General features: G+C 37.8%; 1 protein-coding gene across 1 annotated transcript; it reads left to right on the top strand.

Annotated features, from left to right (window-relative positions):
* The first annotated feature begins 37580 nt into the window (after nt 1-37580).
* LOC132636085 (uncharacterized mitochondrial protein AtMg00820-like) lies at nt 37581-38868 on the top strand. Its single transcript, XM_060352759.1, has one exon. It carries the CDS (start codon nt 38368-38370, stop codon nt 38797-38799), a length of 432 nt encoding a protein of 143 aa, XP_060208742.1. The 5' UTR covers nt 37581-38367; the 3' UTR covers nt 38800-38868.
* The last annotated feature ends 33221 nt before the right edge of the window (nt 38869-72089 follow it).

The raw sequence follows: 72089 nt of genomic DNA, 5'->3' as shown, positions 1-72089 counted from the left end.
CTACAGCAGCGGAGAAGTGAACGTGAACAGAATAGGGGACATAGCAAGAGGGCCAGATCTTCGGGCCCAATAAGTGAGTCCAGAGGCGGAAACAGGCAACGGTTCCCTAGGCACTCGGGCTATTCTATGACCAGTGCACCTCCACGGTTTTCAGGCCAGAGCCTTGATAGATTTACTCATCCCGGGCTGAGTCAGAGTTATTCGGGGTCCCAGTTTAGTGGTGATTCAGGCCAGTCAAGGCCACCTATACCACGATGTTCCCAGTGTGGGAAGTCGCATTGGGGTCAATGCCGATTGGGTTCAGATGTTTGCTATTCATGTGGTCGACCAGGCCATATTATGCGTGATTGCCCCTCAGTACATGGTAGAGGTAGGACCCAACCATCAGGGTCGGTAGCCGGATCTTCGGCATCTGTACATCCTACGGGGCTAGGTTCACATACGCCAGTTGGCCATGGTAGAGGTAGAGGCAGAGCTCCCAGTACTAGCGGCCCTCAGCACCGTATTTATGCCTTGGCTGGATGCCAAGATCTATTGTCTTCTCCTGACGTGGTCACAAGTATATTATCGGTATTCTCTCATGATGTGTATGCTTTGATTGATCCGGGCTCCACGTTATCATATGTTACTCCTTATATTGCGGGTCAATTTATAGTTGAGCCGAAGTCGATCAAACCTTTTGAGGTGTCCACACTCGTGGGTGAATCGGTAATAGCTAGCCAAGTATATAGGGATTGTATAGTCACGATTTGTGACCGTCGTACCATTATTGATTTGCATGAGCTAGAAATGGTAGATTTTGATGTTATTATGGGCATGGATTGGTTGGCTTCTTGTTATGCCAATGTTGATTGCCGAATGAAGATGGTTCGTTTCCAGTTTCCGGGAGAACCAGTCATAGAATGGTAAGGGAATGCGGCATCACCGAAAGGTAGATTTATTTCCTATCTAAAGGCAAGGAAGATGATCACGAAAGGATGTATTTATCATCTAGTGCGAGTTCAAGATGTAGAAGCTGAATCGCCGACTCTTCAGTCAGTTCCCATAGTGAACGAATTTCCGGATGTGTTCCCGGAAGAGCTTCCAGGCCTTCCTCTCGAACGGGAGATTGATTTTACCATTGATGTGTTGCCAGGCACCACACCTATATCTATTCCTCCATATAGAATGACACCCGCAGAATTGAAAGAGTTGAAGGAGCAATTGAAGGACTTGCTTGATAAAGGCTTCATTAGGCCTAGTTCATCCCCGTGGGGAGCGCCCGTATTGTTCGTCCGAAAGAAAGATGGCTCCCTGAGAATGTGCATTGATTATAGGCAATTGAATAAAGTAACGATTAAGAATAAATATCCTCTCCCAAGGATTGATGACTTGTTTGATCAATTGCAAGGCGCCAAATGGTTTTCAAAGATTGATTTGAGGTCCGGGTATCATCAAGTGAGAGTTAGGGAGAAAGATATCCCTAAGACAGCCTTCAGAATGAGATATGGTCATTTTGAATTTCGGGTGATGTCATTTGGGCTAACTAATGCGCCAGCGGTATTTATGGATTTGATGAATAATGTGTTCAGGTCCTTTCTGGACTTATTTGTAATCGTATTCATTGATGATATTTTGGTGTATTCTAGATCCGAAGCAGAACATGCAGATCATTTGCGTATTGTCCATGGAGTTCTTCGAACTCGAGAATTGTTTGCAAAGTTTTCCAAATGTGAGTTCTGGTTAAACTCAGTGGCATTTTTAGGGCATATTGTGGCAGCCGATGGTATTTGAGTGGATGGTCAAAAGATTGAGGCCGTGAAGACTTGGCCAAGACCCACAACTCCTACAGAGGTTCGTAGCTTTCTGGGCTTAGCAGGTTATTACAGGAGATTCGTTGAAGGTTTTTCCTCTATTTCTGCACCACTCACAAAGTTGACACAGAAATTAGCCAAGTTTCAATGGACAGATGCTTGTGAACGTAGTTTCCAAGAGTTAAAGGGTCGGTTGACTTCTTCCCCAGTTCTGACACTTCCAGAGGGATTGGAAGGATACGATGTGTATTGCGACGCTTCAGGTATTGGGCTAGGCTGTGTGTTGATGCAACATGGCAAAGTGATTGCGTATGCTTCAAGGCAATTGCGGAAACATGAGCAGAATTATCCTACCCATGACTTAGAATTGGCCGCGGTGGTCCATGCATTAAAGATATGGAGACATTACTTATATGGCGTCCACGTGGATATTTACACAGATCATAAGAGTCTTCAATACATCTTCAAGCAGAAAGAGTTGAATTTGCGGCAAAGACGATGGCTAGAGTTGCTAAAAGACTATGATGTTGAGATCCTGTACCACCCCGGAAAGGCAAATGTGGTGGCTGATGCTCTTAGCCGTAGGTCGATAGGAATTCTAAGTGATGTACGACCAGAAAAGAAAGAGATGGCCCGTGAGCTTCAACAGTTAGCTAGCCTAGGAGTCCGAGTAGTGGACTCATGTAGCAGCGGAGCTACTATCCAGAATACAGCAGTCTCGTCGCTAGTAGCAGAAGTGAAAGAGTGACAATATGAGGATCCCATGCTAATGCAGTACAGAAATACACTCCCTCAGAAAAAGAAGTCATCATTTGACATTTCAGGAGACGGAGTTCTCCGATGTAGAGGAAGATTATGTGTTCCCGATGTGGCAAGTTTACGCCACCAGATTTTGAGAGAAGCTCATAGTTCCCGTTATTCTATTCACCCCGGAGCGACGAAGATGTATCATGATCTTAAGTCTATATATTGGTGGAATGGGATGAAGAAAGATATAGCGGAATTCGTAGCTCAGTGTCCTAATTGCCAACAAGTGAAGATTGAACACCAAAGGCCGGGTGGATTGTTGCAAGCTATAGAAATCCCAACTTGGAAGTGGGAAGTGATTAACATGGACTTCATTTCAGGCTTACCCCGTTCTTGACGTAAGTATGATTCCATATGGGTAATTGTGGATAGACTCACCAAGTCAGCTCATTTCTTACCGGTCAGGACGACCTATGAGGCAGAAGATTATGCGAAGCTTTATCTTAAAGAGATAGTAAAACGCCATGGCGTCCCGGTATCTATTATCTCCGACAGAGGGACTCAGTTTACAACTAAGTTTTGGAGGTCTTTCCAAGAGGGTTTAGGGACCCGAGTTAGCCTTAGCACGGCATTTCATCCCAGACCGATGGACAAGCTGAACGTACTATTCAGACTCTTGAGGATATGTTACGAGCATGTATGATAGATTTTGGAGGGAATTGGGATGATTATTTGCCACTCATTGAATTTGCTTACAATAATAGTTATCATTCCAGCATTCAAATGGTACCATATGAAGCTTTATATGGGCGAAAGTGTAGATCCCCAATTGGGTGGTTTGAAATCGGAGAAACTAAATTGATAGGGCCAGACTTGGTCCAGCAAGCTATAGAGAAAGTCAAGCTTATACAAGATCGGTTGTTAGCAGCCCAAAGTCGTCAGAAGTCCTATGCGGATAATCGTCGAAGAGACTTGGAGTTCAAAGTGAAGGATTGGGTATTCTTGAAAGTGTCGCCAATGAAAGGCGTTATGAGATTTGGCAAAAAGGGGAAGCTTAGTCCCCGGTATATTGGACCATATGAGATTGTGCGCAAAATAGGCAAAGTGGCCTATGAGTTAGATCTACCTCCGGAATTGGAGTCAGTCCATCCAGTATTTCATGTCTCGATACTTCGAAAATGTGTTGGAGATCCCACTAGGATCGTCCCAGTAAATGATGTGCAAGTGACAGAGAAATTGACTTATGAAGAGGTACCCATTGCCATATTAGACAGGCAAGTACGGAGGCTTAGAAACAAAGAGGTGGCCTCGGTTAAGGTTCTATGGAGAAGCAGTAAACGAGAGGAGATGACATGGGAAGCAGAAGAAAGTATGCGATCCAAATACCCACATTTATTTCAGCCCATGGAAGAAGCCCAAGATGAGACGTCAAGATCATAAGGTATGTATATTTTCCTTTTATGCTTTTGGGTCATGTGTGGCCAAACTTTTATGGTGTTATGTTGTGGCCCTGTGTGGCATCGATATTATGGGTTGTGGTGGCAGGATGGTAGCACCGTATTATAAGGGGAAACTCTGGCGAAATTTTTGTAGAATTCCCGAGCACTTTAACATTCGGGGACGAATGTTCTTAAAGGGGGGAAGAAAGTTACACCTCGGGAAAAAACAATTTCCTTGGTACGTAAGTGAACGAACTAGTGATAAGTATGAGTGCATGATGTCCATGAGCAAGAAACGACGTTTGATGTCCTTAGGCGAGATTTCGAAGGTATCCGATGTGAGATGAGAAAGTTGGCTAAATTAAGATGAGATATAAGGTGAGCAATGCATGTGCATGGACGTGGGTGATTAAAATGAGAAGTCTAAGAAATATGGGAAGTTACAGAATTGCAACTGCCCAGTGGTCGTAAAGTGCTAGGACGGACCGTAAACTGGTATACGGTCTGTAAACTAGCAGGTCGTAAACTGCCATGCAAGGCTTCAACTTTCTGCCAACCGAGAAATGGTAAAATACGACCTGGAGGATGGACCGTAAAGTGATTTACGGCCCGTAAACCATGGTCGTAAATCACCATGCAAGCAGCCAAAGCTTCTGGTTCTGGAAATGGTTAAAGGCGATCGCGAGGGACGGTCCGTAAACTGCAATTCGGGCCGTAAACCACGATGGACGACCACTGTTCACCTCAGCACAGATTTTGCAAGTCATTAAATAAAGGGACCAACACTTGTTTTATTTCATTACAACATTACACAACTTCTCTCTAAAACCTCTCTCTACATTTAATATACAAGTTTTAAAGGATATTTGAGGATCAACTACATAAAACAAGGTGAATCAAGAGTAAGAACATCATCAAAGATCATCTAGGTCAAGAAATCCAAATGGAGAAAAACTAGGGTTTTGCTCAAAGTGAGTATTATTAACCAAAGCTTGTTCCTACAACTTCTAAGGTAAGATTCACGATTTTTACATGATGTTTAAGGTATTGAAGAGTTGAAATACATGGATGGTAGAAAATATGGTCAAGTAGGTCATGAATGATGAATAATGACATTTTGAGGAATAGTTTGAATTGAATCATGAAGGTTGTTGCATTGTGATATGAATGCATTATAAATGGTACTAAGATCATGAACTAGACACTTTAGACGAATGGACGAAGTTGGATGTTATGACCATGAATATGGGTGAATTAGAGGCAAATTAAGGAATCTAGATAATGTGGATAATGTGAATGACTAATGGCTATTGTTATGATATTAATGAAGGTATAGACGCTAGCATTGGAAGGAAGCGTGCAAGTGTAGAATAGTCCGACGAAAAGGTATGTAAGGCTAACCCTTCTTTCATAAGGCATGGTTCCTTGGCCAAACTCTTAAATCCTCTATATGAGTATGTTGTATTCAAATGATTGACACTCCGAGCTCATAAGCTCACGATCCTCGATATGTGCTACGATTGTACTACGTACCCCATATGACGAGTAAGCATAAGATATAGATGTAGCGAAAATGATGATGATAGTGATGACGATGATAATAATAATGATGCTAAAGGTGCCTACGGGCTATTATACTTACATGTGCCTATGAAGGGCTATAATGACACCCCGAGCTTATAACGCCGGGTAGGTATTATATCCCGTATTTCGTACATTCGGATGATTCGAGAAAGTCGTGGCAAGTTAAGGACAAGATCATTTTCAAGAGTTGTTTGATGTACGAGTCGTTAAGAATATTATTTGTGTACGTCGGTAGTATGGAAATATTGGGAAAGGCCACAGGTAAAAAGAGAAATTCGCAAAATGACCTATGGTAATATCATGGAAGTCTAAGGGTAAAATGGTAATTTCACAAGTATTCAAGAAAAATGGAGGAATTCTCTAGGAAATAAAGAAAGGAGCAAGTGGCCATTTCATAAGTGATGGGGGGAAAAGTGTAAATATGGATGGACTAAAGTGTAAAAAGGAAGACATTTGGTCTTCTTTGACCAAATGAGAAAAATCAAGAAAAGAGGAGAATCCTCTAGAAAGAAAGCATGTGCTCTTCACATCCTCATAATATATATATATATATATATAAGTTCCTCTCTTAATTCAAGACAAAAGAGAGGCTTGGAAAAAAAAAAAGAGCAAGAAAGAGAGAGTATATTCGGCCAACATGGCCAAATTTTAGGCCATGGGAATTGATGAAGAAAAATTATTCTCTCCTAGCAATCCTACTAATTTTAAGGTCCTCTACATCATGGAGTGATTGTTGAAGCAAGTAGAAGGCTTTTTGGTGTCATATACCAACCCTAAACCAAGTGGGAAGTTGAAGAGAAAGGTAAGGTTTTCATCCTTTTTATGTGTCATGGATGGTTTGTGAGTATTGTAATGTGTGAAAATGGATGGAATTCATGAAAGTATGTGTGTTTGATGTGTGGCCGTGAAATACATACATATATATATATATATATATATATATATATATATATATATATATATATATATATAGTGTATGGCTGTGTATATTGTGTATTATGATTGGAATGATGAACTAATTTTATTTAATGTTATGGTTGTTATGGTATGTGGAGATGAATAAAAGCCATGAAAATATGGATGTTGTAAGTGGCCGTGTATGGTATGTGTAATGTTGTGAGGAAAGATTGAACTAATGTAGCATGTTGTTGTGGTTGTAATGTGTAGAGATGGATGAAATTGTATAAAAATATGTAAGAAGTTGTTGTGGCCGAAAATGGTATTGTTTGGTAAGTTATGGTAAATTGATGTAATTTGATATTGTGGTTGTCATCGTTATGGATTATGCGATATAGAATGAATGGTGTGGTTGAAGTTAACGTATATGAACGATAATGGAATGTATGATTGGGGTTGGAGTTAAAGGTTTCGGATGAAATAGTGTGTCGAATAAGTCGTTGGAACATTATGTGAATTGAATTGAATGTTGAAATGTTGCTAGAATATTCGTTGGTATTGTTGTTGATAGTTTGGCCGGGTTGAATTCCCGGATTGTTGTTGATTAGAATTGGCCAAGTTGAACTTGGTGGGATGGAGTATTTACAGGGGAAATGCTGCCGAAATTTCAGCAGACAAAGTGTTACTTTAAGAATTCAATTCTAAAGGCTCTAATCAAGTTTTGGTAAACATGACCAATTTGTAGATTTTGGCGAATTTGGAACGTGAATTTGGAGTCGCATAAGAAGCAGAAAAGGTATGTAAGGCTTCACCCTTCTTTCTATGGCATGTCTTAGACGTAATATGTTGGTTAAGAACCTCGGGGACCCGTCTACCCTCCAGAATCCGCACCTAAAGTTTTCCTGTTTTCCTTCAGTAGAATTGAATTAAAAAGTGTGCAAAATATTGGAAGAATGTCCTAAACCTCTAGAACTCGCATAAATAGGACCCGATGACCCTAAACCCTCACAAGTAACGCCATGATATGTAATATATGTAAACTGGGTACGCCGCCTCATTTGATCCGAGGTGGGCCCACTATTTCCCGGATTTACCTTATTACTCCACTTGACCTACTTTGATGCTGAATCCAAAAGAAACCTTCGATCCTTATTCCATTACCAAATGACAAGTACCGTACCTATCCCAACGAGAATACTTCCATGATGATAATGATAACGATGATGTCAGAAAAAAGAATATGCCTAAGATAAGTACGACAAGAATGATCTCACGACTAAGAGTCTTGAGCTAAGAATCCAATGTGAATATGGAAGTGTTATACTAGTTTCTAAAAGTTTTCAAATGCTTATGAATTGACGGTTATAATGCCTATGATCTTATTCTATGTCTCCTCTTAAAGCTATCTTTCGTTGATAGTCTCGCCTTATAATTATCGTTCCTTCAAGGTGAGACAAGTGACCCGAGTATTCCATAACGTAATCAGAGGATTTCGACCTTACGTCACTCCGATGGACACATGATTTTATTTGGGCTCTCATGCATGCCAATTGTATGACATATGTGTATGAATGTGAATATGTATATGTATATGTATATGGGGAAAAGGGGAAGGGCCACTGTTATATCACCACCTGATTCAGCTGGATTCCATCCCGGACGCGGGATTATGGGAGAGCCGGGTACGGCGTCTGTATTTGTGATATTTATATATAATATGTTGGGACACTGTTGGGGAGGGGGGTGGGAGAGCCGATGTACTCGGCGTCTGTGAATGTAAATGAATGACACCGTTCTCTGAAATGTTCTGTTTTCTGTATATGTAAATAAGAGACACCGTTTTCCTGAAAAAGAAACTAAGCATGCATGATATCTGCAGAAAGGCATTCATATGCACATGTTACATCTGTCCCAGTATAAGCTCCTTAAGTCTATTCTGTTATTGTTAATACTGTATATTCCTTTACTATGGTACTATTCATGCTTTACCTACTCAGTACATTACTCGTACTGACCCCTCTTCTTCGGGGGTTGCGTTCATGCCGCGCAGGTACTCCCAGATGATTAGAAGACCTTACTGAAGGTGTTCCAGCGGAGATGGCGAACTCCACTTGTCCCGGAGGATTGCCAAGTCCAAGTATATGCTATGATGTTCTGTTCTATGTTAGAGACTTTGCAGACAGAGTCATGGGTATAGAGTGTCAGCATTGGTAGACGGCTTCACCAGCCGATATGTTATTATGTTTTATGTCACGAGTCTTATATGGTGTCAGATTTTACTTATGAAAAAAAAAAATTGAGAACTTACTATGTAATTATTCCTTAACTGATACAAGAGTTTGTCTATGTAATAAGAATCAGCGGGTTCGCTCGACTCCAGATATGGGGTCGGGTGCCCATCACACCCTAGTAAAGTCGGGGTGTGACAGTAGGATATATGTATATGAATATGTATAAAGTATGTATACGATTACGAAACGCGCGCACACCTCTGCAGATGGTACGGATAACCCTGAAGCCTTGGTAGGGCCAGGTATGAGTAACCTTGAGCCTTGGTTGGCCAAGTATGTATGAAACACCGATCCTATGAAGTCGGGTATGCTATGTAAATGCTATGTATATGAAATGACTATGTATATAATATGAATATGAATGTGATAAGACTATGTATAAGAATACGAATAAGGATATGTATACGAATATGAGCACAAGTATGGTACGAGTACTATTATGGAATACGGATGATGACGTAGGTGTACAAATACGTATGAAAAATGGAAAGTCCTACGAAAGGCAGGTAATTGCTATGACGATGATATTATTGTCTCCCCCTCCTATGCTATTTCATATGTTTTTCATGATGCTTATTTATTGATGTTGCTCATGCTTCACATACTCCGTACATTCTTCGTACTGACGTCCTTTTGTTTGTGGACGCTGCGTCATGCCCGCAGGTGTACAGGGAGACAGACTTGATCCATAGCTGCCTATCCGGAGATTACATAGAGAGCTCCATTTCCTTCGGAGCCATATCTTTTGGGTACTCATTCTTTTGTGTATATAATTAAGGGCATAGCGGGGTCCTGTCCCGCTAATGTGATATGCTATACTCTTAGAGGCTCGTAGACATGTGTGTGTATGGGTAGATGTGTTTGGCCTTGTTGGCCTATGTTTTGTATATCATTTGGTCGGCCACGTTGGCCCATGTACATTGATGTGGCATAGATGCCTATGATGATATAAATGTGTTGTTGTCCAAATGGGACTAGTTGACGAATGAATGGAAATGTATGTATAATTATGTGGCTCACCTAGATGTAAGCATAAGAGTAAGCTAAGAGGGTGCCCGGGTGGGCTAGCACCGGGCGCTCGTCGCGGCCCCGGGTCGGGTCGTGACAAGAGTTCTCCTACTTCCTCACCTCCGGAGGAGCTCAGAGGGGCATCTGATCCAGCCCCAGCTCCAGCACCAGTACCAGTACCTCCAGTCCCTCAGCCGGATGTTCAGGGTCAGGAGATGAAAGAGATGAGAGATGCTATACGTTTGTTGACTCAGATACTTGCTACCCAGGCTGGACGACAGGATAGGGGTCATGAGTATCCAGATAGGGCTGCTAGTGCCAGGGCCCGAGATTTTCTTACATTAGGTCCCCCAGAGTTTAAGGGAACGGACCCTAAGGCTGATCCTCAGGAGTTCATAGATGGTATGCAGCGTACCTTAAATGTGATGAAGGCGTCAACTACAGAATCTGTTGAGTTAGCTGCTTATAGATTGCAGGGTATAGCAATTAATTGGTTTGAGTCATGAAGATTATCGAGGGGTAGGGATGCTCTTCCGCCGACTTGGCAGGAATTCTCAGATGCCTTCTTGCGCCATTATATGCCACCCGAGTTGAGGCGGGCAAGGGTTGATAGGTTCCATAACTTGCAGCAGGGTAGCATGTCTGTTAGAGAGTATAGTGTGGAGTTTGATTCTTTAGCCAGATATGCCCCTTCTATTATGCAGGAAATGGAAGATAGAGTTCACCGACATGTGATGGGATTAGAGCCAGGGTTGCAGGAGGCTTGTATGGCAGTAGCAATGCAGCCAGGTATGGATATAGCTCGTATTCAGGCTTATGCTCAAGGGTCAGAGGATCGTAGACGCCAGCGAAAGGCTATCTCAGAGCAGAGTAGTAGTCAGCATAAAAGGGCCAGGTCAGAGGGTCAGTATAAAGGTTCCACTAGCGAGAGCATACCCCAGTTTAGTGCACCTCTGCAGTTTTGAGGATCTCAGCGGGGTAGGGAAACTCCCCTTAGGCAGAGATATAGTTCTTCTTATGCATCGGGTTCTCAGCAGCAGGTGGGGTCATAGTAGGAGGTGATGCCCCCTCCTCGATGTGCGACTTGCGGGAAAAGTCATGTAGGACGGTGTCGTCAGGGTGCATGCTATACTTGTCGTGATCCGGCGCACTATGCTAGAGATTGCCCACAAAGAGTGGGTAGTATTGTTCCTGAGAATTCGGTAGCAGCGTCGTCACCCTCAGTGAGGGCCCCAGAGATAGGACTCCAGACTTCTTCCGGCCAAGGTAGGGGCGGAGGAGGTAGGGGCGGAGGTAGAGCATCTAGCTCCAGTACTGGGCCGCATCGTATCTACGCTCTAGGTGGGAGACCGGGTCTAGAGACACCGCAGGATGCACCATCAGGTATACCCTTCTTCAGATGATTTATTGATGGATTTAAGCTATATACGAAATGTCCCTTATCACTAGTCAGATACTATTAATTTGACCTTAAATAGTACCGTCATGTTTTACTCTATTGTTTAGCTATCCATAAAACTTCTATAAGTTACAAATTTTTCAACATTCGGGGACGAATGTTCTAAAGGGGGGGAGGAATGTTAGACCCCGTATTTTATACGTCGAATTATTCGCGAAGGAATCGACGCGAGTTAAAGACGGAACCCTTCCCGGACCCGAAATAGGAACCCTTAATCCTATATTTCGAAATTAGGACTAGGTGTTTATATATTTTTTTCTTAGTACAAAAATATTAGTGGAAGACTTATTACACATTTTAATAATGGCAAAGCATGCTAGTGGTATACATTTTAATATTGGCAACTCATTATTATAAGAAGGCATGTTATTACATGTTGGAAGACTCATTACACACACTTAAATATTAATTCATCTAATGCACATGCAATTGTAAAATAGACAATTAAAATTTGAGAAGTGAGGAAGTGAGTCTCGGCCATGTAGCCGAGACTAGTGGGGAGTATTTCTTGAAATTTTACTCAAGACCATGTGATTGAATCAAAGCCATGAGGGGGACATGTGGCCAACACATGTGCATCATATTTAAACCCATTTGTTGACCAAAAATCAGATTTACCCTCACTCCATCTTCAACACAACAAAGTAGAGAGAGAGAGAAAGCACAAGCCATGGCATTCGGCCATGGCTAAGGAAAAATAGAAGCTTGAGTTGTTGATCCAAAAATCAGATTTTCAAGGTAATTCAACCCTTTAGAAGTCCCTAACAACGTGAAGGTGATCATTAGATAGCAAGAGCAAGAATTAAGTTCAAGACTCAAACCCTAGCCAAGTTGAGAAGTCAAAGTGCCAAGGTAAGGTTTAGCTTCTTTTGCATGTGTTGAGGGTGGTGTAAAACGTGTGTTTGAGGTGTAAATATAAGTTGCATGCATGAAACTATGTGTGTTGATATTGAAGTATGGTTGTAACTTGGTAAACATGAATTGCATGCATGAGATTTCGAATGTTGGTGTTGGAATGTTGTTGAACCGTGTGGACTGTTTTAGGATGAATTTTGAGGTGTTATGAATATGTAAATGTACATTGCATGTATGAAATTATGAATGTTGGTGTTGAAATATGGTTATAGCCGAAGGGGCTGTTTTAGAGGTGATTTGGATATGTTGTGCATTAGTAAATGTGAATTGCATTTATGAAATTGTGTGTGTGTTGATGTTGAGGCCTTGTAGAAGCCGTAGGGGACTGTTTGGTGTGGGATAATGGACTGATTTTATTTAGTAATTATGGTTGTGGCTATCCTAGATTGCATGGCAAAAAGAATGAAAAGAATTGGAAGGTTAAAGGTGAAGTTGTGTTGATATGAACATGTTGTTGTTTTGTTGAATTATGGCCGTGTAGTGGACTGTTTTTGTGGAAGATAGTGAACTGATTTTAATTTGTATTTTGATGGTTGTTGTCATGAATTTTATGATGCGAATGAAGGTATTTAATGGTTAGAGTTCGAACTAAAATTGTTTATAGGTTGTTGTAAGGTTATAGTGTCGACAATGTAGCTATTTGCGTACGAATTTGGTGATATATTTATCGTGTGACTGCTGGTCGTATTTTACTGAAATTATATGAAAAGAAGACATGAAATAATGTGTAAGAATCATATGTGGTTTTCTTGGTATGTTCGTAAACGTTTGCAAGAATTCCGGGCACCTTTATGTTGTTGGTTAGGGACTGTTTTGGACGTGTTGTGGTTAGGAACTGTTTTGGACATGTTGTCTTCTTTAAATTGGAAAGACTAATGATAGTTAAGAATATATATTGTATTTACGTTGTTTGGGTTGTTGTAAAGTTGTTACACGAAAACGTTAAGGCTACGGATTATTAGGAGTAACTTGAGAATGTAGTAGTCGTATGTGAATCGTTATGGAATGTTGTGAATGTGGGCTATTTGGAATGTTATTTGGGCTGTCCGGGTTGGTATTGAACATATGATTATTGATGTTGGATTGGTTGTATGTAGTTGGTTTGCATATAAAGAAAACGTCGTCTAAACATCTAGAAAGGAGTTACTAACGTTAGAATACATTTTAAACCCCCCGTAGCTTAACCATAATTCTTGACGTCTTAATATAGGTTGAAACATTGGGCAGCGTATACGTGTTGTGTTACGAATAAACGCCAAAGGTATGTAAAGCTAACTCTTCTTTCTTTTGGCATGTCTTAGATCTAAGTGATGAATGACATGAATTTTGGGGTAATCCTATTCATAAGTTTCGAGTGTGATTTATGATTCTTATTCACTTCTTGATGTTAGAACTCTCCAGTGATTGAGCCTCCCCTTTCAGTCTTGTGTACGTTGGATAATAGTCGATATATATCAGCTTCTATTTTTACGAACTCTATGATGACTCATGTCTTGACTTCTATAAAATGTTTCATACTATATTGACAAGCAACGTTTTGTGACTTCACGACATATTCATACTGTATATCATATGTATTGTTATTGTTCCACCTGATCAGCTGGATTATGATATTCTTAAGTCGGAAGCGGCTGCCCGAAGGGGCCATTATTATTAAGCCGGAAGCGGCTGCCCGAAGGGGCCATTATTATTAAGCCGGAAGCGGCTGCCCGAAGGGGCCATCATTATTATGCCGGAAGCGGCCATCCGAAGGGACTATTGTTTTATTAGCCGGAAGCGGCCGTCGGAAGGGACTATTGTATTATTAGCCGAAAGCGGCTACGAGTAGGATATTCTATATTTATATTGTGTATGCTAGAATTTGTGTAAGGGACCATATGGCATGGCTCAAAATACTGTTCCAGGTTACTCCCGGGTTGCTTTCTAAACTTGTTTACTGTTACGCTTTTCCTTGTTTATGATTCAGTAATGCTTTACATATTCAGTACATATGTCGTACTGACCCCCTCTCTTCGGGGGCTGCGTTTCATGCCCGCAAGTTCAGGGACGCGGTTCGACAATCCAGCCACCTAGGAGGAGTCAGCACTGAGAGTCAGACAGCTCCACTTGCTTCGGAGACTGTTCCTGTCTTGGTATAATTTTGTGTATATATTGCGGGCACGACGGGGCCTTGTCCCGTCACTTATGCATGGTCATACTCTTCTAGTAGTCTGCGAACAGCGTGGGTGTCATGGTTACTATTTGGCCTTGTCGGCCATTGTTTTGTTGTACAGAAGTATTGGTAGCCTCGTTGGTTTGCCTTGTCATACGTTACGTATATGTATCGATATGTTTTGGGATATTTTAAGTTACAGGTCGACTTTGTTATTCTATTTACAGCTTTCAAACTTAGTTAAATAAACCCTATTGAATGCCATGAGTGAGTACAGGTAACATAAGTTGGGTTATCGGGCAGGTTAAGCTCGGTCACTCATCATGGCCCTAGGTTGGGTCGTGACAATGGGCTTTGGAGAAAGACTAATTGACATGGTATTCAGGATCATATCTAACAACTGGTACTCCATTCTGATAAATAGACAGCCACATGGTTTTTTCAGGTCTACAAGAAGGGTGAAACAAGGAGATCCTTTATCTCCCACTTTGTTCATACTTGATGCGGAATGTCTAACTAGAGCTTTGAATGCTTTACATACTGATGAAAAATTCAAAGCATATGGGATGCCAAAATGGAGTCCATATGTCAATCATTTGGCATATGCTGATGATACAATTATTTTTACTTTTGTAGATGACCAATCTATGAGACTGGTCATGGATACTTTGACAAAGTATGAAGAGGTTAGTGGACAGAAGATCAACAAGGGAAAAAGTGCAGTCTATATGCATCACTCTGTTCCATAGACCATTAGTGACTTGGTGTGCAATGTTACCCAAATTTCAAGAAAGGAATTTCCATTTACATACCTAGGGGTTCCAATTTACTATGGCAGAAGACAGTATATCCATAACAGGAACTTATTGAAAAAGTTCAGAACAGGCTTAGTTCCTGGACTGGAAAGCTATTATCTGTTGGAGGAAGTACCACGTTGATAAAACATGTACTGCAAAGTATGCCCATACATCTTTTATCTGCTTGTGATCCACCGGCTGGAGTCTTAGCCCAAATTCACAGGCTTTTTGCTAAGTTCTTTTGGAGTAATTCTGTTGGGAATTCTAACAAACATTGGGCTACCTGGACAACTCTATGCCACCCATAGGAAGAAGGAGGGATGGGTTTCAAAAGTCTACAGGATGTCTCCAAAGCCCTATTTGCAAAGCTACGGTGGAACATTAGAACTAAGCAGTCACCATGGAGGACTTTCATAAGCAACAAGTACTTAAAGAAGTTTCATGCAGTGATAGCATCACAGAAGAATATTGGTAACTATGTTTGGAAAAAAATGCTCAAAGTTAGGTGTTATATCCCGTATTTTTGTACGTTGGATTATTCGTAAGCTAATCGACATAAGTTCAAGGACAAGATTATTTTTAAGATATGAGACAAGGAATTTTTAATCTCGATTTTAATAATACACGGTTTGCTTATTAATTACAATTGGTGGAAATATTAGTGAAGATTAGGGATTAATTAACCATGATCAGATTATTAAGTGGGGGTTAATGATTAATTAAGCTAATTAGACCACTAAGTGGGCCTCACAAAACGTGGCTGAATTTGATTGGAGCATGGATGATGACATGCTAATGGGACACATGTCAAGTGGGCTGCCACGTGTCCACATGGTAGGCAGCATATAAGTTATAATTGATGACTAACCTATTAGTCATACATTTCATTTCCACTTTCTATTCAATTCAAAGAATGAAGCACACAGCCATGGCAACTCACGGCCATGGCAGTTCACTACCTTAAAAAAAAAATCTAAGTCCCATGGGTGCTTTACACGTTCAAGAGGCAGCAACATAAGGAGGTTGAATTAAGGAAGAAGAAGTGGTGCAATTGGTGCAAGTGAGTGTAGGATCTGCCCTAAATAATTTAAGGTAAGGTTTCTTCTTCTTGTAATGTAATTGGAGTTAATGATGTTGTAATGGAAAGATTAGTTTGTATTAGGCGAGATTGGAAGTAAGAAAATTGAATGAATTCGTTGGTATTGTAAGTCGGGTAGAATCGGAGTTGTTCCAATTAGATTGGGTTTGATTGTTGTCGCGGTTATTTTTGTTATGGAATGTGTTAAAAGTGAAGGAATTGTACACGTTAATGTTAAGGTTCTGTTTGGACCGTGTTGGGGTTGTTCTAAACTAATAATGGTTGATTAAGTTTGATTAGTGTTGTCATTGTTATGGTATTGTATTTGAAGGTAATTTGTTTATGTTGAAGGGCAGGAAATATAGTTATAGATATGTATGGGTGTTGTTGTTCATGGTAATATTATACTCTTTTCCGTGTGTTTATGATTTTGCGAAGTAAAGGTCGGAGATTGTATTTCGATGTTGTAGTTTCGATGGACTGTTTTGAGCTTGCTATTGAAACGACATTGAAGTAATTTCTTGTACATGGATGGTAGTTGATGTTGTTGTCGTGTTGTTATTGATATGGTTCATAAATTTGGAAGAAAACAAGTGTATAACGTATCATATATGAAGCGTATATTGGTCTGTTTGGTGTATAGTATTAGATGTTAATGATTTGGATTGAAAAAGGATTAAGAGAGGTTATTGGGTTGTTTGAGTTGTTTATGGGTTGGATTTTAAGGATTTGATATGATTACTTCTGTTATCGTTGTTGTTGGTATTGTTGTGCTAATCGGAGATTAATTGGAAGTTCGGGTTAGGCGAGTTATATAGAGGAAATGTTGCCCGATTTCCGTTAAGTTCTTGACTAATCAAAATACTAATCAGGAAGTATGAACTAAGAAGAGATTTCCATGAGTAATTGGTCGTAAATTTATAAGTTTGGAAAGTCATAGTTATTAACAATAGTGTTACTTTCATATTAAATAGGCTAAAGGGACGATGAAGCAAGCTTGGTTACGGTTGATCTATAACAGGTATGCAAAGCTAACCCTTCTTTCTTTTTGGCATGATCTTTATGAAACAAATAGACGACGAGCATATAACTCCAAAGAAACTTCTATTCTTAGAGACACTAGGATGGCTAATGTTCTTGATATCCAGAACCTACTTCACATTATTTTGATACGTGTCTATGATTCTTGTAGTTCTATTTGATATAATCCATAGTGACATTCGAGGGGTACCTGACATGACTGTTGTCCTTGATACTTAAGTGTTAGTTCATTCTACTTATTCTATTGAGTCTCAGATGATGATTTAGTTTGCATATGGTTGCTCACTACTCTGCTCGTGCATGCTGTTAATATATCTTTCACCGAGTCCCGGGTCGGGTATGTTTTCGTGCACAGTTTCACTGCATTGTTCACCGAGTCCCTCACTAGAGGGCCGGGTACGATATATATATATATATATATATATATATATATATATATATATATATATGTATATGATGATGATGATGATGATGTGATTATGGCGCCGAGTATGGTATATGATGACTTATTGACCGAGTCCCATAATGGGCCGGATATGGTATATGATATAGACATGCATGATTTTCATATCGTAAGGCACATGTGCATTGGTATCTTTGATTATCATACTTGCCTCCTGTAATCGTTTATGTAGTTGAGATTTTCCTTATTGCATTACATGCTTTATATACTCAGTACATATCTCGTACTGACCCCCTTTCTTCGGGGGGCTGCGTTTCATGCCCGCAGGTAAAGATACTCGATTTGGTGATCCTCCAGCTTAGGACTTCTGCTCAGCTGTTTGGAGAGCTCCATTGTTTCGGAGCCTAGATATTTTGGTACAGATCTTCTATATGGACTTATATATATCCAGGGGTACGGCGGGGCCCTGTCCCGTCATATTTCACTCTTGTACTCTTAGAGGTCTGTAGACATGTGTGGGTTGTATATAAGTTTTGGTTAGCTGTGTCTATATGGTTTGCTTTGGATATCCCCGTGTATAGTTGCAGCCTTGCCGGCTTGCGTATTGTGTTATTGTTATGCTTTGGATATCCCCGTGTATAGTGGCAGCCTTGTCGGCTTGCATATTGTGTTATTGTTATGCTATGACTCCTCAGGAGACAGGTTTATGATATGTGGTGTTGCGAACCCTTCGTTTGTTTTTACAAGTTTCCATATTGTCCTTAGTTCCAGTTTGACTATATGTAACAGGTTCGTATACGGGTGTCCAGTTCGGGCACTAGTCATGGCCCATGGGGTTGGGTCGTGACATTAGGGAAGAAATAGAACATAAGATTTGGTGGAAGGTGCAACAAGGAAATTCCTATTTCTGGATGGACAATTGGACAAGTCTGGGAGCACTTTATCATATTACCCCACCATATTTTGAATGGAATCCAACAGTAGTCCTTGTTAAAGAAGTTGCAGAAAATGGACAGTGGAATGAAGATATGATGAGGGAACTACTTCCTGAAGAACTGATTAGTTATATTATAAACCATATTGCTCCTCCAGTGGAACACAAAGGGGTTGATAAAGCTTTTTGGAAGATAGAAGCAAGGGGAAAGTTCACAGTGGGATCAGTATTTCAACTAATCAGACAAAGAAAGGAACCAAGCAAGTTGTACAAGAAGATGTGGATCAAGGGACTACCTATTAAAATTTCATTTTTTTGTGGAGGTTCTGGAAGTTTAAATTGCCCCTTGATGATAAACTCAAAAGATGGGGTCATCAGTTCCCATCTAGGTGTTATTGCTGTCAAAATCCATCAACTGAAGACATCTCACATGTGTTCCTACAAGCTCCTGATGCTCAAATTATTTGGAAACATTTTTGCAGACTAGTTGGGATAGACATTCAAGACTTGCACATCATTCAGGTGGTAAACAAATGGTGGGACTTGCCAGTGAAGGGTGAGGTCAAGTATATTTATAATGCAGTGCCTGCAATCATACTTTGGGAGCTTTGGAAAAGGAGAAACACATTGAGACATGAAGGGAAGATTTCAACAGCCAAGCTGATTTATCAAGTGATGCATACTTTGATTTTGTTTATGAAGGTTAGAAGGAAGAATTTCAAGTATGCTCCTTACAGATGGGTGTCAGTTGTTGAGGCTCTGGAGAGGTACTCTCAACCTGTGAAAGTCACTACTGTGGTGTGGAAGATGCCAGATAGAGGTTGGATAAAAGTTAATGTTGATGGTGCTTCTAGAGGAAATCCTGGGAGAAGTGCTTGGGGTTTCTGTGTTAGGGATGAAAATGGAGATTTATTGCAAGCAAAAGCATAGGAAATGGAGGACCGTCTAAGTACTAACACTCAAGCAGAAGCAATGGCAATCCTACGGGCTCTCAGATATTTGGATAACACTCAGGAGGAAAGAATTATTATTGAAACAGATTCTCTTCTCCTAATGAATATCATCAAGAAGACATGGGAAGTCCCTTGACAAATTGTAAGCTTGGTGGAGGAAATATGGGAAATCATAGAGAAGAAAACAGTGGCGATTCAACACATATACAAGGAAGGAAACAAGGTGGCGGATTATTTAGCTAATTTGGCTTTAGACTCTGAAAATGTGGTGGCTAATAATTTTAAAGAATTAGACAGACATGGAAGAAGACTAGTAAACAGTGATAAGTTGGAAGGGCAGTATTTGAGAATCAAGAAAGGGATCAGGCTATGAAAAGGAAAGGAGGAAGGAGAAATAGAGTAGATCCTCCTATTCAAATCCTTTGGGAGGAGAACAGGGAGGACTTTATTATTACTAACAGTTTGCTTATTGATGTAGGTATAACATTTTCAACAACTCAATGGAGGCAATACAAGGACAAGCTGGAAAGGGCAAACATGAAGGAAGCACCAACAATTATGGAATAGCAACATCATAGAAAGAGAGAGCACAGGAATACAACCAGATTAAATTTCATACTAATCCTTTTGTTTTTTGTACTTTGTGTGGTATCAGTACCTTTGGGTACTCAATCTATTGGACAACTTTCAAAAGGATGTAGTAGGAACCAGGTCCAACATCATACTTCAGAGAAGATAAATTCCTATGGAATGCAGCAGTAAAAGTGAAAATGGAGTCACATAAGTCTTGAATACACTCCACTTAGATGGAGGGATACAAAAGTTTGTAAGCAGCAAAAAACCATGATATGGGTCGCATCGAGACGGAGAAACAGTGAAAGAACAAACAACGAAACACATACAACAACACCATCAACAGAAACCAAGAAATCAAAATTAACAGATCAACAGGTAGAATGTTTATGCATGCATTATGTTTATATAGTTTGTTAGTCACCAAAGTGGCAACTAGAATGTTTATGATTTGTACATGTATAAAGTTATTTATTATTTATATTATGTACGTGATCATATTTTTATAGTTTGTTAGTCGCCAAAGTGGCCAAACTAGAATGTCTGAAATGTACGTACATAATTGCTAAATTTAGTTTATGCATGTATTAAAGTATATATAGTTTGTTAGTCACCAAAGTGGCCAAACTAATATGTTTGTGAAAGACATGCCTATACAAACATTGTCGTTTGTCCATTAAACTAATGAAATGTCTATTATTGAAAATAGATGGATAAATTGACATTCACTATTGCTAGAACTTAAGGATTAACCTAAAGGCGAATCAATTATTCTATGGCTAGTGAATATGATGAGGTAAATTAATATTATTGGTCAAATATATATTGTATGTCCAAAGATGTTGTATATATTTGATTAAGAATATATAATTGCCTATTAAAGATTAAATGTCATTTAAATTATGATAGCGTGTCGTTGTATCTACCCAAAGGAGAATAACAATATACTTTTATTGTTTGTTGAATCCATATTATTGTATATCTATTTTGCATCTATTTCTCTTCATTTGTTTGCTTCATCTGTTATTGTGTTCAACGGATTGAACTTCTCTATAAGGCATGATCAAGTCGAGTTCCACTTAGGTATGATGGATCTTGACTTGGCTCTGCTGAAAGATAAACCTGTTGTCATTACTGATACGATCAGTGAGGGTGAGAAGTTATTCCATAAAGCATGGGAATGCTCTAACAGATTGAGCCTTATGTTTATGCGAATAACTATTGTCAATAACAATAAGAGTACTATTTCACAAACAGAAAGTGTCAGGGAATACCTGAAGTTTGTGGAAGAACGTTTTCATTCTGCTAATAAGTCCCTTGCTAGTACACTAATGATTGAACTCACGACCATTAAGTTTGATGGGTCGCGAAGTATGAAAAATCACATCATCGAGATGACTAACATTGCAGCAAGACTCCAGACTTTGTGGATGACTCCTTCTTGGTTCAGTTTATTCTGAACTCATTGCCTCCTGAGTATGGACCATTCCAAATTAACTATAACACTATTAACGATAAGTGGGATGTTAGTGAATTGTCCAGTATGCTTACTCAGGAGGAATCGAGACTTAAGAAACAAGAAAGTCATTCTATTAACCTCATGGGTCAAGGAGCTCTGGTAAAGGACTTAAAGTGAAGGCCAACAAGTTCAAGAAGAAGAAAGCACCTGCTAAAGTTCAACAGGATGCTCATAAGGAACTTAAGGCAGATGTGTCTCGTTTCTGTAGAAAGGAAGGGCACTATCAGAAAGATTGCCAAAAACGTAAAGTTTGGTTTGAAAAGAAAGTTACTTTTAGTGCTTTTGTATGTTTCAAATCAAATTTAGTAGAAGTTCCTAATAATAATTGGTGTCTTGATTCTGGTGCAACTACTCATGTATCCACTATGTTGCAAGGATTTCTTACGATCCAAACTACAAATCTAAATAAGAATTTCTTGTTCACGGGAAATCATTGAAGGCTCCAATTGAAGGCATAGGGACTTATTGTTTGATCTTGGAGACTGGACATTACCTTGATCTATTACAGACTCTTTATGTTCCTTCAATTTCTAAGAATTTGATTTCTCTTTCAAGACTTGATGTTTCTGCATTTGATTTTAAGTTTGGACATAGATGTTTCAATTTATATAAAAATGTTGTTTTTTATGGTTCTGGTGTTCTTATTGATGGTTTATATAAATTGAAACTCGATAATGTTTTTTCTGAATCCCTTCTTGCTATACATCAAAATGTTGGAATTAAACGTAGTTCAATGAATGAAAGTTCCGCTTACTTGTGGCACAGGCGTTTGCATCATATATCCAAAGAAAGGTTAGAAAGATTAGTAAAGAATGAGATTCTACCGAATCTAATTTTACTGATCTTGATATGTGTTTGGATTGCATTAAGGGAAAGCAAACCAAGCATAGTAAGAAAGGTGCCACAAGAAGCACCCAGCTTCTTGAAATTATACACACTGATATTTGCGGACCTTTTGATGTTCCATATTTTGCTGGAGAAAAATATTTTATCACTTTTATAGATGATTTTTCACGTTATGGATATATCTACTTGCTGAAAGAAAAATCTCAAGCAACGGACGCCCTCAAAGTGTACGTAAATGAGGTTGAAAGGCAATTAGATAGAAAAGTGAAAATCATTAGGTCAGATAGAGGTGGTGAAATTTATGTAAAATATAGCGAATCGGGTCAATTTCCAGGTCCATTTGCAAAGTTCCTCGAGGAACATGGCATATGTGCACAGTATACTATGCCAGGAACACCTCAACAAAATGGGGTTGCAGAAAGGCATAATCGGACACTTATGGATAAGGCTGGGAGTATGATAAGTAATTACTCATTATCCAAAACTTTGTGGATGTATGCTCTTTGTACTGTTGTGAATTTATTAAATAGGATTCCTAGTAAGGCAGTTACAAAGACCCCTTTTGAAATATGGACTGGAAGGAAACCTAGTTTAAGGCACCTGCATGTTTGGGGTTGCCCAGCGGGGGCTAGAATTTATAATCCACATGAAAAGAAGTTAGATTCTCGAACAGTAAGTGGTTACTTTATTGGTTACCCAGAGATATCTAAAGGGTATAGGTTTTACTGTCCAAACCATAGCTCAAGAATTGTTGAAACAGGTAATGCAAGATTAATTGAAAATGGTGTAGTTAGTGGGAGTGTCGAACGACAAAGTGTGGAAATAAATGAGGTAAGGGTTAATGTGTCATTGCCTATGAATATGGCTACTTCCACACCAATGTCAAATATTGTTTCCGTTGTCGAAGAACACTTTGACAATACTGAACAACATTTGGATGAAATACTCCAGGAAGGAACTAACTCACAAATATCTGACGCAAATAAACCACAAACAGTGCCATTGAGAAAATCTCAAAGGGAAACAAAATCGGCTATTCCAGACGATTATGTGGTTTATTTACAAGAGTTAGATTTTGACATTGGACTTAATAAAGATCCAGTTTTATTTTCACAAGCCATAGAAAGTACTGAGTCTAACAAATGGATTGATGCCATGAAAGAAGAGTTAAAATCAATGGAATACAACAAAGTCTGGGATCTCGTTAAATTTCCAGAAAGTTCTAAAAGAATCGAGTGTAGATGGGTCTTCAAGACCAAGCGTGATTCAAATGGCAATATTGAACGATATAAAGCCATACTTGTTGCCAAGGGTTATACTCAGAAAGGAGGCGTTAATTATAAAGAGACCTTTTCACTGGTCTCAAAGAAAGACTTGTTAAGAATTAGTATGGCTTTGGTGTCTCATTATGACTTAGAGTTACACCAAATGGATGTGAAAACTGTCTTTCTTAATGGAGACCTTGAGGCGGAAGTTTATATGGACCAACCAGAGGGTTTCAAAATTAAAGGAAAAGGTCAAATGGTGTGTAAATTAAAGAATTCAATATATGGACTCAAACAAGCCTCACGAAAATGGTATATAAAGTTTAATGATACCATAATATCTTATGGATTTTAAAAAAGTACCGTTAATCGGTGAATATACCAGAAGATCAGTGAGAGTATGTTTATATTTTAACCCATATGTTGATAATATATAATGTTTATATTTTAACCCATATGTTGATAATATATAATTACTTGCTGCTAATGATTTGGTGATTATACATGAAAGTTTTCTCTCAAAGAATTTTAGAATGAAAGATGCAAGTGAGATAACTTTTGACATGAATAAGATATTTCATACTAAGTCATAGTAATTGATGGATGAATTTGTGTCTCTTAAAACTCTAGAGAGATTGCATATGTATTCACCTATAATTTGACAATGAAAAGAGGCATAAAGTGTTGTGGTACCTGAAAGGAACAAGTGATAAATGTTTATGTATATGAGATCCAATATAATGAAAGTTCATTGGATACTCGGATTCAGTTTTACCAAATATTTTTGACAGTTAAAAATAACAATTAAAATCACACTTAAATATTTGTTCTTATTTTGTGAAGGAACAATGGTGTGAAATAATGTTAAATAAACTGTCATTATATTACCATTCATGGAAGTGAAATTTGTGACATTATGTTTGAAGTCACTATTCACGCTAATGATTGCAGAACTTTATTTCAGGACTTGGGGTTGTCAACGCCATTACCAAGCCGCTGGAACTTATGATGATTAGGCTGTAGTAGTGTTCTTCTAAGAATGACAAGTACTCTAGAGGTACCAGACTTATGAAAATAAAAGTACATTGTCATCAAAAGGAAGATTTAGAAATAAAGAGTGTCTACTAAAATGATCTCATGATTGTAGATCTATTAATGAAAGTTTTCAATCAAAGACATTTAAAGAATATGTACATATAGTGAGTCTTGGTTGTACTTATGACTGATGTGCTTATGATGTTTTGACACTCTGAGCTCAATTATGTGTTTCTGATATACATTAATGAATTTTCTGTTTCTCATAATGGCGTACACATTATTGTTTTGAGATATTACAGGATGTGTCTCAATGAGACATTATTGTGGACCATAATGTTAAATGTTTTATAGCTTATGAACCTAGTAGTTGCTGATGTTGTAGTATATGGAAGGGAGTATGTAGCACAAAATTATGCATAACCGCCATAACTCGCATTAGTAGTTTGTCATATTATGGTATGTATGATGGACGTTATTTAAGAGATTTATTTTATGCGCAACTAATGTTTATGTCGTTAAATATTAGTGTTATGTGGTCATTGGAAGTGGGAGAAATGTAAGAATTTTTATTATTCTTATGTGTGGCCCAATTAAAGTAAAGCCCATGACTAATATTTAATGAAGAATAAATCTTGTCCGTTAGATCGGTTACTTGATGGACGTATCAGATTTAATCACAACTCCTATAAATTGGTCCTCCCTCCACCCATTAGGGTTGCCACAAAATCTCTAATCTTTTCCATCGCTGACGGCTATGGTGCCGTAAGGCTAGAGAAAGGAGGTAGAAACTAATTTCAAACTAACACTTCCGCTCTTCTATGCGATAATATCTTCCGCATCAAGTATGTTTTCTGTAACGTCTCTCTGTAAGATTATCATGTTCAAGATCCTGGTATGCATTAAGTTAATCTTACAAAAATGCTGAAGATACGATACCTGTCTGCAAGGAATTTTATCCTGCAATGACAAAAAGTAGTCAAAATTAAAGCAATTAACAAGAAGAAAGTGGCAAAAATCGAATTCTACTCTTTTTTAATTTTCTGTCCTTTATGACTTATGAAATTCATTTTTTATAAATGTTAGGGTGATACTTATTAAGTGATGATCTCAAAATATATTCTATTTGCATGCTAATGATAAGGAAAATGGGATTTATGGTTATTTTACTACTCTGCCTACCAAATGAAATCGATTTGTTGGTATACATTTTGCTAGAAGGCATAATACCATATAAATGGAGTATTTGATGTAGTAAGTATGAATTAGTCTTACATTAATCCTTGAAAAATATTTTGAGATCATGAAAATGGTAATTATATGTATATTATTTTGGATCAATAAAGATATACATATGTTTGTTTGAAAAATATAATATATCAAACTATTGTAACGTTTAAGGGATACAAAATAGTTTAGTTGAAAAGTCATTTGAAAATAAATTCAAAATCTTCGTAATTTCTACTCTCACTTTTGGAGATTAAAATCTTCGTGATTTTGCACTTCCATTTTGGAGACTAAAATTATTGTGGTTTTCTATTCCTGTTTTGGAGATTAAAATCCTTGTGATTTTTTACTCTAATTTATTCTTTGATTTGAAGATATAATTAAAACACCAAATAGTTCTGTCTAATTTAAAAAAAAAATCTGTTTGAATTTGTACGGTTTAAGATATAAAAACTTTGCCGTTTTATTAAATCAAATTGAGAAACAGAAAGATAATAATTTTAATGAATTGTTTTATCTGCGATAGTTGAGAAAGACAACAAGAGCAACCATATTTCTTAACCGTTGGTTTTCTCGGACTTTCACAAGTATCTTGTTGTAATCGCTGCAAATGTTCGTATATGTTGATGCTTTAGCAAGAAAGAACTAAGAATCTATATCTATATCTATATATTATTAAAAAGAGGATAGTTTGTCTTGAGATCTTGACAAGTGGCAACGTAGGATTAAGACATGTGTTAGTTTTAGGACAAAAATAGTTTATTAGTTATTAGTTATTGTTTTTGAATTTAAAAATTAAGCCAATGTTAAAAAGAATTTTAAAAAGAAAATCATATTAATATTGAATATTTAAATAACAATGAATTTGAATTAAAAATCAGTTGTTTCGTTGTTAAGTGCTCCTTTAATTTTGCACCATATTATCTCCTATACATATAGTTATCCCATCTATTAAGCTTTTAAATTTTTTAAAATTCTATAAAACATGCTTGTTTGATACCTTTTTATAGCAAATGTATTTCCAAAAAAAATATAGGCAACAAATTATTTATACAAATAGTCATATGAGCACGTTCTATGTTGCTATTGGTTATTTTTTTCAAATACATGTTCCTATTGTGTATTTACTTTCTTATTTGGTTCATGAAAAACAATTGTTTTATTGCATGTTTTTTCCTTTCTTTTCAAGTTATGTTACATACTATCCACAATTTAAAAGTTGAGTTTAAATCCGAAAAAAATTAAAATATGAAAAAAGGATATCTACCAAAAATAGGTTTTTTTACCTTAAAAGAAGGTGGTTTTTCCTTCCTACAAGGGAAGTTATATATATTTTCATAGTAGTGCATGCTGCAAGATTTCACACTTCCATAAAATGGGGAGATGAGACCCTGCACGATACAGTAGGGGATAAGATTCTTAAAAAGTTTACTTTATTCAAAATAAATCACATTTTTTCCACAAAATAAGTGCCTGGGCAGTTTTAAAACTGCTGGTGCACGTATAATAATAATTTAGCTGCAGTTAAGTGGGGTCAGTTTTCAAACCGTCAGTTTATAATTTAAAACTAAGTCTCAAAATCGGCACTTCTATTCATTGCATATGCATACCTTCACATAGTGATTGACCATCAAAACTCCAGTAAAACTGTTTTCCTGCATAGTACAGTGAGTTCCCTGTCTAATAAGATTGCTCCTTGTAGCTGGTCAATGTGGTCTAAAGGCAGTATTTTATTCAGCTATTTAGCAGTATTTTATTCAGCTATTTATTCTTTTGATGGTACATGGTCGAACTAATTGCTACGAACCATGGAATTTTTTTTTTTCAGTTTGTTGGTTAAGCGTAGTACTGTCAACCGGTTGGAACCGGAACCGGTTATGGAACCGGTTAGAAAACCGGCCGGTTCCGGTTCCAAAACCGGAACCGCCTAACCGGTTCCGGTTTAACCGGTTCCGGTTTACCGGTTTTAAACCTCAAACCGGAACCGGTCCGGTTTGGAGTGATTAAAATCTATTTTTTTTTTGTTTTTTGTATTATATATATATATTATAGTATTTATTTGTATATTGTAGCTATATTTTCATATGTTATACAACTTTATAATTAAAGTTTAAATATTTACTGACTAACAGCCTAACAGCAAGTCACCAATACAGAATAGTGTTTTTCGTATACATATATATGTATAACTTACATATACTTATATATAAATATGTACTATATACTATATATACTTATATATATGTATAACTTAATATATATACTATACATACTTATATATATGTACTATATACTATATATACTTATATATATATGTATAACTTATTATATATACTATATATATGTATAACTTAATATATATACTAAATATATGTATAACTTAATATATATACTATATATATATGTATAACTTAATATATATACTACTTAATATATATGTACTATATACTCTATATACTTATATATATGTATAACTTAATATATATACTAAATATATGTATAACTTAATATATATACTATATATATGTACTATATACTATATATAGGTATAGCTTAATATATATATATATATAGATATAACTTAATATATATACTATATATATGTATATATATGTACTATATACTAAATATATGCATAACTTAATATATATACTATATATATGTATAACTTACATATACTTATATATAAATATGTACTATATACTATATATACTTATATATATGTATAACTTAATATATATACTATACATACTTATATATATGTACTATATACTATATATACTTATATATATATGTATAACTTATTATATATACTATATATATGTATAACTTAATATATATACTAAATATATGTATAACTTAATATATATACTATATATATGTATAACTTAATATATATACTACTTAATATATATGTACTATATACTCTATATACTTATATATATGTATAACTTAATATATATACTAAATATATGTATAACTTAATATATATACTATATATATGTACTATATACTATATATAGGTATAGCTTAATATATATATATATATAGATATAACTTAATATATATACTATATATATGTATATATATGTACTATATACTAAATATATGCATAACTTAATATATATACTATATATATGTATATATATGTACTATATACTATATATACTAAATATATGCATAACTTAATATATATACTATATATATGTATATATATGTACTATATACTATATATAGGTATAGCTTAATATATATATATATATATAGGTATAACTTAATATATATACTATATATACATATCTACTATATATACAATATATACTTAATATATATACTATATATACAATATATACTTAATATATATACTATATATATATATATAACTTAATATATATACTATATATATGTATAACTTAATATATATACTATATATACATATCTACTATATATACAATATATACTTAATATATATACTATATATACAATATATACTTAATATATATACTATATATATGTATAACTTAATATATATACTAAATATATGCATAACTTAATATATATATATATATATATATATATAAGTATAACTTAATATATATACTATGTATACATATCTACTATATATACAATATATACTTAATATATATACTATTTTTTTTTTAATTTTAACCGGTTTAACCGGTTTAACCGGTTCCGGTTCCGGTTTAACCGGTTTAACCGGTTCCGGTTAAAAAAAATTTGGAACCGGACCGGTAAATTAATATCCGGTTAACCGGAACCGGTTAACCGGTATAACCGGTTCCGGTTCGGTTCCGGTTTAACCGGTTCCGGTTACCGGTTAAACCGGTTACAGTTTAACCGGTTGACACCTTTAGTTAAGCGGATCGAGTGCAAGTTACTTGACAATTTTTAGACAATGCATATTGCTATGTACCAAAAATAATCTTGAATAACGTGAAAGGATTCATGGGTTAGTTTCTCACAAACAGCCGTTCCCGAAAGGTATGTGATTGTGTTTTCCTTTCTTTTATAAATGTACACATTGATATATAACTTGGGAGATGTTTTGGGTGGAAGGAACATTAATATAGTTTCTCCTTTTATCACATCTCCATCAATTTCACAAAATGAAGGTATATATGTTGTATATTTGATACATGTTATCAACTCTATAATGTACCTACCAATACTTTTGGATTATTGATATGTTCTTAAATTCCGGCAACAAAAAACTGTTTATTGTTATGAATTAATAGCGATATAGCAAAAACACAATTAACAAAGCTTTAAAATATAAAGAGAAAGGGAGAGATAGCAGAAGCAAATAGGAAAGCTGCCTTTGTTTCTTTCAATTGTGTGTATTCTTTCCATTGAATAAAATGCAATTTATAGGACAAAAAGTAAAGTAGATAAGTTGTACACAACATCAAATGAGTAAGGGATATGGGTGTATCCTAAACAACATGGGCATCCATATCCATTCTCTTACTACTTTTCACTTTGACTATTTACAACATTTATCAAATTAATTTTGAATAACAATCTTGAGCAGAAATTTTGGTCAATGTATTCAGTACTATAGTTTCTTGGCTGCCAATAACTCATTAGCCTATTTACATTAGATGTTTGCTATATATACCTCCTAAGCCATAGATCTTTTAAAATTTTACTTACATCTCCAGTATATGTAGTGTCGTCACTAACAATAAATTTTACATATATTATGATGAAAAATTCACATCCACGTAACTGAAATTTAATAAATCAAAACCAAAACAAAAAAATTTGAATAATGAAGAATTTCAATCAACAAAGTAAAAAATTAGATATAAAAGAAAAATGAGGGTAATGAAGAGACTAATCAATAATTTTTACTATTAGACTAATCAATGAATGACTTTATTTTGATGTGACTATTAGGCATTAGTAATAGCACAGACGTTAAAAAGACAATTAATACTCGATATTTAATTATTTTCTTAGAATCTTTTCTCTCTCCTTATTTTCATATTCTATGTTTTAATTGCAGCTCAACCCAATTTAAAACAAGTGAGACAGGGTCAAAAGCATCGAGATGAGATGTGAACTTCTTCCATTATTTATAATGTTTCATAACTGCCCAATTGATTCCAACAGGCATACTTATGGTTAATGTTTGAGTTTGGATTTAAACTGAATATGGCTAATCTAAATTCGTGTGCATTTGAACGATTTTTGCATTATTAATTATTTTTTTTGACGTGCAGCTATTTCTAAAGAAATATGTGTTCGGAAACAATTCCCTACAGGGAGACCTTGCCCACGACTTCAGGAATCACGGCAAGAAATTACAGAAATGACAACAGCTCTTTTGGCAATAAAAATAATATAGTTGCCAAAATTCAATATTTGGCAATAACTTAGTTTTATTATTGGCATATATGATGAATATTTAACAGATGAACTTTTTTTTGTTGCCAAACAAGTTAATTTTGTTGTCATAGTATTAACTGTTGTTGCAAAAAATACTTTCGGCAACAACAAAAAAGTTGTTGCACGTCGTTGCAATAACAGCCAATGAGAAAGGTTTATGCAACAACAAAAAAAATATTGTTGTCAAAAGTATTTTTTGCAACAGTAGTCTATCTATGGCAAAAAAAAAAAAATTATTGACAAATGTCTTCTTTCTTATAGTGAATTGGTGCTATTTACTCAACAAATATGAAAAAGGTGTTCGTAGCATAGCCAAACTCCAGATGTGGGACGAGCTACAGATTGTAATATGTCAATTGTTTTTTTAAAAGCTGTGATAACTCTTGAAATAGAAAACCTGTCTTATTGTAATCTACTTGGTTTTAGTAAATGAGATTCAGTAGTAGTGCTTTTGTACGTACATATTGAACACCACATTAAAACTAACTCAAAGTTTCACCTCTCTAATTCCTTAGACAACAATTGTTTAATTGGTGGATCTTTAGCCTTGACAAAGCCCCATCCAAATTGGCAATTGCCGCCAATTAACTTTGTCATTTGAGTACAGTTTTTCAGTTTTATTTTTATTTTTTATGAACTATTAACAAATTATGTAAATTTTGATGCAACACAAATGTCTATTTATTAACATTTGAGTACATATATATATCTGGGAAAATTTCATAAATTACTAACTTTAAAGGGTTATTTTCGCTGCTTAGCTACATTTTACCTATTTACATCTCGTAGCAAACATATTTCAGCTCTTGTTACTTATTGTATTCACTATGGTGCGTCGCTATATTCACAAATACAGTAAGTAAAATTTGATGAAATTTGTATTCAATTCAAATGTATTCAACTCAACTGTATTCATTATAGCTATTTTTACACTGTATTCACTTTATTATATTTAAAAACGGTTGTACAAAAAAATATCCTTCAAAATATACCCCAAAACACATAATTTTGCACTAAAAAAAAATTAACGAATACACTCAAAAACTGAATACAAGAAATAAAATTCACTCTATTCATTTGTATACACTTGAAAATTCACAATATTCATTTGTATACAAGAAATAAAATTAATGAATAAACTCAAAAACAGAATTCAAGAAATAAAATTTCGGTCAGAATCCAATCAGATCTGACTGTTTCCGTCCAGATTTAGCCGCCGTCACCGTCATCATCATCAACACTGGATTGTATTAAAAAAAGAAAGCCGCTTCTGGGCAATCTGACTGTTTCTGGCCAGATCTGACCGGAATGTGGTAGGCGCAGGGAGGCGGAGCAGCGACGGAAAAGAGAAAGTCGTCGTCGCCGTCAGTGAGGGAGAAGAGAGAGAGACGACGACACTTGCTTTTATGCTACAACAATAGCAACAGCCATCGCCGGAGCTTACTTCTTCGGCGAACCACCACAACAACAACAACACCCACAACCCACAGTTACAACACCAATCACAGCCAACATCAACAACAACACGGCGTCGTTGTTACACAACAACAACAACACCAACAACAACAACATCAACATCCTATAGTTCAGATCTGCGCAGCCAACAACAATAGCAACACGACGTCGATCACGACGTCGTTGTGTAACAACAACAACACCAGCAACAGCAACAATCATGACCCGTTCAGATCTGCGCAGTGATGGCCAGAGCTCGTTCGTTCGCAGTGGCGCAATAGATTTTGGATCAATTTGGAAAGAAAGGATTTAAAAAAGGGTTTCTGCCTTAGTTCTAAAAACATAGAAACCAATGGACTTTCTAACAATTTTGGTGTCTTGCATAGTATCATTGCGAGAAAATTGGAGTGGCTTAATGGAAATAAAAATAGGGTTTTATTTTCTTTATTCCACCTATTTCTTTAATTGTCTACCCTTCATGATCTGTGAAATTTAGTTCATATAAATATTAGATATATGTTTATTATTTGATGATCTCAGAGTATTTTATTTACGTGTCATAAAATTAATTAGTTGGTATACAACATGGTAGCATGCATAAAATATGTGGAAGATTATTTCAAGGTAGTAAGGCATGAACAAGCTTACATTTATAGTCGAAAATTATTCTTGAGATCATGAAACTAATGTATATATTATTTTTGGACAATTAAAGTATACATATATTCTGATTAAACCCAAAAATTGTGGGGGGGGGGGGGGGGGGGGGGGAAGCTATCCTTACGGCTAGCTGGATGCTCAGTTAAGTGCCCATAAGAAAACACAATCTATTCCATATGAAAAAACAGAAAGGAAGAAGCCCCAATTTAAATTATTTCGTAGTGTGGGGGTGTTTGACTAAAGTGCATGTCCCTAAACCCAAAAGGTTAAAGATAAGACCAAAAATCGTTGATTGTGTTTTCATAAGATATGCCACAAATAGTAAAGCATATCGATTTCTTGTTCACAAATCAGAAAACCCCGACATCCATGTTAATACAGTAATTGAATCAGATAATGCTGAATTCTTTGCAAATATATATTCGTATAAAAAAAAATGTGAGTTATCTAGTGAAGGATCTAGGCGACCTCGGGAAGAAAGAAATATGTTCTTTGATAAGGAATATCCAAGACGTAGCAAACGTCAAAGGACATGTACTTCATTTGGACCAGATTTTCTAACATTTTTATTGAAAAATGAGCCTCGAACTTTTAAAGAAGCTAGGTCTTCCTCGAAAGCTCAATTTTGGAAAGAGGAAACTAATAGTGAGATAAAATCCATCTTTAACAATCATACTTGGGAATTTATTGATGTTCATCCAAGGAACAAACCTTTAGGTTACAAATGGATTTTCAAAAGAAAAATGAAAGATGATGACACTATTGATAAATATAAGGAAAGACTTGTTATTAAAAGGTTTAGACATTGAGAAAATCTTGATTATTTTGATACTTACTCACCCGTAATGGGGATTACATCCATTCAAGTGTTAATGTTACATCCCGTGTTTTCATGCATTGGAAAGCGTGCGAGTTAAATGACACTAGTAATGGAAACGAGGTTATTCCCCAAGCTTATAGGTGGTTAGAGTGAGTACAGATGTACCATAAGAATTAGAAGTTAAACAAATCGAAGAAAATAAGTTTTGTCAAGGTTCGAAATTTATTTGAATGAAATACGGCCCAAGCAATAACATCCGTATTTTTGGACTAGGAAATTGAACCATCCAACATGAGCAAATTTACCCGAGCACGAAGGATTTGGTCATATTCAAGCATAAAAATCAAGAACTCGATGTATAAAAGGAATGAAGTCTCAAAATGATTTAAGACGAAAAAGTGTGACGACGATAATTGAAAATAATATTTTATGTGTGGAGAATGAGGCTATGGACTAGTTTTATATCACATGGGACTAGTTTTATATCACATGGTCATGGTAATGGGTATATGGAGTATGTTAAAAATGATTACTATTTAAGTGAATTGAGATCAAGAAATTAATTATGCGGATAGTTAGTCAAATGTTGAATTAAGTATTAGGGGAACATCATGACTACGTGGCCTGTCACACCCCTTTTTGCGCCCCCGCGCTATAAACGCGCAAGTTTTTATTATTAAAGGGTTTTTCCATTTGAAGTGACAGTTTTGAAAAGGGATTATTTTATTTACAAAGTCGCCACTTGAAATTGAGTTTTGGTGTTCCAAGTCACCTTATGAATCCCTAATCAAAAGGAAATGACTCTTTTATTATGGTCCGTGAAAACAGAAGACCGGGTAAGGAATTTTGTTGACCGGGGAGAAGGTGTTAGGCATCCCCGAGTCCCGTGGTTCTAGCACGGTCGGTTTATCGACTTATACTTAGCTTAAATCATTTTTGGATATATTGCGTTACAAGCCTTGATTTGCTCGTACTTTTATTGGTTTTAACTCGGATGCGTAACCACATTCCGGATCTTTTAAGCGTCTCAAAATAAGATGCATAACTGCATTTTTACTCGAAACAATATTAATTATTAAAAAGAGTTTAGCCAAGGTGCGTAACCGCATCATTGAGTTATTAAAAAAAAAACATCTCGAAATAAGATGCGTAACCGCATTCTTAATCGAAACAAACGTCTTAAAACGTGTCTAAAGCTCGTCTAGCGTTAAAGGCAATTATTTGTCTCTAAAATCCGAGACTTAAAATTATTCGGTTATTATTAATTTATTATTTTCACTCTTTTGATAACGGGTTTTGAACAAATTCGCAACCCATCTCGCTCTCTCACGATTGTTTTTTCTGCTCTTTTTTTCAACTTGACAACGGGGTTTGAAATAATTCGCATCTCATCTCGCTCATCTCACAATTAGTATTCAATTAATCGGTGCCTTAAAGGATAGGCCACAATTATTTCTTAAAATCTATTAGGCAACCAAACAGTAACCCGATAACTTATCAAACATTATCTCAGAGACGTTAATGAGTAATAAAACTAAAACGGAAATGTAACAACAAAATCACAATATTTGGCATCCTAAATAAAGCATCAATAATGAAAGGATACTAACAGAAGCATATTTTCTCTTTTTATTCTTTTCAAAGAAACAGAGACTTTAACTATCCAAAATTAAAAGGAAGGTTCATCATGCAACTCCAGTGGACAATAAGAGTAAGAAATAAAAAAATATTAGAAAAATATGCTAGTATATATTCCTACTAAAAAAACGTGTCATTTGTTAGATAATAAAAGAAAAACCAGTAAAGAAGTGCACTTTCTTTCTTCAAACGAATTTTAACAAGCTAAAACCCACAGTGATAAATTTAACCCATACATGTTTATCCACTCGTTTTCATTAAATTGAACCCCATTAAATTACACTCACATAATGCTAAATAGAATTAAAATGGACTTATCAAATTACGTACTTAGGGGAGTAATAATTCAAGATTGTTTCCTTTTCCTAATAGTTATTTTACCCATTGTTCTAATTATAGAAATACACCCATTTGAAACCAAACAAAGCAGCGAATCTTAAAATAAACGAAAGACTTAAATAAAATCAAAAGTTTAACAGTGCGGTCAACTTAAACATAATACCCAAGATAAATATGCTAATGGTTGGAATTAATGCATTCACAAGGATACTATCCTTGACTTTTATGTTTTCTAGGAGTTCTTTATTGTTTCAAGAATATTATTTAGTCTTTCAATATTATCTCTTAATTTTTCAAGAAATCTTTTAAACGTTTGTGATACATGTATCTAGTTATTTGTGCAAGACTTTTGAATTGATTTTTTGAGTAGTATAAATAGAGATGTAATTGATGATTGTAATCATCTCAAGTGGCCTTAAGTAGCCTAATACAACTTGAGCATTCTCTAAGAAAAGTATTCTCTTCCTATTCTTTCCTACAAATTGGTATCAAGAGCAGTTTTCGTTCTTAATCTGGGGTTAGGTGAAGAAGAAAAAATTATGGCATCTAAAACAAATGATGGTGCTGATTCTTCAATTGTTCTTACTCCATTTTTTGATGGAAATGACTTTGAATACTGGAAGATAAGAATGAGAACTTATCTGAAAGTTGAAGGTTTGTGGACTATTGTTGCAAATGGCTATGAAGAGCCAGAAGACGATGGTGAACTTTCAGTAGTAGAGATGAAAAATCTTGAGGCTAAGTGTCGTCAAGATGCAAAGGCTTTGAGTAAAATTCAAATGGGAGTCTCAAGAGCATTGTTTGCAAAAATTGCTACTTGTGAGACTGCAAAGCAAGCTTGGGAGTCTCTGGAAGCTGAGGTGTATGGTGACGAAAAGGTACGCACTATCAATCTTCAAACTCTTAGAAGAGAGTTTCAGAATTTGAAGATGATAGAATCTGAAAAAATCGATGAATATTGCACAAGAGTCATGAATATTGTTAATGAAATGAGAAATCATGGTGATGAAATTTCTGACCAACAAGTTGTGGAAAAGATTCTAATTAGTGTCACAGAAAAGTATGAGTATATTGTTGCTATCACTGAGGAGACGAAAGATCTTTCTAAGCTTTCCATCAAAGAGCTAGTTGGATCGTTCCGTGCACACGAGAAGCAAAGATTTTTTCGTGAGAATCAACCCAAAGAGACAGCTTTCCAGTCCAGAACCAATGAGAATTCTCAAAATTTCTCAAAGAATCAACAAAAAAAGAAGTACAATCCAAAAAAGAAGCAGGATCATGATAGCTCTACTAAGAAGGTTGAAGAAAAAGGTGAGAAAAGTACTAGTCTTTTTTGTAAAATTTGCAAAAAGACTAATCATAATGCAGAAAAATGTTGGCATAAAGGCAAGCCCCAATGTAACTTTTGTAAAAAGTTTGGCCATATTAAAAAAGGCTGCAGCATCAAAACCATTCGCAGTGACAGAGGAGGTGAATACACAAGTCGAGAATTTGAAGAATATTGCAAAAATGAAGGCATTGAGAAGAAACTTACAGCAGGGTACACTCCTCAACAAAATGGTGTACCTGAAAGGAGAAACAGAACCATTGTTGAAATGGCCAGAACGATGATGAATGGGAAAGGGCTGCCAAAATATTTTTGGGCAGAAGCAGTACATACAGCAGTGTACATCCTCAATAGGTGCCCGACAAAGGCATTGAAGGATAAGACACCAGTTGAAGCTTGGAGTGGAATGAAACCTTTGTAAGTCATTTTAAAATTTTTGGGTGTATTTGTTATGCTCATATACCAACTGAAAAAGAACAAAATTGGACGAAAAGAGTCGAAAATGTATATTTCTTGGTTATAGTGATGTGACAAAAGGCTATAGGCTTCTCGATGTCAAAACTAACAAACTTGTTGTTAGTAGAGATGTCATTTTTGATGAAAAATAGCATGGAATAGGAAAGATAAAAAGGTGGAGAATACTTCTATCATTTCTTTAAATGTGCCAAGTCAAGAAGTGGATGAGGAAGAGGAAGATGTCCCTCAAGGGGGAGAAATCTCACATCCAGAAGATGAAGAACCACCTCCAAGAGGAACAAAAATGTTGAGTGACATCTATCAAAGATGCAACTTTGCCTGTATGGAGCCAGAAAATTATGAGGAGGCAATAAAGCATGATGTTTGGAAGACAGCCATGGTAGAAGAAATTCGGATGATTGAGAAAAATAATACTTGGGAACTTGTGGATGTACCCAAAGAAAGAGAAGTTGTAAGTCTAAAATGGATTTACAAAATCAAACTCAATCAAGAAGGAGAAATTCAAAAGCACAAAGCAAGGTTGGTTGCTAGAGGTTTCACTCAAAAGCCAGGTATTGATTTCTACGAAACTTTCTCTCCAGTTGCACGTCTTGAGACAATTAGAACCTTGATTGTTGTTGTTGCACAAAAGAAATGGAAGATTTTTCAACTTGATGTTAAGTCTGCATTTCTAAATGGAAAACTTGATGTAGAAATTTATGTTGAGCAACCTTAAGGATTTTTTGTTCAAGGGGGAGAAGAGAAGGTGTACAGGCTAAAAAAGGCTCTTTATGGGCTGAAGCAAGCGCCAAGAGCCTGGTACAATGAAATTGATACATACTTTCTGAAAAATAATTTTAAGAGAAGTAAAAGCGAAGCCACTTTGTATGTGAAGCAAGAACATGGCAGCATTGTCATTGTTTGCCTCTATGTGGATGATCTGATTTTTACAGGAAATGATCTAAAGATGATGCAGAAATTCAAGCAAGATATGATGCAAACCTATGAAATGAGTGATCTTGGGTTGCTACATTATTTCTTGGGCATTGAAGTTTCTCAAGTGAAAGAAGGAATTTTTATTTCTCAAAAGAAGTATACTAAAAGTATTCTTCAAAAATTTAAAATGATGGATTGCAGGTCTATGGCCATACATACCATTAGCAGCAAATGAGAAATTCAGAAAAGATGATGGAGCAAAGAAAGCTAATAGCTCACTTTACAGGAGCTTGATTGGAAGCCTGCTGTATAAGCTTCAACAAGACCTGACATTATGTTTGCTGCCAGTTTATTATCCAGATTCATGCAAGAACCAAGGCAAGTGCATTTTGGAGCTGCAAAGCGTGTTCTACGCTACTTGCAAGGAATAATGGATTATGGGATAATGTACAAATTTGATGGAGATTTGGACTTAATTGGCTATTCTGATAGTGACTGGGTTGGAAGTATAGATGACATGAAGAGTACTTCTGGTTATGCTTTCTTATTTGGTTCAAGCATTTGTTCTTGGTTGTTAAAAAAAGCAAAGTGTTGTTGCTCAATCCACTGCCGAAGCAGAATATGTCTCAGCAGCTAAGGTTACTTCTCAAGCTATTTGGCTTAGGAGAATTCTCGAAGATATTGGTGAAAACAAAAAAAAGGGACTGTTTTGTATTGCGATAACAAATCGGCGATTGCCATTGCCAAGAATCCGGTCAACCATGAAAGATCGAAGCATATTTCTATCAAGTACCATTTTATTCGAGAAGCACAAGAGAAAGGTGAAATTCAATTGCATTATTGCCAGACAGGAGAACAACTTGCTGACATCTTCACCAAAGCACTTTCTAGAGAAAAGTTTTGCTATCTTCGAGAACGCATTGGAGTTGTCAAGCAAATGCATTAAGGGTGAGTGTTGGAATTAACGCATTCACAAGGATGCTATCCTTGACTTTTATGTTTTCTAGGAGTTCTTTATTATTTCAAGAATATCATTTAGTCTTTCAATATTATCTCTTAGTTTTTCAAGATTTTTTTAAAAAGTTTGTGATACATGTATCTAGTGAATTGTGATACATGTATCTAGTTATTTGTGCAAGACTTTTGAATTGATTTTTTGAGTAGTATAAATAGAGATGTAATTGATGATTGTAATCATCTCAAGTGGCCTTAAGTAGCCTAATACAACTTGAGCATTCTCTAAGAAAAATATTCTGTTCCTATTCTTTCCTACACTAATAACACATATTGATATAACTATTTAAAACAAAATATCATTCATGCTTCAATAAATTACACAAACCAGAAGATCAAATTCCACGTGTTAATCATGAACAAGGTAAAGCATGGACCTTTAAGAGCTTTCAACAAATTTGAAACCGCAAGTTTGGACCGGAAATCTCGATTCTGCGACCTTGCCGAAAATGGTGGTTTTGATGGTGTGTTTGTGAGCTGATTTTAATGGTGTTAAAGGTGAGTGTTTAGGCAGTGATTTAATGGAGCAGTGGTTTAACTTTTTTTTTTTGATCTGTGTGTGATATATATTTATGTGTTGGTGGTCTGTGGTGGAGAAAAGGAAAAAGAAAGGTGGTGATGGGTGGTTTCTGGTGAGAAAAAGAAAACGGAGAAGATGAAAGTTTTTTTTTTGCTTTTGGCCTCTCCGTCACTTTCTCTCTCTCTGTATTTCTACTAGTTATGTGAAGTCTGTGCTAAGCCCGGGCCCAAACTCAAGATATAAAAGTAAATATTTTAGTTAAAGAAATACAATTTGTGTTAGTACAAGTGTACAATAACAACAACAACAACAACCCTATACCCATTGTAGTCCCACAAGTGGGTAATTACGTTAGTAATAATTAAATTTCATATAAGTATATTTTCAATATATGAAAGCAAAATTTTCATTCCACTCCTTTAATATTTTAACTTCCATTTTGATGAAATTATTTACTTCAAATCAAATGTAGAGCCAGAATTTGACATTTATAAGTTATGTATCCTAATTTTCTGAAGTTATTTAGTTCTAAATAAATAATCTATACATAGTTAATGAACTTTTAAGACAAATACATAATTTAACTTGTGCAGCGGATGAAGCTGCTCCTCCCTTAATTAGGGATTAGGGGTTCGAACAAAGACATACAAAAAATCTTTGGAGGGAGCACTTTCCCCAAATAGGCGCGATACAGTGCGAATTATCTGGATTAATTGGGCTCAAATGCGGATATCGAGCACCAAACAGAAAAGCAAAGAACATGAAAAATGAGATAGGAGGTTCGATAGCTTTTGAAAAGTAGACCTTAAAAATAAAAAATAAAAAAATTGACTTAAATAAATAAGATTAGGACCTAAAAGTAATTAATTAATTTTTTTTTAAAAAATTTAAAAATTCTTGTGAGAATTACAAAAATCCCTAAGTTTGTTCTTGTATATAGTAGTAATATCTGTGCCCCTCTTCTGTGTATTCTATCCTCTATCTTATATCAACAATGAAAGCCCCTCTTCTCACGTGTTTCTATTCTCCTCTTTCTTTCTTTTTTCATTTTTCGTTTTTTTTTGCCTTTTACTTGTGCGGGCCCCACATGCAACGATAATATCAAAAAAACGTGACCCTCTCTATACGAAGCAAAATCATGGGGACCACCTAAAACAAAATTCGCCTTATCTGTTGCCCTCTTCTTTTTCTCTCTCCCCCCTCCCCCCCTTTTTTTTTTAATTGTGTGGGGTGAGTAATATTTCCCTGAAAAACGTGATCCTCTCCCTCTTTTGTGATAAAATTTGTTATGAAATTTTGTCATTTTATGGTGACATGGTATAATCCCATTTGCTTTTTATTTTTCTTTTCATTCCTTTCTTAACATTTTATTTAATGTAAAACAAAAAATATTTAATAACTATTTCTAGATAACTAAAAAAAAAACTCTTAAAATAAATAACTGGCTAAGAAAAATTAAAATCTATAAACCATATTTTGTAATTTTTCTTTCTTTAAAACACAAAACTTATACTCTAAAAATAGCAAATATTTTTGTTCTTTTTGATTTTCGCAAATAAGATTACTGAATAAAAACAGAATAAAATCGACACGTCAAAAATTATATTTAAAAACTATAAGGTGAAACACCGGGGAGGATCAAAATTACGTATCTACATGGCCCACCAAAGGAATAGTATAGCCACCCTAAGAAGACCTTGGATAAGGACCAAATGTTTGGTGTAAAATCTGCCTACGTGTATAGACTATGTGCACTCTTATAAGTCACCTTAATCCAAATGGCTAATTAATGTGAGTGGAAGGGACCTACATGTCATTTATATATCACAATTAGATTAATACATGGCCAACAACATTTCATTTTGGCCAGCAACATATCATTTTTAGTTTAGTTCATTTTGGGTTCGCCAAAACGTTGGCAACATTTTACTTTGGGGACAACTCCTTTGGAGAAGTAAGCTAACGTTGCCAGCAATCATCTTGAGCCAAAAACGTACAGAAACCATGTATGGTAACTTTGGGGAATTTCACAACTTTTTAGTAGCTTAATTCTTGAGAATAGGAGGGCAGCAACGTCCCTATGTTGCAGCAACATAATACTCCCTTATGCAGCAACATGGAGATATTCACGAGATCAAAATATAATTTCCGTCAAGAACAACACACGGTTTGGCGAACCGCTTCAATCTCGTTGTTCCATTTTGTCGTGTTGTTGATTCCGGGCTTTTTCGAAGGGAAGTAAGGTGGAAGAAGATAATTTCTTAGCATGTAAGGTAAGAACTATGCTCTCCTAGGTATATTTAAATTCATCCCGGTAATAGCTAAATTGTGAGATGGGAACTACGAAATTAACTGCGGGAAATCGGATAAGTTATTGTTGTTGTTGTATGGGCTGATTTGAGGTATATTTTTAGGTTGTGTTGTGGATGGAAATTGTTGGAGTAACTTAAGTATATTATTGTTGTTGTCATTGATATGTATTTTGAAGGAAAGAAAAATTGGAGAAGTGTATTTGATAATCGTATCCGGGCTTGTCGCTCGTCGTGAAATGTTTATGACTTATTGCTGCTACATGGTATCTTGTTATTGATGTATATACTTGCTGGATTGTTCTGGTTGTTGTTGTTGATATATGGAGTTTTGGAAAATGAGAAGAACGGGGGAGGTGCTGCCCGTTTTGTTTTAGGATAAGTTTAATTTTCGTTATACGATTAAGAGAATCGTTTGTAGAATTAACGATAGTATCATTGTTGTTAGATATAGATCGTGGAGCAGATACGAGTTGAGTTCTTGAGCCGTTGAGCTAAGACCATGTATGTTAAGGCTATTCCATTTTCTTCTTTTGGCATGATCTTTACGATACGAACGAACGACAAACATATAAACCCCAAAAGTGACTCCCACTCTTAGATACATTAGGGGAATTATGGCTTGACCCTAAATGCTACCTTGTTATATATCGTTCATGTCTATGATTCCGACAGCTTTATTTATTGAACATTACTACTTCATAACGACACTTGAAATCCTTATGTCCTTACGTCTTATCAAAAGATTCCGTAATGATTCTATGAGTCTCATATGCATTCATATATATATATATATATATATTCATTATGTTATTGACACCGAGCCGCGCTATAGTCGGCCGGGTACGACACGTAGATGTGCAACCACTGGTCAGTTGGCTATTCATACCGAGTCTTGATACAGGCCGGGTACGTTATACACACCGAGTCCCACTAGGGCCAGGTACGTTATATAGATATGATGGAGATAAAGACCTATGGATACTTATGCATTAATAAATGGTTTTACATGAAAGCATGCATGATTCTTGCCTTTGGGGCTATTTACATTTCTAGTCATTGCCTTCAGGGCTACTGTCATTGTTATATTCTGTCTTCGGGGCTATTCATATTACTGGTTGTTTCTCGTACTTTCATTATGACTTATATCTCATTCTTTATGATTACTGCTGCCTTACATACTCGGTACATTGTTCGTATTGACGTCCCTTTGCCTGGGGGCGCTGTGTTTCATGCCACACAGTCCCATATTACTTTGCAGGAAAGTTATACAGGATTTTGACTATAGGATGTCCCAGGTTATCAACTGGATTGGTAAACTCCATTCTGTTCGGAGTGATGCCACGTCGGAGTATTTCCTTATGAGTTGAGTCATATGCATTATGGGTATGTTGGGGCCCTATCCCAACTTAGGTTTTGATATCGTATCTTACGTTAGAGACTTTTGCAGATAGAGTCATGTATAGGATATGTCAGTCTTGCAAGCGGCTATGTAAGCCGATGTATTATTATGCATTACTTTACAGATCTCATATGATTACAGATTTTACTTGATTTGAGAAAGAAGAAAATAATGTTTTTGGAAAGCTTTCATTATGCATTTCATTTCATGATTTAAGAGTCCAGTGAGATTATGAGTATAACGAGAACCAGTGGGTTCGCTCGGCTCTAAGTAAGAGTCGGGTGCCCATCATGCCCTATCAGGATTTGGGTGTGACAGTTAATAGCTCTAGCCACCGTGTACAGTCTTAAAATCCATCAAATGGATGTGAAAACAACCTTCTTAAATGGAGATTTGGAGGAAGAAATCTACATGGAACAACCCAAAGGGTTTGTAGTTCCCGGAAAAGATTAGAAGGTGTCTCGACTTGTTAAGTATGTTTATGGACTAAAACAAACACCCAAACAATAGCATGCGTGTAACACCTCGTGCCTTTAAACTAAGCTATGTTCATGATTCAGGGACTTAGAAACCAAGGTGGCAAGTGTTGGATTTGAAATTTTGCCTCAGATCGATAAAATTATGTGTTACGACATTTGTACGGGCCATACATTCATGTACGGGATGTACTTTGAGGACGTACCTCACAAGGGAAAATTCGAGGTTTATGATATTTGGCAATCCAGGTACAGCCTCATTGTACGGCTCGTACTTTAATGTACGGCCCGTACATGGTGCCCGTACATCATAAAAAATAATTAGAAGTTACTGGAATTTTCCATTCCAGGTACGGCCCCATTGAACGGGCCGTACATTCATGTACGGTACATGGTGTCTGTACTTTACCCGTCTCAGCAAAAACTATAAATTCGTAGGTTCAGTCTTTTATTTAGTTTTTCATACTCTCAAGCCCTAGCACGAAGGTTCTCTCCTCCCACCATTAAGATACACCAAGGTAAGCCTATTCCAAGCCTTTAAAGTGACTTCTAACATGTATCCATGAATTCTAAATAAGAACTCATTATTCCTAACCTAGGGTTTTCAAGAAAACACATCACAAGGATTCAAGACTAAGGCTTTTAGACTTATTCTCAAAGTTCAGACCTTTTCTACAAGTTTGGAGCACTTACAGGTATGTAGGGTTTCTATCTACATGTGGGAACATCATTGTTCTTCCCCACGCCATGTCCTCATATGATTATATGAAAGTTCACCAAAACTAAGGTTCTAGACATGTTCATGATAACCCTAAGTACATGTACCACGATATACCATGTTTCTATTAATAGTTCGTTATTGTGTTCTTAAAATTCCCTTTTGGTTATTGAGAATCTATCGTAATCCATGAAAACCCATACGTTGCATTTCATAGGTTCTTAAATGCAAATTATTAACTATTATGATCAATTCCATGAAAATCCTACATGCATCCATGTTTTAGACAAGTTATATATATGTTATTATCCATGTTCATGTTAAACTATACTTATATACCATGTTACAGGTCATGTTAATGTAATTCATAGGCTTCTAAGCCAACTATATCCATGTTCATGTTTCAGGAGTTGCACAGATTATCGAAAAAGTTTAATAACTGATACTACGTATGCCAACGTAGGATAAGGATCGCTTTACCCAGTTAGGACGATTCCTTCATGTTTGCCCATTGTGGGATATTGGATCCATTCATGTCATGTTTATGTCTCGTACCCCGGCAAGGTATGAGATGGCTTAGCTGATCGAGCAGAGATCAGATGCCACGTGCTTACGTGGTGGTTATATGTCGGTTATACTAATGCTCTCCCACAGATATCTATACAGACTTACAATATTTTATTCATGTTAGATGATATTCATGTCCATGTTCAACTTACGATTATAGTTTTAGTTCTACTATTTCATGTGCCATTTATTTCATTTAGCTGCTTTACATACTAGTACAATTCCAGTGTATTGACGTCCCCTTTTATTGCCTGGGGGCCTGCATTTCATAATGCAGAGATTGAATTACAGGATGACAGATCTACTCATTAGGGCCACTGCTCGTATCAGCTTTTAGTGAGCCCCATTACAAACATTCGGGGTGTTATTTTTATTTTACTTTTATGTCATGTTAGCAGTTAAGGTATACCGAGGGCCTTGTCCCGATAAACAGTTTAGCAGTCAGACTCATTTATAGAGGTTTCATAGACTAGTTCAATTATGTCATGTCAGATGTTCAGAGTCGTATAGCCAGTATTGAGTCATTTCTTATTATATTTTAAAACTATTTTCGCATCATGTTTAAACAGTATTTTTATTAGTATTACGTTGACTCATGTTATTCACACTATCCATGTTTTAAAGTGTATTCCGCATCAGTTCATGCCCCATGTTGATTCAGCAAGTCATGTGGTTCGCTCGATTACATGCAGCAAGGCACCCAGTGCCGTGTTACGCCCAGGCCATGGTTCGGGGCATGACAAAACTTGGTATCAGAGCCTAGGTTCAAATGTCTTAGGGAGTCTACGAAACCGTGTATAGTGGGGTTCCTTTTATATATGTGTGCGCGCCACACATATAAACAGTTGACCACCAAGACATCTAGGGTTGTCTCACTTCTTTCATACTCTAGATCGTGTAGTTAGAACTGTTACACCTTGGAAAATTTCCCACTAACTTACAGTGAATAGGATAGTGAGGGGCACGACGTATACGATGTTTCGATAAGGAAGAAATAGCATTTGAGGATCCTAATCGAGATCCAAGGACATTTGACGTAAAGGAAGAAGGTTGTCAAAGAAAGTAAAGGATATGTTACGTGTCGGGTAAGAATTATGAGCGACAAGTTAACGATGGCTAAAAGATGTTTCAGAGATGAGTGATAACATCCCTTATATTGATATTGAGGTGTTAAACAAGTGTCAAGAAGGTTCCATAAGGATTGGAGATCAAACGAGTCGACAAGAACGAAATCGGAACAGCTGGGCATTATACGGCCCAACAAACTGGCCGTATAAATTATACTGGCCGTATGTTAGGCCATATATTTAGCCAAGAGGGGCATCATTCACGGGACCAAACATACGGCCATACATACGGCCCGTATAAAATGTACGAACCGTATGTTGGTCCGTATATTGTGGTCGGGACAAAGTTCAAATTAATATAAGGACCCCTCTCTCATTTTATTTCATCTCATTTCCACTCTCCTCTCTTCAAGAAACCTCTAGAACACTCTACATTACTCATCCTCAAGAAACCAAGGGAAATCCATGATCAACTACCTCAAAACCACGAAATCAAGTGTATGAAACCTAACAAAAGTTCATCTACACCAAGAAAACTCAAGGGAATTGAGTTAGGGTTTTGGTGCAAGAAGAGAAGTTCCACTCAAGGTTTATTCATCCATTATCTAAGGTGAGTTTTATGATCATTCTTGGTTGTTTAAGGTGTTGAAAGTTAAAAACACACGGATTGTATAAAAATATAGGAAATGGGTCATGAATGTGTGAATAATGACATTGTTGGGTAAAGGTTTGGATTGAATTATGATGTCACGACCCGACTAGGGGCCGCGACGGGTACCCGGAGAATTTACCGGGCACCGCTCTTTCTACTGCTTATTCTGCTCACTTAATACTCTCTTATACATTTTGCACACTAATTGTGAGAAAATCATATTTTATTTAAAACATACATACTTCATATACATTGGCCTATTGGCCGTCAAAATAATATACATACATAGGAAATCGTTTTATGGGACCATCTAACCCACACTGAGTATCTACGAGCCACTACTAACATAAGGAATACATAGACGGAACAAGACTCCGTCATACCCAGAATATACATATAGGAGTGTACATCAAAAGAGAGTAATCACAAGCACCTCCGAACAAAGGAGTGCTATCTTCTAGCTGACAGCTACTGATGACCTGGGCCAAGCTCTCCTTCCTGTCTACCTGTGGGCATGAACACAGCGTCCGAAGAAAGGACGTCAGTACGAATATTGTACCGAGTATGAGAGGCATACATAAAGAAGGAAAACATCAACATAAAACATATGGATCTGACTGGTAATCATAAATGCAGTATTGCATGCTATCGTACTCATACTCATCACCATAACCTGTATGCATCATATGCAAGCTGCCCGTCCGTGTCGGAACGGTGTAATCATCAATATCATTAGCCCGCGTCCAGGCCTCCCGCGTCCGGGGTACCATCTCATGCCGCCCACTAGTGGTGTCTGCCCATGCCCGAAGGTCATGGTGTATCCGTATAGCTTCCCGCCTTGGCGGTGACTGCCCGGCCAACTAGGCACGGTGTGAAATGCTCATGACATGCTCAATGTAATGCTCCTAGTAATATGCTTATCATAACATACTTATCTTATCATAATGCGTGTACATGACTCATGATAAACTTTACTCTATCGGGGTGACGTGAGGTCGTGATCCCCCGATTACATTATGAAGTCATCATAGACATTATGACTCACCTTGAAAGGACTAGTACATGAGGTGAGTGCAGGCAAGAAATAACATCATCATCATTCTAGTGTCATCGTATCATATAGCTTATCTCATATGGACATTCATAGGTATAGGATTTTAACTTCTTAGGAAGTGAGAACTCATGAAGGGAATAGGAAATTACATCAAAAGATTCATGCCATTAGAAAGAAAGATTAGCCTCACATACCTTGGTCGTTTAGCTAAGATATCGCTCACTCGTTCTCCTTCAATATCGCGTCGTTACCTTCAAAAGAATTCATATCAACATTAGCATACTAACGACAAGAATGCGTCGCTAATTCTAGGAGAAGTCGGACAGCGCTTCACTTGTTTATACTATTTTTCTCATGTTTTATCTCAACTCTTAACATTCCTAACATTACTCATAATATCACAATCGACCATCGTCATTTACGTACATTTAGCAAATCCACCATTTTCCTCCAATTTCCCCATATTTAGCCTTATGACTCGTCATTGCGTTTTCATGCGTTTAACACTTGTTTCATGATGTAAACATCAGTCATAATGTATTTGTATTCACAACACTTCAACATTCATAATTCAATCCCACTATCATTCATTTATGGCACTATTCACTCAGTAATGGTCCATTTCTATGTTCTTCTACATTTCAAGTGTCTAAGATTTTCAATACTTCAAACAACATAGAATGATCATGAAACTCACCTTGGATAGTGGTTGAACAACCCTTGAGTTGAAATTCTTCACTTATCCAAAACCCTAGTTCCACCCTTTGTGGGATTTCTTGACCTGGATGATCTTTTATGGTGTTCTTACACTTGATTTCATAAGTTTGGTGGTGTTGATCTTGATGTTCCTTGTGATTCTCTTGAATTCTTGTGGAGAAAATATTTGGAAAGTTCTAGAGGTCTCCTGAGTTGCATGAATAATGAATGAAATAAAATGAGGCCAATGTTCCTTTTAATAACTCAAAAACTAATGTTTAATGAATTTCTGTCGGGATGAACAGTGACCGTATTGTGAAGTTTACGGACCGTATTCTGATTTACGGTCCGTCCCAGTGAACGTATTTAAGCGTTCCAAGAAACAGAAAGTGTGGCTGGTGGACAGGGCAGTTTACGACCTGGTTTACGGTCCGTAAACCAGTTTACGGGCCGTAAACTGGGTCGTATTTAACCATATTCAACAATTTCCAGAAAGTTGAGATTTTTGGCAGGTTGAAGGACGAGTACACTATACGGTCCGTAAACCACTATACGGTCCGTATAGTGCCACGTACGACCACTGGCAGTGAATTTCTCTGCAACTTTATAATTTTTTTCCGAGATTCGTAATTAGCCATTCCCGACTTAGTGAAACACCATACACTCATCATACCAGTACGGAAAAAACTTCCGAGGTGTAACATTCTCCCCCCCTTAGGAACATTCGTCCTCGGATGTTCGACACTTGGGGATTTTGGAAAATTTTTGCCAAAGTTTCCTTCGTAAATTGGGCACTACTAATTTACCACAACGACTCATAATATCACCGCCTCACAGGGCTATATCACAATATCAACACATACACGGCCACGCACGACCAAAAACATTAAAACTAAAGTATACGTACCTTATATCGTCGACGTTTCTTCTTGAGTTTCTTCCAGGGAGTGGAATAAATGCGGATATTTGATTTTCATCTTCTCTTCCGCTTCCCAAGTCATTTCTTCCCGATTGTTATTCCGCCATAGAACTTTGACTGAAGCAACCTCTTTGTTCCGAAGTCTTCGTACTTGTCTATCCAAAATGGCAATTGGCCTTTCCTCGTATGTTAGCTTCTCTGTTACTTGCACATCAGCAATCGAAACTATTCTTGTTGGGTCTCCCATACACTTGCGGAGCATCGAAACATGGAACACTGGATGCACAGATTTGAGCTCTGAAGGCAAGTCCAATTCGTAGGCTACTCGACCCACCTTGCGGATAATTTTATAAGGTCCAATATATCTTGGACTCAACTTCCCCTTTTTACCGAATCTCATTACTCCTTTCATTGGAGAAACTTTCAGGAATACCCAATCGTTGGCTTGAAATTCCAAGTCTCGTCGGCGGTTGTCCGCATAGGACTTTTGGCGACCTTGAGCTGTTAATAGTCGGTCTCGAATCACTTTAACCTTTTCAACCGCTTGTTGGATTAAGTCGGGGCCTATCAATTGTACTTCTCCGGTTTCAAACCATCCAATTGGAGATCTGCACTTTCTTCCGTATAAGGCTTCATACGGGGCCATTTGAATGCTGGAATGATAGCTGTTATTATAGGCAAATTCAATAAGAGGTAAATGCTCATCCCAACTACCACCGAAATCCATTACACATGCCCTTAGCATATCTTCCAAGGTCTGAATAGTGCGCTCGGCTTGTCCGTCAGTCTGCGGATGGAACGCCGTGCTGAGCTTGACTTGGGTACCTAGACCTTCTTGAAAGGACTTCCAGAACTTGGCTGTGAACTGTGCCCCTCTGTCTGTGATAATGGCCAAAGGAATACCGTGAAGTCGTACAATCTCCTTGAGATACAATTTAGCATAATCTTCCGCGGAGTATGTGGTTCTAACGGGGAGAAAATGAGCTGATTTCGTGAGTCTATCCACGATCACCCATATAGAGTCACACTTCCCTCGCGTACGGGGTAATCCTACCACAAAATCCATATTAATTTCTTCCCATTTCCACGTAGGAATTTCCATTGCTTGCAATAAACCTCCTGGCTTTTGATGTTCGGCTTTCACTTGCTGACAATTTGGACATTGGGCTACAAACCCTGCTATGTCTCGCTTCATGCCATCCCACCAATATAGCAACTTAAGGTCGTGGTACATCTTGGTTGCACCTGGATGAATAGAATACCGAGAATAATGTGCTTCCTCTAAAATCCGTTGGCGTAAGTTTGCCACATGCGGTACGCATAACCTGTCCTGATATCTAAGGACCCCTTCTATGGAAACTTCGAATGGAGACTTTCCCTTTTCATGAGCTAGATCTCGATAATGGCTTAACTGAGGATCTTCATATTGTCGTTCCTTCACTTCTAGATTCAATGATGAAACTGTGGGGTTATTAACGCTAATCCCTGCATCTCCTGAATCAATTGGCCGTACGCCAAGACTTGATAACCGATGGACCTCACGAAACATTTCTCGCTTTTCCCAAGGAACTCCACATAAACTACCCATCGATCGGCGGCTAAGTGCATCTGCCACTACATTCGCCTTTCCTGGGTGATACAGAATGTTCACATCGTAATCCTTCAGTAATTCTGACCATCGCCTTTGCCGCAGGTTCAACTCCTTCTGTTTGAAAATATATTGAAGGCTTTTGTGATCTGTATAGATGTCCACGTGCACACCATATAAGTAGTGTCTCCATATTTTCAATGCATGAATGACCGCGGCTAATTCAAGATCATGAGTGGGATAATTCTGTTCATGCTTTCGCAACTGTCTTGAGGCATATGCAATGACTTTCCCATGCTGGATCAATACACAGCCTAATCCCACACCGGAGGCATCACAATATACTACGTAGCCATCTGATCCTTCTGGAAGTGTTAACACTGGTGCTGAGGTCAACCTGTTTTTCAACTCTTGAAAGCTACGCTCACAGGCATCACTCCACTGGAATTTAGCCGATTTCTGGGTTAACCTTGTCAACGGGGCTGAAATAGATGAGAAGCCCTCTACAAATATTCTATAATATCCTGCTAACCCAAGGAAACTACGAACTTCTGTGGGCGTCGTAAGACTTGGCCAAGTCTTCACAGCTTCTATTTTCTGAGTGTCGACTCGGATACCATCATCTGAAATAATATGACCCAGGAATGCAACAGAATTTAGCCAAAACTCACACTTTGAAAACTTTGCATACAATTCCCGATCTCGAAGAACACCAAGAACAATTCTTAGATGATCTGCATGTTCTGATTCTATGCGAGAATATACCAGGATATCGTCGATAAACACTATCACAAAAAGGTCTAAGAACGGCCTGAACACATTATTCATCAAATTCATGAACACTGCCGGGGCATTCGTCAACCCGAACGACATTACTCGAAACTCGTAGTGAGCATATCTTGTCCTGAAGGCAGTCTTGGGAATATCTGCTTCCCTAATTCTCACCTGATGATAACCCGATCTCAGATCTATCTTGGAGAACCATTTAGCACCTTGCAATTGATCGAACAAGTCGTCGATTCTGGGGAGGGGATATCTGTTCTTCACAGTCGCCTTGTTCAACTGTCTATAATCGATACACATTCGTAGCGACCCATCTTTCTTCCGCACAAACAAGACCGGTGCTCCCCATGGTGATGAACTGGGCCTAATGAAACCCTTTTCGAGCAAGTCTTTCAACTGTGCCTTTAGCTCCTTCAACTCTGCTGGAGCCATTCGATAGGGAGGAATAGAGATAGGCTTGGCGTCCGGCAATACATCGATGGCAAAATCAATTTCCCTTTCTGGAGGAAGACTTGGTAACTCGTCGGGAAACACATCTGGGAATTCATTCACTACCGGGACCGACTGGAAAGTTGGCACTTCCGCCTCCGTGTCATGAACCCGAACTAGATGACAAATGTAACCTTTGGCTATCATCTTTCTCGCCTTAAGGTAGGAAATAAACCTACCCTTTGGGGAAGATGTATTGCCCTTCCACTCAAGTACGGGCTCTCTCGGAAATTGGAATCGAACTACTTTTGTCCGGCAACAAACATTAGCATAGCACGATGCCAACCAGTCCATACCCATAATTACGTCAAAATCTATCATCTCAAGTTCAATCAAATTAGCTCTCGTCTGGCGATCACATATAACCACTACACAGTCCTTATATACTTGTCTCGCTATCACGGGATCACCAACCGGAGTGAATACCTCGAAAGGTTTAATTTGCTCAGGTCTCACCCCAACACAATCAGCGATATACGGAGTAATATATGAGAAGGTAGAACCCGAATCAATCAGAGCATATACATCACGGAAAAATAGAGTTAAGGTACCTGTGGCAACGTCTGGGGAAAACTCAAGATCCTGTCGCCCCGCTAAAGCATACACACGGGGCTGAACAACACCTGAAGTAGATGCTCCCCCTCTACCTCTGCCTCTACCTGCTGTAGTCTGAGGAGTCTGTGCTGTCGGGCGTGCTGAAGAAGAACCCGCTGCTGAACCTGTAGGCTGAGTCCCAACTCTATCTCTCGCTGAGGGGCAATCTCTCATCATGTGACCAACTTGCCCGCAAGCATAACAAGCATCCGAACCCTGACGACACCGTCCGGAATGTAATTTGCCACACTGGCTACACCGCGGTACTGGAGGTCTCCTCTGACTAAAATCTCCCTGATACTGAGAACTTGGGGCCCTCGAACTCTGACCCTGCCCTGACTGGAAAGAGCGATCGAACCTTCCGTCTGAGAATCTGGGAGGCGCACTAGTCGCGGACTGACCTGAGTGCCTGGGATGTGTCTGTCTCGGTCCCTCTCTATACTCACTGCTCTCTCCCATAGATCTAGCCCTCTTACCTTGTCTTCTACTTCTGTCACCATCACGCTCACTTCTCTGCTGCTGCTGTCGCTCCTCAAGACTCTAGGCGTGAGCCTGTATCCGAGAAATATCCATCCCGTCTTGCAAGGAGGCCATCAAACAATCTCTATACAAATGTGGCCCCAGACCATTCACAAATCTATAGATCCTGTCTCCCATGTCGGCCACCATAGTCAGAGCATATCGAGCCAATGAGTTGAATTGCATGCTATACTCTCGGGCGCTCATACCCCTTTGCTTTAAGTTCAGGAACTTGTCCGCTCTAGCTCGGCGGACTTCAGGCGGCAAGTAGTGACGAATAAAGGCATCTACAAACTCTTGCCACACGGGAGGTAATGCATTCTCCCCTCTTGTTATCACCCAATTCTTATACCATAGTACCGCCACGTCGCGAAGTCTATAAGAGGCCAACTCTACAGATTCAGTCTCAGAAGCATGCATAAGTGTTAACGTCCTCAGCATTTCATCGATAAAACCTTGTGGGTCCTCATCCGGCTTTGACCCGAAAAATTCTGGAGGATTTAGAGTAAGGAAGTCACGGGCTCTTGTGCTAGCTGAACGATCACTTGGGCCCGTATTCTATCGCTGTGCTTGAGCGGCAACCAACTGTGTCAGTAATTGTATGGCCTCGGACACTTGTTGTCCCGAAACACCCGGTGGAGGAATAGGAGCTGAGGCTCCTCCCTGTTCTTCTACATTAGGCGCGGCCTCACTTTGCGATTCACTTTCCTCTACCTCCGCCGGAGGCTCCCTTTCTGCCCGTTTCTTCGTCGCAGCTTTGCCTTTCTGGGCAGTTGTAGCTTTTCCTTTTGGCGGCATTTTTCTGAAACCATAACACACTTTTAGGAATGATAAAATCCTAGACATGGCTCTATTGCACGATCTCATGAGAAGAAAGATGGTCAATTTCCTAAATGCCCTGTAGCCTCTTGTTTATTAGCGTGGCGCGCAACACACCATAAACAAGACTCTACTAGACACGGCTCGTAGACACTTCTTAGGACGAACTGCTCTGATACCACTTTTGTCACGACCCGACTAGGGGCCGCGACGGGTACCCGGAGAATTTACCGGGCACCGCTCTTTCTACTGCTTATTCTGCTCACTTAATACTCTCTTATACATTTTGCACACTAATTGTGAGAAAATCATATTTTATTTAAAACATACATACTTCATATACATTGGCCTATTGGCCGTCAAAATAATATACATACATAGGAAATCGTTTTATGGGACCATCTAACCCACACTGAGTATCTACGAGCCACTACTAACATAAGGAATACATAGACGGAACAAGACTCCGTCATGCCCAGAATATACATATAGGAGTGTACATCAAAAGAGAGTAATCACAAGCACCTCCGAACAAAGGAGTGCTATCTTCTAGTTGACAACTACTGATGACCTGGGCCAAGCTCTCCTTCCTGTCTACCTGTGGGCATGAACACAGCGTCCGAAGAAAGGACATCAGTACGAATATTGTACCGAGTATGAGAGGCATACATAAAGAAGGAAAACATCAACATAAGACATATGGATCTGACTGGTAATTATAAATGCAGTATTGCATGCTATCGTACTCATACTCATCACCATAACCTGTATGCATCATATGCAAGCTGCCCGTCCGTGTCGGAACGGTGTAATCATCAATATCATTAGCCCGTGTCCAGGCCTCCCGCGTCCGGGGTACCATCTCATGCCGCCCACTAGTGGTGTCTGCCCATGCCCGAAGGTCATGGTGTATCCGTATAGCTGCCCGCCTTGGCGGTGACTGCCCGGCCAACTAGGCACGGTGTGAAATGCTCATGACATGCTCAATGTAATGCTCCTAGTAATATGCTTATCATAACATACTTATCTTATCATAATGCGTGTACATGACTCATGATCAACTTTACTCTATCGGGGTGACGTGAGGTCGTGATCCCCCGATTACATTATGAAGTCATCATAGACATTATGACTCACCTTGAAAGGACTAGTACATGAGGTGAGTGCAGGAAAGAAATAACATCATCATCATTCTAGTGTCATCGTATCATATAGCTTATCTCATATGGACATTCATAGGTATAGGATTTTAACTTCTTAGGAAGTGAGAACTCATGAAGGGAATAGGAAATTACATCAAAAGATTCATGCCATTAGAAAGAAAGATTAGCCTCACATACCTTGGTCGTTTAGCTAAGATATCGCTCACTCGTTCTCCTTCAATATCGCGTCGTTACCTTCAAAAGAATTCATATCAACATTAGCATACTAACGACAAGAATGCGTCGCTAATTCTAGGAGAAGTCGGACAGCGCTTCACTTGTTTATACTATTTTTCTCATGTTTTATCTCAACTCTTAACATTCCTAACATTACTCATAATATCACAATCGACCATCGTCATTTACGTACATTTAGCAAATCCACCATTTTCCTCCAATTTCCCCATTTTTAGCCTTATGACTCGTCATTGCGTTTTCATGCGTTTAACGCTTGTTTCATGATGTAAACATCATTCATAATGTATTTGTATTCACAACACTTCAACATTCATAATTCAATCCCACTATCATTCATTTATGGCACTATTCACTCAGTAATGGTCCATTTCTATGTTCTTCTACATTTCAAGTGTCTAAGATTTTCAATACTTCAAACAACATAGAATGATCATGAAACTCACCTTGGATAGTGGTTGAACAACCCTTGAGTTGAAATTCTTCACTTAGCCAAAACCCTAGTTCCACCCTTTGTGGGATTTCTTGACCTGGATGATCTTTTATGGTGTTCTTACACTTGATTTCATAAGTTTGGTGGTGTTGATCTTGATGTTCCTTGTGATTCTCTTGAATTCTTGTGGAGAAAATATTTGGAAAGTTCTAGAGGTCTCCTGAGTTGCATGAATAATGAATGAAATAAAATGAGGCCAATGTTCCTTTTAATAACTCAAAAACTAATGTTTAATGAATATCTGTCAGGATGAACAGTGACCGTATTGTGCAGTTTACGAACCGTATTCTGATTTACGGTCCGTCCCAGTGAACGTATTTAAGCGTTCCAAGAAACAGAAAGTGTGGCTGGTGGACAGGGCAGTTTACGACCTGGTTTACGGTCCGTAAACCAGTTTACGGGCCGTAAACTGGGTCGTATTTAACCATATTCAACAATTTCCAGAAAGTTGAGATTTTTGGCAGGTTGAAGGACGAGTGCACTATACGGTCCGTAAACCACTATACGGTCCGTATAGTGCCACGTACGACCACTGGCAGTGAATTTCTCTGCAACTTTATAATTTTTTTCCGAGATTCGTAATTAGCCATTCCCGACTTAGTGAAACACCATACACTCAACATACCAGTTCGGAAAAAACTTCCGAGGTGTAACATATGAATATTGGTATGTTGTGGCTGTAAGTATGTTGTGAATGACATTTAGTCCATGGAATAAGTATTATATATGAGAAAGCGCGATAGTGAACTATAACCACAATTATGGAGAAATTGAAGAGGAATTGTGAAATGCGGATAATGTAGTTGAATGATGATTGTTGTCTATTATATTGTGAATGTTGTTATGAACATTTGGGAGTTGATGTAGAATATGGGGAAAGTAGTATAAACAAAGGAAATGCTACTCAATTTTCTTTAGCTTTAGTAAGCGCGTTTAAGTAATCGATTAGCTAATGTTAATGCGACTTCTCTTGAAGGTAGAAACGTGGGCATTGAAGGAGAAAAAGCGAGCGATAGATTAGTTAAACGAAAAGGTATGTGAGGCTAGTCCATTCTTTCTATGGCATGAATCCAATGGCATGATTTTTCCTTCTTCTCCATGAATTCTCTATATCTCGGAAAACAAATAGCCTATGTTCATGAATATCCATATGAGGTGGGAGACATATTATGAGTTCAATAATGATTATGATGAGTTAAGTATAAAGATTATAGAGTTCATGATATGATGTTCCTATAAAGTTAATGATGTTATTTGTTGTATACACTCACCTTATATACTATTTCCTTCAAGGTGAGGTAGAATACTTATAAATGTTCCATAATGGGATCAGGGGTTCACGACCTTATGTCACCTCGATAAAGTATAGTTATCTTTGAGTTATTATACATGCATTATGATGAGTACATGTTGATGATATCACACCGTACCTATATGGACGGGCAGCTTATACATCGTGCCTATATGGAATGGGCAGCGCCACTAGTGGACGACATGAGATGGTACCCGGACGCGGGAGGCCTGGACGCAGGCTATTGATTACCACACCGTACCTATATAGACGGGCAGCTTAACTATTATCACACCGTACCTATATGGATGGGCAGCTTATACATTTATACATACATGATATGACGACGATTATGAAGTAAGCCAGCATGCATTATTTCTTTTTAATTGACAGTAAGTTACAGTTGCTCCTTATTTGATGCTTCCTTTATCTCACTGACATATTATTACTATTTATGCCTCTCATACTCAGTAAAATGTTCGTACTGACGTCTGTTTTCTTTGGACGTTATGTTCATGCCTACAGGTAGACAGGGAGGTGAGCTTGATCCAGACTCGTAGGAGCCAGTAGCTGATTTGAGAGCACTCCATTATTCCGGAGGTGCTTTTGATTATTCTTTTTTGTACATATGTATATTTTGGGCACAACGGGGTCCTGTCCTGTCTCTATGGCTAGCACTCTAGTAGAGGCTCGTAGATACACAGTGTGGGTGATATGGTCTCACGAGGTTACTACTGTATATACATATATATATATATATATATATATATATATATATATATATATATATATATATATATATATATATATATATATATATATATATATATATTATCATTTTGATAGCCGAAAGACTTATGTATATAAAAGTATTTATGTTCTCAAATGAAAAATGATTTTCTTATGATTTGAGTATGAACTTGATAAAAGAACGTTTAATAAGTACGATGAGTAGTAGGACGAGAGGTACTCGGTGGTTAGCCCCGCGTACCCGTCACGGCCCCTAGTCGGGTCGTGACAAAAGTGGTATCAGAGCAGTTCAGTCCTAGGAAGTGTCTACGAGCCGTGTCTAGTACCGTCTTGTTTATGATGTGTTGCGCGCCACACTAATAAACAGGAGGCTACAGGGCATTTAGGAAAAATGAACATCTTTCATCTTAAGAGATCGTGCGATAGAGCTGTATTATAAGGCTTTCTCCTCCCTAATAGTGTGCTATGACTTCACAAATGCCGCTAAAAGGAAAAGCTACAGCAGCCCATAAGGGAAAGAATACGATGAAAAAGCGAGTGGAAAGAGAGCCTCCGATGAATGTAGAAGATGGCGAATCACATAATGAGGCCCCATCTAATACTTCCTCTACCCCGCTTAATGTAGAAGAACAAGGAGGAGCTTCAGCTCCAATTCCTCTACTGGTTGCTTCGGGTCAACAAGTGACCGAGGCCATTCATCTGTTGACACAGTTAGTTGCCGCCCAGGCACAGCGGCAGAATGTGAGTTCAAGTGATCGGGTAGCTAGTATCAAAGCCCGTGATTTTATGAGTTTAAATCCTCCGGATTTTTTCGGGTCAAAGCCGGATGAAGACCCGCAAGGTTTTATTGATGAGATGCTGAGAACATTGAGGATTATCCATTCCTTCGAGACTGAATCTGTGGAGTTGGCATCTTATAGACTCGGAGAAGTGGCGGTATTGTGGTACAATAATTGGCTAGTATCAAGAAAAGAAAATGCGCCTCCACCAGTGTGGCAAGAATTTGTAGATGCTTTCATCCGTCACTATTTGCCACGCGAGGTCCGCATCGCTTTGTGAGTGGATTAGGGCCACATTTATTTAAAGATTGCTTAACAGCTTCATTGCAAGATGGGATGGATATTTCCCGAATACAAGCCCATGCCCAGAACTTAGAGGGACGACAACAACCACAAAGGGGTGACCGTGATATTGATAGAAGGCAAAGCAAGAGGGCCAGATCTATGGGGGCAGGCAGTGATTACAGAGGGGGATCAAGGCAGACACATTCTAGACATTCAGGCCAGTCGGTGACTAGTGCACCTCCTCGATGTACAGGTAGGAGGTTTGATCGCTCATTTCGTTCAGGACAGGGTCAGAGTTCAAGGGCCTCAAATTCTCAGTTTGGGGGAGATGATAGTCAGAGGAGACCCCAGTACCGCGATGCAGCTAGTACGATCGATTGCATTCTGGACAGTGTCGTCAAGGTTCAGATGCTTGCTAGGCCTGTGGCCAGGTTGGGCACATGATGTGAGATTTCCCGTCGATGAGTGGTAGAGTTGGGGTTCAGCCCACAGGATCAGTGGTCGGTTCATCTTCATTGCGCCCGGTAGGGAAGACTCCCTAGATGTCAGCAGGTCGAGGTAAAGGCAGAGGGGGAGCATCTACTTCAGGTGCCACTCAGTCCCGTGTGTACGCTGTAGCCGGACGACAGGATCTTGAGTCATCCCCGGATGTAGTTACAGGTACATTGTCCATATTTTCCCATGATGTATATGCATTGATAGATCTGGGTTCTACACTCTCTTATATTACTCCGTATGTTGCTGGTCGTATCGAGGTGAAACCTGAGCCAATTAAACCTTTTGAGGTATCTACTCCGGTTGGTGATCCCGTGATAGCTAGACAGGTGTATAAAAATTGTGTACTTGTGATATGCAATCGCCAGACCAAAGCTGATTTAATTGAGCTGGAAATGCTAGATTTCGATGTGATTATGGGTATGGATTGGTTGGCCTCATGTTATGCTAATGTTGATTTCCCGATGAAAATAGTTCGATTTCAATTTCCGGGAGATCCCGTGCTTGAATGGAAGGGTAATACATCATCTCTGAAAGGTAGGTTTATTTCGTACCTTAAGGCAAGAAAGATGATAGCTAAAGGCTATATTTATCACCTAGTCCGAGTTCATGATACAAAGCAGAGTCGCCAACTTTCCAATCCGTTCCGGTAGTGAATGAACTTTTGGATGTGTTTCCCGATGAACTTCCAGGCCTTCCTCCAAAAAGAGAGATTGATTTCTCCATTGATGTGTTGCCGGACACCAAGCCTATTTCTATTCCTCGGTATCGAATGGCTCCGGCAGAATTGAAAGAGCTAAAGGCACTGTTGAAAGATTTACTTGAAAAGGGGTTTATTAGACCTAGTTCATCACCGCGGGGAGCACCAGTCTTGTTTGTGAGAAAGAAGGATGGTTCCCTGCGAATGTGCATCGATTATATGCAGTTAAATAAGGTGTTAATAAAGAACAAATATCCTCTCCCAAGGATTGACGATTTGTTTGATCAACTACAGTGTGCCAAATGGTTTTCTAAAATAGACTTGAGGTCAGGTTATCATCAAGTGAGAGTTAGAGAAGAAGATATTCCCAAAACAACCTTCAGAACGAGATATGGCCATTATGAATTCCGAGTGATGTCGTTTGGGTTGACTAATGCTCCGGCAGTGTTCATGAATTTGATGAATAATGTATTCAGGCCACTCTTGGATTTATTCGTGATAGTATTCATTGATGATATTCTGGTTTACTCTCACACAGAATCAGAGCATGCAGATCATTTACGTATTGTTCTTGGAATTCTTCTAGCTCGAGAATTATATGCAAAATTTTTGAAGTGTGAATTTTGGCTGAATTCTGTAACATTTCTGGGCCATGTTATTTCAGAGGATGGCATTCGAGTCGACACTCAGAAAATTGAAGCGGTGAAGACTTGGCCAAGGCCTACGACGCCTACAGAAGTTCGTAGTTTTCTGGGATTGGCAGGTTACTATAGAAGGTTCGTAGAGGGATTTTTCTCTATTTCAGCCCCATTGTCAAAGCTAACCCAGAAGTTAGTTAAATTTCAGTGGAATGATGCTTGCGAATGCAGCTTCGAAGAGTTGAAAGACAGATTAACCTCAGCTCCAGTCCTAACACTTCCAGAAGGGTCAGATGGTTATGTGGTGTACTGTGATGCTGCCGGTGTTGGGTTAGGATGCGTGTTAATGCAGCACGGTAGAGTCATTGCTTATGCTTCGAGACAGCTGCGGAAACATGAAAAGAACTATCCAACTCATGACCTCGAATTAGCTGCAGTTATTCATGCATTAAAGATGTGGAGACATTATTTGTACGGTGTGCATGTTGATATCTATATAGATCACAAGAGTCTTCAGTACATTTTCAAACAAAAGGAGTTAAATCTGCGGCAGAGGCGATGGTTAGAGTTATTGAAAGATTACGATGTGAATATTTTATACCACCTCGGAAAAACAAATGTACTGGCTGATGCGCTTAGCCGCGGATCAATGGGCAGCCTATGTGAAGTTCCTCCGGAGAAGAAAGAAATGATTCATGAGCTCCACCAATTAGCTAATCTTGGAGTACGTGTGATTGATTCAGGCAGTGCAGGGATTAGTATAAATGATCCCACAGTTTCATCCCTGAATATAGAAGTGAAAGAGCGTCAGTATAAAGATCCTCACTTGTGCCATTGTAGAGACATATCTCCTGGAAAAGAGAAGTCCCCATTTGATGTTTCCATGGATGGAATTCTTAGATACCGAGGCAGGCTATACGTTCCGAATGTTGCAGAATTGCGTCGTCGAATCTTAGAAGAAGCTCATTATTCTCGGTATTCCATTCACCCAGGTGCAACAAAGATGTATCATGATCTCAAATTGATATATTGGTGGGATGGCATGAAGAGAGACATAGCAGAATTTGTAGCTCAGCGTCCAAATTGCCAGCAAGTAAAAATCGAACATCAAAAGCCAGGAGGATTATTGCAAGCAATGGAGATTCCTACTTGGAAATGGGAAGTGATCAATATGAATTTTATTGTGGGGTTACCTCGTTCCCGGGGCAAGTATGATTCTATATGGGTGATCGTGGACAGACTCACGAAAGCAGCTCATTTTCTTCCAGTTAGAACCACATACTCCGCAGAAGATTATGCGAGGTTGTATTTCAAGGAAATTGTGCGACTTCATGGTATTCCAATATCCATTATCACAGATAGAGGAGCACAGTTTACAGCCAAGTTCTGGAAGTCCTTCCAAAAAGGTCTAGGTACCCAAGTGCAGCTTAGCACGACATTTCATCCGCAGCCTGATGGACAGACCGAACGTACTATTCAGACTTTGGAAGATATGCTACGGGCATGTGTACTAGTCTTTGGTGGTAGTTGGGATGATCACTTACCTCTAATCGAGTTTGCATACAACAATAGTTACCATTAAAATATCCAAATGGCTCCGTATGAAGCTTTATATGGAAGGAAGTGTAGATCCCCAATTGGATGGTTTGAAACCGGAGAAGTACAGCTAATAGGCCCTGAATTGATTCAGCAAGCGGTAGAAAAAGTCAAGGTGATCCGAGATCGATTATTGACAGCCCAAAGTCGCCAAAAATCTTATGCGGACAACCGCTGGCGAGACTTGGAATTTCAGGTTGATGATTGGGTATTTTTGAAGGTGTCGCCAATGAAAGGGGTGATGAGATTTGGCAAGAAAGGGAAGTTAAGTCCTTGATAAATTAGACCCTATAAAATTATCCGCAAGGTGGGTCATGTAGCCTATGAGTTGGACTTACCTTCAGAGCTTGAATCCGTTCACCCAGTTTTTCATATCTCAATGCTCTGTAAGTGTATTGGAGATCCTACAAGGATTGTTCCGATTGATGATGTTCAAGTGACAGAAAGGCTAGCATATGAAGAAGTGCTTATTGCCATCTTAGACAGGCAAGTACGAAGACTTCGAAATAAGGAACTAGCTTCAGTCAAAGTCTTGTGGTGAAACAACAACCGAGAAGAAATGACTTGGGAGGCGAAATAAATTATACTGGCCGTATTTATGGCCGTATATTTAGCCAAGAGGGGCATCATTCACTGGACCAAACATACGGCCCGTATAAAATGTACGAACCGTATGTTGGTCCGTATATTGTGGTCGGGACAGAGTTCAAATTAATATAAGGACCCCTCTCTCATTTTATTTCATCTCATTTCCACTCTCCTCTCTTCAAGAAACCTCTAGAACACTCTCTATTATTCATCCACAAGAAACCAAGGGAAATCCATGATCAACTACCTCAAAACCACGAAATCAAGTGTATGAAACCTAAGAAAAGTGCATCTACAACAAGAAAACTCAAGGGAAGTGAGTTAGGGTTTTGGTGCAAGAAGAGAAGTTCCACTCAAGGTTTATTTATCCATTATCTAAGGTGAGTTTTATGATCATTCTTGGTTGTTTATGGTGTTGAAAGTTAAAAACACATGGATTGTAGAAAAATATAGGAAATGGGTCATGAATGTGTGAATAGTGACATTGTTGGGTAAAGGTTTGGATTGAATTATGAATATTGGTATGTTGTGGCTGTAAGTATGTTGTGAATGACATTTAGTACATGGAATAAGTATTATATATGAGAAAGCGCGATAGTGAACTATAACCACAATTACGGAGAAATTGAAGAGGAATTGTGAAATGCGGATAATGTAGTTGAATGATGATTGTTGTCTATTATATTGTGAATGTTGTTACGAAAATTTGGGAGTTGATGTAGAATATGGGGAAAGTAGTATAAACAAAGGAAATGCTGCCCAATTTTCTTTAGCTTTAGTAGGCGCGTTTAAGTAATCAATTAGCTAATGTTAATGCGACTTCTCTTGAAGGTAGAAACGTGGGCATTGAAGGAGAACAAGCGAGCGATAGATTAGTTAAACGAAAAGGTATGTGAGGCTAGTCCTTTCTTTCTATGGCATGGATCCAATGGCGTGATTTTTCCTTCTTCTCCATGAATTCTCTATATCCCGGAAAACAAATAGCCTATGTTCATGAATAGCCATATGAGATGGGAGATATATTATGAGTTCAATAATGATGATGATGATGAGTTAAGTATAAAGATTATAGAGTTCATGATATGATGTTCCTATAAAGTTAATGATGTTATTTGTTGTATACACTCACCTTATATACTATTTCCTTCAAGGTGAGGCAGAATACTTATAAATGTTCCATAATGGGATCGGGGTTCACGACCTTATGTCACCTCGATAAAGTATAGTTATCTTTGAGTTATTATACATGCATTATGATGAGTACATGTTGATGATATCATACCGTACCTATATGGACGGGCAGCTTATACATCGTGCCTGTATGTAACGGGCAGCGCCACTAGTGGACGGCATGAGATGGTACCCGGACGCGGGAGGCCTGGACGCAGGCTATTGATTATCACACCGTACCTATATGGACGGGCAGCTTAACTATTATCACACCTTACCTATATGGATGGGCAGCTTATACATTTATGCATACATGATATGACGACGATTATGAAGTAAGCCAACATGCATTATTTCTTTTATAATTGACAGTAAGTTACAGTTGCTCCTTATTGGATGCTTCCTTTATCTCACTGACATATTATTACTATTTATGCCTCTCATACTCAGTACAATGTTCGTACTGACGTCCGTTTTCTTTGGACGGTCTGTTCATGCCCACAGGTAGACAGGGAGGTGAGCTTGATCCAGACTCGTAGGAGCCAGTAGCTGATTTGAGAGCACTCCATTATTCCGGAGGTGCTTTGATTATTCTTTTGTGTACATATGTATATTTTGGGCACAACGGGGTCTTGTCCCGTCTCTATGTCTAGCACTCTAGTAGAGGCTCGTAGATACGCAGTGTGGGTGATATGGTCTCGCAAGGTTACTACTGTATATATATATATATATATATTATCATTTTGATAGCCGAAAGGCTTATGTGTATAAAAGTAATTATGTTCTCAAATGGAAAATGATTTTCTTATGATTTGAGTATGAACTTGATAAAAGAACGTTTAATGAGTACGATGAGTAGTAGGATGAGTGGTGCTCGGTGGTTAGCCCCGGCTACCCGTCACGACCCCTAGTCGGGTCGTGACAAGAACTATGCTTTCAGGAACTCTTCTAACTCGTGCATATTACGCATTTCAGACAATGCCTGCCAAAAGAAAGTACGCCAAGAGGAAGTCAACTACTAGCCAAAGGGCTGCTATTAATGCCGCTTGAGAAGAGGACTCTCAGACACAAGAAGTTCACACTGAGACTCAGGGAATTACATCGGATTCAGTGCCCCAGACTGCACCCCCAGCTACAGAAAGGCCTGCGGAGGTCTGTCTGTCACAACCCAAACTGGAGGGCCATGACAGGCAACCGGACCTTACTTGCCGAGCACCGCTAACATACTTTCCTTCTATGATCATGAACAAAATAGAAATCTGCTAAGCTATATAAGAAATATGCTGAGAAAGAATGAGCCCAAAAAGGTATACTATGCAACCTTGCTGGACAAAACTATACAGTAACATATAGACCAAAAGGGGGCCACACCAAGTCTAACCATACCATGACTGTCTACAAGCCTCTGCTGGAGTATCTGATATAGGGAAGTCGGGGTAGGGCCCCGACATACCCGTATATACACAAAACAATAACATACCAAAGTACAACAGCAACTAGGGAACAAGAGAAGTGCTCCAATGTCAGCTGAATGGCAACCTATGAGGGCGGATCACTAACCTGTCTATTTGCACCTGCGGGCATGAAACGCAGCACCCCCAGAAAAATGGATGTCAGTACGGACAAGTACTAAGTATGTAAGGCATGAAAGTCATACAAAAGAGACATAAGAGAACATAAGATGTAATAAATGCAACTTGTATGTCTGAACTGGCTCTATGGGCCAATGATGTACATAAATACTGTACATGCATGCATGAGGTCATACATATATATATGCGAATATAACGCCTGTCAAGCCTCTGTGGGCATCCCATCGTATCGTATCGGCTTCCATGGGCATCATCATTATCCTCATCATCATATGACCAGCTGATAAGGTGGTAGTGCGTATATAACGCCATCACATTCCCCATACCCCACACGCGCGCGCGCGCACACACACAGAGAGAGAATATATATATATATATATATATATATATATATATATATATATATATATATATATATATATATATATATATATATATATATAGATAAAAATGAAATACAATGCATAAACATGATAAGAGTACATTCTGAATTTATCGGAGTGACGTAAGGTCATTATGCCTCCGAACGTCATTATGGAATAGCATTTTCATCAACAAGAAGCTCTAGAGATCATATTAGATATAAAGAAAGACTTTTCGGAGATAATATTATAGAACATGAATCAAACGGATCATCACTAACTTCTAAGAATAAAATCAATATGGATTTAACGTTACGTGCACGCCTTGTTCATAAGGATCATGCCAAAAAGAAAGAAAGGGATAGCCTTAAAATACCTCGTCGTCTACTTAACCACTCAACGTCTACCTTCCTGAGCTTGCAAATCTATATTCAAGATGATTCACACTAAAGTTAAGTCGTTGAAACACTCATAAGATCAAAGTTAAACTAGTAGATGAGTTAACGGAATTTGGACAGTGTTTCCCCTATATTAACTACTTCCTCCCAATTCCAAAGCAGCTTCCAAAACATCAATAACAACATCAAAAATACCACAACCAAGAGATTATATTCAAACAAGACTTTAATCAGTCCCAAAACTTCCTTCCATAATCAATCCATAACCAATACTTCAACACAACACCTTATGACCCTTTGCAGCATAACTACTTTCACCCTTTGGACTTGATAAACCTCCTAATAAACTCAACATAAGAAATAGGATGAAAAACATGCCTTATAGATTGAAGAACTTCAACTCACACAACTTACTTCAAGACCAATTTGTAGCGGTTCACATTTTCGCGGGCGGGGTTAGCGCTTGGAAAAGCTACTTCGAAATCGTTGGTGCTCTTTCAGAATTTTTTTTAAAAGAGTCGCCACCTAATTTTAAAGAAATTAGGAAAACCAGTTTCAAAGGATTTATTTATATACAGTGAAAAAAGCCTTCGTAATCCAAAGTTTTAGGTAAGGGTTCTGGTGATCCCCTAGGTAAAGTGTTCGGCACCCTAGTATTAAGGATCCTTACTATATGGTTGACCTTCAAATACCAATGTACGATTATTTGCATGAACTGTTTATTTAGTGTTTATTCTTGCATTTATAATAGCTTTCATTTGCATATCATTTTGAAAAAGAATTGAATATATCCCCTTTACATACAGGGTATTTAGGTTGGGACTTGTAATGTCCGGATAAATAGTTTTCTTTTATATATCAGGAGAGTATATGTTTTTTATAAAGAGTAAAAATTGTTATGTTTTTTTAATAACAAGAGAATATAACCCCATTCATGCTTAACTCATACTTGGCACGGGTCAACTTATAATACTTTTAGAACATCTCCCTTAAAACTTTTATAATTACAGATATGTTTTGGCCGTTTAGTTTACAAAGGGGTTTTCATGAATAAGATATATTGAGTATGTTTCTTTAAAAATGAATTGGGCTTTTAGAACAAGATGATTTTATGTATAAAAGGAATTTGTAGTTTTTCTGGGTAAGGCCCAGATCCACTTTCCCTGTTTTAAGAGAATCTAGTTTTGAGGTTTATCTATTTTATTAACCAAAAACTCTTGTGGGTTCTGGCCCGAACACTTTAATTATTTCCCAAAAAACAGAGTCAAGTGGGCTCTGGCCCAAAATACTTTAACCGTTTGATTTCTGAAGAAAAAAGTCAATTGGGCTCTGGCCCAAATTAACTTAACCGTTTGTTTTCTAAAAGAAAAAGTCATGTGGGCTCTGGCCTAAAAATAATTTAACCGTCTGTTTCTAAAAGAAAAGTCATGTGGTCTCTGGCCACAAATGATTTAACCGCCTATTTCTAAAAGAAAAAGCCATGTGGGCTCTGGCCCAAAATATTTTAACTATCTGTTTCTAAAAAAGAGAAGTCATGTCGGCTCTGGCCCAAAAGACTTTATTATTTTTTTGCCAATTCAAACCCCAAAAAATGTGTTTTCTTTGAAAGAAGTCTGTTCAATTTGTTTCTCCTCTTTTGTTTTGGGTAAAATATCATGCCATTTTGACCTCAAAAATCTCGTAGCCCCCTTTGTGTTTAACTTATAGAAAACATGATTTGTCCCCATTTAAGTTCATAAATCAGTACGCATATTCCAGGTTTTCAAAAATTGTTTTAAGGATCTAGATTCGACAAAACGGCATATGCACCGTTTGTCTAAGATCCCTAGTTCAAACCATAACCGATTCCAATAATAATGTGGTTTTTACAAGTATGAATATAATACAACATTTCAAGAAAATTGGAATAGCATAAATAATGTAGGAAGGATAGTCTAGGGGTGTATCAAACCCCTAGTTAATCATTTTTATCCATGGTTGGGCCTTCGTGTCATTTTCACCCATGACTGGGCCTTCAAATATATACTAGCTTCCCTTTCTTTTTCTCGGACTCAATGATTTCGAAAAGACTTTGGACCTCTGCCCAAATGGCCATGCAGTGAAGAAAGGAAGAAACAAAGACCCCGGTTAGTTTAATATTTTCCTGATCTTATCATATGTATAGCTATACACACATGCACACACATTATCCTATTTACTCACAAGTCCTATCATATACATAACTGTACACACATGCATACATAGTATCCTATTTACTCACAAGTCCTATCATATGCATAACTGTACACACATACATACATAATATCCATTTTATTCACAAGTCCATGTAGTATGCATATGCACTTCCATGCCCTTAAGCTTATGTGGAAAAAACTTGGGTGGTGGGGAGTAAAAGTCATCACCATCCTTATTCCTAATGCCGCACAAGTTCCAAGAGGTTTCATGAACCTCCAGCATGGCTGGTCACCAGGGGAAGGTTCAAACCAGGCCCCCTCCCCTCTCTAAACTGCCTCTCCCAACAAACACAGCTATGGAGGACACAGACTTACATATCCACATACAGGTTTGGAATAAATAGGACAAGTCTAATGCACATAGTTATAGGATAGCCATAAACTAATAGGAGCAGGTGAAGAGTATGGAGAGAAGAGATTGATAATCCAAGCAGATGTAATACTTTAATAAACCAAGACCAAGACAAACTGAACATGACTTAGACAAGGATGAAGTAGAACATATGGACACCATGTGACCAAATATAGCCTGAACCAAACAATCATAACATAAAAAGGTACATGGAGGTGGCATAGCTCAAAACAGTCCTGAATTAAGAAAACATGGTAAAGATGCAAGCTAGCTGCAAGCCTCTATATTCATGGGGGAGCCAGTGCAATTCACATAAATGGCAACCAACAAAAATACATATGAAGACCTCATACACAACTGAGCAGGTTTATCTATACAACTGAACCGAAGCATTCATTTTATTTACAAAAGGGCATGTGCAGGATCACATTATAGTGTAATATAGCCAATTAGGAATCTGGCAAGCATGGTAAAGCTGAATAGAACGAAACCTCTTTGAATCTAAGTATCTATTTTAGGACATAGTGGTATTCAAAAAGGAAAACAAACAACTAATGATGACAGTAAGGAAAAGTGTGTCAATCTAAGCTTAATGTAAGAGTGATTCCCACATTCTTTTGAATTGAGAACTTGAGTCAACTTGTTGCTAGAGGGTTCATTAAGTCATTTTAATCTTAACAAAAATCATTATATACTAGCTTGAATACCCAGCAGGTCATGTCATATTGTAGGCTCTATCTAGCCAAGTCAAAGAAATTCCCATGAGGCAAAACAGTCAAGTAGTGGCCCCCCTAAACATATAGACCAAATGTTAAGGCCAAGACCAGGGCTCAAGGAGTTCAAAAAAAAAAAAAAAAGACATGACAACAGGTTTTCCTCCTGAGCCTTGAACCAACTTGCTTTGAATAAGATCATACAGGAATTTAATGAATTGGGGCATGAATCCAGGTTAATGACTTTAACTCACACTTTCTATTTTTCTTTATTTCAGACTTTGGACATGAGACAATCACACATATTGACTAGGACTAGTGTCAACTTCATTTAAGTGCACTCAAGACCTTCAGACAGGATTCAGAGACTACTCATGTGAATAGGTGATCAAACAGACTTGGGTTGATGGTAATCTTCAAAATACTTGGTCTAATCTCCCATTAAGACTCTTTGCATAACTGGACTCTATGACAGGATTGTAGAGTCAAATGCATTCATAGGGAAAACACACCTCCATAGATTTATAGAGTATGCCATGGCATCCTTTATTTGGAGGAAGGCACTATGAACCAAGTTGGACTTGGTTCCTCCAAATCCTCTCCCTAAGATGCCTTTTTAAAAAGGCTCCTCTATTGTTAAGTGGCTCATAGTTTGCCCATGGACACTTATATCCCCACAAATACCATTACTGAATCAATTCCCAACCAAACTCTTAACTAACATGGACTCAAATGAGTAGTTTTAGTTATTTATCCTAGACTTCTAATTATGGTATGACTTTAATCCTTTTTTAATAATGTCAGAGTTCCAAAACAGGTCCGCACATCTCACTTTAAGCCTGAATTGACACAACAGTACAAGATAAGGCCAGACACAACATATTTTAACCTTAGAGAGAGAGAGAGCCAAACACCACCGTCAATCTATTTCTTAATCATGATCACCACAAACTTATCATTTGAACCTTAAATCTTAAAATGATGCAAATAGCTTAGCAAAGAAAGATCAAGACAGATTTCACACCAAGCTCCCCTTTATGCACATCTAGATCCTTTAAGACTAAATGATTG

Source organism: Lycium barbarum, chromosome 4, assembly GCF_019175385.1.
Source record: "Lycium barbarum isolate Lr01 chromosome 4, ASM1917538v2, whole genome shotgun sequence".
Taxonomy (NCBI): domain Eukaryota; kingdom Viridiplantae; phylum Streptophyta; class Magnoliopsida; order Solanales; family Solanaceae; genus Lycium; species Lycium barbarum.
The sequence above is the reverse complement of the archived record's forward strand: the minus strand, read 5'-3'. Positions and strand labels throughout refer to the sequence as shown.

Bases quoted from the DNA above. Each gene is read 5' to 3' on its own strand.
- LOC132636085 (XM_060352759.1), top strand. From the start codon at position 38,368: ATGTTGAGTGACATCTATCAAAGATGCAACTTTGCCTGTATGGAGCCA.